The sequence below is a fragment of the Platalea leucorodia genome, assembly GCF_965183815.1.
Source record: "Platalea leucorodia genome assembly, chromosome: 8".
NCBI lineage: Eukaryota > Metazoa > Chordata > Aves > Pelecaniformes > Threskiornithidae > Platalea > Platalea leucorodia.
Window position 1 is genome coordinate 12,741,171 of NC_138830.1, and position 69,803 is coordinate 12,810,973.

General features: G+C 51.3%; 2 protein-coding genes and 1 pseudogene across 6 annotated transcripts; all 3 read right to left on the reverse strand.

Moving 5' to 3' along the window:
• Positions 1-1,709: 1,709 nt before the first annotated feature.
• Positions 1,710-3,400, reverse strand: LOC309593893 (cytoskeleton-associated protein 5-like; annotated as a pseudogene). The gene is made up of 2 exons: positions 2,631-3,400; positions 1,710-2,387 (listed from the first exon to the last, which is right to left on the reverse strand). The product of its transcript is annotated as a cytoskeleton-associated protein 5-like (transcript).
• Positions 3,401-10,778: 7,378 nt separating this feature from the next.
• SST (somatostatin) lies at positions 10,779-12,143 on the reverse strand (the record flags this gene model as incomplete). The annotated part of the gene is made up of 2 exons (XM_082320117.1): positions 10,779-10,991; positions 12,006-12,143. The coding sequence occupies 2 exons, from the start codon at positions 12,141-12,143 to the stop codon at positions 10,779-10,781; spliced, it is 351 nt and encodes a 116-aa protein (XP_082176243.1).
• Positions 12,144-21,727: 9,584 nt separating this feature from the next.
• On the reverse strand, positions 21,728-40,396 carry BCL6 (BCL6 transcription repressor). Of its 4 annotated transcripts, none has more exons than XM_082320309.1 (10): positions 40,333-40,396; positions 30,876-30,914; positions 29,653-29,820; positions 28,338-28,559; positions 27,217-28,200; positions 26,432-26,613; positions 25,158-25,325; positions 23,608-23,738; positions 23,064-23,201; positions 21,728-22,145 (listed from the first exon to the last, which is right to left on the reverse strand). In XM_082320309.1, exons 3-10 carry the CDS (start codon positions 29,811-29,813, stop codon positions 22,002-22,004), a joined length of 2,130 nt encoding a protein of 709 aa, XP_082176435.1. In that variant the 5' UTR covers positions 29,814-29,820; positions 30,876-30,914; positions 40,333-40,396; the 3' UTR covers positions 21,728-22,001. The 4 variants fall into 4 exon arrangements, with proteins under 4 accessions (XP_082176435.1, XP_082176437.1, XP_082176438.1 ...); XM_082320311.1 differs by lacking the exon at positions 40,333-40,396 and adding an exon at positions 39,690-39,950; XM_082320312.1 differs by lacking the exon at positions 40,333-40,396 and adding an exon at positions 32,961-33,141.
• Positions 40,397-69,803: the final 29,407 nt, after the last annotated feature.

Sequence of the window (69,803 nt, forward strand, 5' to 3'; positions counted from 1 at the left end):
GCATTGGCATTCTGCAGTTGTCCATAGCAACTCTGCTCTCTTGAACCCTTTCACAAGTGGAAGTGGGTTTGAAAATCTATGTATTATTGATTTTACCTAAGAGAAAATAGAAACTTGTACAAATCGCTTTCCCTAATAAATTCCCTATTGCAACCTTTGCCTTTGGTAGGCTCATTCTGCAACTAGTGGTCATTATGCAGAAAGGCAGAGATGCTGTTTGAAAGCCAGGATCTCTTCAGGCAGCTCTCAACTGGGAACCAGGGCATTGTTGCTCTGATGCTTTACTAACCATGAGTATTTTGACTGCTAGAAAATCCCATGTCAGAAGGACCCCTGTGGAGGTTGTCCAGGAAGGGTCAGCACCCTGACTGATTCTCTGCCCTGTGCCCTGCCCAGATTTGCGTGCTCTGGGTTCAGTTTTGCCCCAAGGCATTGGTCTCACCCACCTTATTTTTTTTAAAGACTAAAAAGTTGTGCTGTGACATGGAAACATGAAGACTTTGACCTCTGGAAACAAGCGAACCCTATAGCTGTCCCCTGCAGCGCACAGGGAACCTGGGAGAACCTCTTCCCCTTGCCTGGGTTGCACATCTCCTGGTCTTAAGACCTATTGCCTCTTTGGCTTTGGAAAGAGCAGCAATTCGCTCTTCTTTCTATTTACCTGCACGCCGTGGGGAAGGGATCAGCCTCCACATGCTCACCCAAGGAGCCTGAGCTGGAGTGACACCTCCCTAGGGATGCACATGCTTTTAATGCTCCCCAGCTGAGTATCTGTGCCCCAGCACTACCTGCCCCGCTCTTTGCTCTTCTGAACAGCAACAGAGACATCAGCCACAAACTGGGACCGGCTTCTGGGGGCTGCAGCCCCGGGGTGTCAGTGCACAGATAACTCACCCGGTATTCATGCTGGAGTCTTGTCTTTATTGGTTTGTGGTTCACGCCATCTGCCCATTGCTGTGCGTGTGGAGGAGGGCTGGCTAATTCTGAGATCCTGGTGCTATTTCTGCTGGTGGTTCTTCATGCCCCCAGGGACATCACTGTTGTGCAGTCCTGGGAAGGAGGGAGAAGCATGACGTTGGTATCCTTTGAGGGGACCTGACTGGCAGGGAGTCTGCTGTCTTGCTCTCAAAGCTGTGTTGCTGCTGTAGGTGAATGGGAGGTCTTCCAGGGGGCAAGATGGCATCACCTCCTTCCCCTTTATGGTCCCTCCTGGGATCCCTATTGATCTAAGGGGAGATGCTTCCACCTCAGGGTACATCCCCAAGGCAGGAGCAGGAAGATGCTCTCTGGTGTCCTGTTCTGTCCAGATGATGGCCAGGCTTTGCTTCACATAGTTCTGCAAAAAGAGGGAGAGGTTTTATAGGAAACACTCCAACTTTCCCTTGGGCCATGTTTTCTTACATTCATATAACTCCTCTAGACCCTCCCTCAAACTCTCCGTGGAGAAAATTTACTAGAAGATGCTCACTAAAACATCACCTGCTCTGTCCTTTGCAACCCTGCGAGCTGCCCAGGGGACCTTGTCCTGGGCTCCTACAACTGTTTTGTTTGCCCCCTGCTTGGCAGTAGGACTGACTGTCTTTTGGAGTTGTTAAGCTTCCACCTCAGAGGCCGCTGCAGCCTCAATCAGGGTGGGGTGGTCCAGGATCCTCATTCCTTTCAGCTTGCACAAGTTGTGCAGCAGAGTTTTCAGGGTCCACAGCAGGAGTTCATTTGTGCGCTGACTGTTTTTCCTTTGAGAGAGCTTTCATGAGCAGGTGGGCATCCAGCAGGATTTCATCCAGGTTGATGGTGCTGATGGTGCCTGGGAGAAGCCATGCGGTCCTCCTCGTCTGGTCGTATTTTTCCAACACCCTCATCATGAGGACATTAATGGACTGCATGAGCTTCTGATCTTCCTCTAGGTGTCCATCCAGGAAGTCTAGCATTAAGGTAAAGAGATTGTTCATTACATCCTTAAGCACTTCCACTGAGGCCTTCTGAGTCAGTTCCTTCTTCTGGAAGACACAGTTACTGGCCTGGATGACACAGTTATATCGCAGAATGATTTGTTCCTTCTCCCATTTCTTACCTGCTTCCTTTTGCTGGTTGATAAACTCGAGTGATTGAAAGCTGTCTACAAGGAGCTCATTAATGTGTCCAGATATGGCTTCTACTTTGTTATTCTGTCTCAGGATCTTCTCAATTTCTTTCGTTACCTGAATGCTGGTGTCAGTATCACTGCTGCTAACATAACAAATAAGGGAATCAATGGTGGAGGTGATGTTATGACATGTGTCATCAGTGTCTGAGGATATAGGCAGGGTTTGGAGTTCAGGGATTGTTTCTAACTGAATGATATCCTTCAGTCTAAAGAGATTGTATTTTCTGGAGACCAGCCTGCTCACCTACATGTGGAGGCAGTGTCTGGGAAGCCACATCCACCATATTGAAATTTCCTCCTTGAGAGCCGGTGGGCTCTAGCTTTGAGGGTGCATCTCCTGCATGCCGACAGATGACTTCAGATCTTATGTTTGAAACATGTGAGGTTTCTCACTGAAATGCTTTGCTGAAGAAACTCTTGACCTGCCAGGTTCCTATTTTGCAATTTGTCCCAGCATCTTCATATGTTCTTCAGGAAGATCCCAAACCACTTTGAACAGGGCTTCCCCATGAGTTTTGCAAGCTGTGACCATAATGTTTAGAGCAGCACTATGACAGCACTGTCTTGGTCTCCAAGGAAGGCAGCTATCCTCTTCAAGGCTTTGCTAGGGCTCAGCTCACATACATCCAGGCTGTACTTTTCAAGGAGACAACCCATCTCCACCAGGCAGCCTTCCTTAGTGTTATTGGGCTTGATGCCTTCCATGAGGAAGCCAAACACCTTCTTAGATGGATACACCAGGTACATCCTCTTCAGGATGGCACGCACCAATTTAAGAACAGTTTGCCTTGGCTCCCCCATCTTCAGGACCAGGTATGAGAGGAAGGAAAAAGCCTCATTGTCCATCAGCTGGTACTTTTCTTGGATCAGCAAGGTGAGCAGCAGATTGAGGTAATCTAGGCTCTTGATAAGCACCCATGTGCTGGTGTCAAAGAAACACAGGGTGAGCCATTTCAGGATCAGGTCCAGGCAGCTGATAACTCCTTCCTTCTCTGTCTCTAAGTGCTTGGCCATGATGGCCAAGGCTTTGATGTGATGTGGGAAGCTGGAGTGGAACATTTCCACCTGGAAGCTGCTGGACACACAGCTGCTCATCTGAGCTTTCAGCTGCTTGACGTACCTGTCGCTGGGAGCAGTGAAGTCCCACTACAGCACTTTGCTGCCTTTCTCATCCTTCATTCTCTGCTCTTTCCCCTTGGGGACAACGATTAAGATAGGTCCCAGTTTGCTGACCCCATCCTTCAGAGTGGAATTCATTTGTGCTTTTCCCTTGGCTGCACCTGTGTCTTTCAGGACTGCTTCTCCTGACTTGGGCTCCTTGGGACCCTGCTTCTCTTCTCCACTGGTTTTGGGTGCTGGCTCTTTAGCTGATGCTTGTGAAGACAAGGCTGCTGCTGGAGATGGTGTGGTTAGAACAGACAGGAACATTTGTTGTGGTGACTCTAGGGTGTCTGGAAAGTGACTTAGCAGAAGCAGTGGACTGGACTGACAGACTGTCATTGGCATTCTCTGGTATTGCAAATACATGGTCCTTTGCAGCTGCCTTTAGCTCACTGGTGGCTTCGGTCATCTTCTCAAAGCCAAGCTGCATTATGAAGAAAGGCAGGGCTGCCTGCGAGGCTGTCTGCACGTCCTTATTGATGTCCTGCAGGGAAGAGTAGAGGTGAGGTACACACTGAAACAGGTCCAAGGGAGCTGACTTGAGGGTTGGCAGCTGTTCAGCCAGCCACTGCACCAGCTCTTGCTTCTGCAAAGGCATTTCATCACCTAGATCTTCTGAAATGTCCTGCCCGTCCAGCCACTCCAATATGCTGATCTGTGCAGCCCAGGCATTCATGGCAGCCAGGGTGGCAGTTCTCATGCTGCTCTTGCTTTCGCTAAACAGAGCAATGAGGGGAAAGCCCAAGTCCTTCATGTGCTGTTTGATGTTTGAACCCATGGCTGTGGATAGTTGCTGAAGGACCCTCAGGGCCATCTGTACCAGGGTGGGGTTCGGGTTGCAGATACAAGCCCTCAGGGTTCTTGGGAGCTCTCCTGTGTTTGGCTGGATGAGTCTGGCATCCTGAAGGATGCCTGCAACCTCTTCCAGGCCCTCCCTCTGGATGGTCCAGTTCTTCTCCTGCAGCTTTGACACCAGCTCTGATGTGATCCTGTCACCAATGTCTCTGGCTTCAGTCCTTCTGTGATCCCCTGGGTCCTCCTGGGCCCTGTCATCTAGGCATTGCTTGAGGCTGGCATGGCTGTGAATTGGTGGGACCTGTTCATGCAGCTTCTCCAGCTCAGCATCTATCTGGGGAAGGGGGAGCTCCTCACTCTCAATCAGTGCTCTCATTGACTCTCCGATGTGCAGGTAAACACTCCCCAGCAAGGTGATGGCTGATCTCTGCACATCTGAGTGAAGAGCAGCAAGAGTGATCTTCAGGGTATTGACCAGTGCCTTGGCCTCCATCCCTGCAAAGCCAAACTTCAGATTGCGTTTGACAGCCAGTCCAAGATCTTGGATTGCATCCTGGAGTTATTCTGTGAGAAGGCCAACAACATAGCTGTCTTTGCAGTCCAGGGCAATGAACATGCCTCTGCTATAGCTGTCAGGGCTCCCTGAGCATTGCTGCTGCATAACACATTTCCCACCACTTCCACCACACTTTCCAGGACGATTTGAGCAGATGTTCTGGAGAAGTCCCCTTTCTGGTCTAGCAAGGTGATGGTGTGAAGTTTCTTCTGCATGACCTGGAGCTTTGTTTCCTTGCATCCTTGTGACAGCAGTATCACCAGGGCTTGGCATGGTATCTCACTTTTCTTCATCTCCCCGACAGTCTTCTGAAGGGTATCCATGCTGGAAATCCTCTCTTTGCAATCATTGCTTTCCAAATGCTGTATGCAGGTTTCAGGGAGAAGAGCCGCTGCCTTTTCCCCACACTCTTCTGCTGAAAGCTCCACTTGCTGCTTGAGCAGCTACCACTCTTCCCACAGCAGGTCTGAGACTCCAAGGTCCAGGACCAGTTCTTGCAGCTGGGAGGAGAAGACATCAGCACAGGTAAAATCACCTCCAGCCCCCATTGCTTCCAGGGGCTGTTCATTCAAGCCGTGGAAGATGAAGTGTCCTGCAGCCTGGAGCTCTCATGTCTGGGAAACAGTGACTGCCACACATTGTGCCAAAGTGCCACCACCATGGGCCATCCAGTCCCCTGAGCCTTTAACTGGGCATAGCCCTTCCTCCCTCTAGACTGTGAAATTTCAGAAGAGCTGAGTGAATAAGGAGATGCTTTGGATGCTGAACAACAAAAAATGCTGGGGGAAGAAGATTTATATGGAAGCAATTTCTTATGGGTTGCCATTAGAACAAGCGCCACTGCATTTAACCCTAGATAGAACAGTTTGCTTGCTTTCATGTAATTTAACTTTCTTCTAACCCGTTAAAAATCAGCAACTCTGACATGGGAAATGCCCTTTAGAAATGAAAAGCAGACACTTAGTTTGGGGGAAAAATCTTTGTCAGTGCAGCAGCACTGCCTGCATCCTCACGCGGCTCTGGCCCCCAAAAGTGCTGCTCCGGGGAAAGCTCCTCTTTGCAGGACCCTTATCTCCAGCCTGCCTCTCTGCAGCGCGGCTGTATCCAGAGCTTGGAGAGCCCCTGGCACAGAGGACACCCATCCCGAGCTTCTGCTCTTACAGATACAGACCACAAATAGGACAATCTGTGCTCTTTGGCTCTCTCTGCTGGCTGCAGTGCACCCCATTCCTGGGCTTGTGCTCAGCAACGTCCCCCCACATTGCACCCTTTGGGGAACAGGCTGGCATGGGAAAAGCAGGGAGCAGGGAAAGAAATATTGTGTTTGACCCTCTGGGAAGAATCACAAACCCTGACGAGTGTAAGTAGTAAAATAGGGAAGAAAAGAGGCGGCAGTGAAGTTTTACAAAAGAGCCTTGCAAATATGACAGCCGATTTCCAGGGGGATCCTTTTTCTTCCTTAAACCTCATTCCTGAGGCAAAGGAGAGATTTTCCTTGAAGGCAGAACACAGAGCTGTGTAAGGGAGCAAACGCTCTACCTCGGGTCACAGCAGCACCGGGCTTATTGCAGGGCCGGGAGGGATTCACTGACTTCTGCTCCGTGCCCAGGGGAATCTCCTAACAAGGGTTGAGGGATGAGCAAGGAAGGGCCTGGGAGCATCTCTCCGCTCACCTCCTGGGAATGCTTTGCCAGGGCTGGAGGCAAGGAGCATCTCCTCCCTCCACACCACGGAGCGCGGCAGGCTGCCGGCAGCAAGAGCCAGCTGCACGGAGCGGGAGGCAGGCAGCGGAGAGCATCAGGAGGGATGCTCTAGCGTTGTGTGCGAGACAAAAGTCCCCCTCTCTCTGGTCCAGCAGCCAACCCAGGTGATGATCAAAGCGTGAATTTCAATGCATCATTTTATGCTTTCTCAGGGAATCTCTCCATAGGAAATACTGGGGATCTTCATTAAATTCATTTTGTTAATTGAATGACCAGGTGAGTTTCTTTGTCAGATGATGTTGGAAATACTAGTTCATGGCACAAACTGGCATTTGTACTATACATATGAGAAAAACTGAACTTGGTGATTTTTTTGTGACCTTGTTAATTTTTTTTTTGTGTTCTACAAGTTATTTATGGGGTAAGTCTCCTAAGACTGGGATCCAAAAATCTTCTGAGGTACTCACAGCATCTGGCCAAACAGCTATGCTCAGAAGTGCAATTTGGTGTTGGCAAAAAGTAGCAAATAATTCCCTAATAGAACAAAGCCAAAGGAGGAGATAATGCTCAGTGTAAGTGAGTTTTATTGCATTATTCTGGTGAGAAGCTGTCAAAGAGTCAGAAGGTGTTCAGAGAGCAGAGAGTACAGTCTGTTCCTTTATCATAATAACTTTTATTGCCTAGGTATAGCTTTTCTCACCCTGGTCAATAAACATCCTGCTGCTTTGCTTTCAGAGAATTAGGACTCGATTGCAGCAGCGAGTGCTTCTTTCCGAACGCTTGGTGATGACCCCTGTGGGGGCTGGGGGTTGCTCTGGTGCTCGCCAGAGGTGCTGGGAGCTGGGCAGGATGAAAGGGAATAAGATTCCTGCGGTGAGAGCAGAGACCTGGGAATCCGAGATGCTCCTGGTGGCTGCGGATCAGAGTGATGGTGTAATGATTGTTAGGAGCCACAGAGGCAGAGTAAATGCAAAGGCAGTGCAGAGCATCTTACAGGCTGCTCTGGGTGAAGGGTAGTTGTGCCCATGGGTCCAGGCTCTTGGTCTTTTCTGTGGAGCCAAAAGGAGTCAGCTGGTGCCAGAGTGGACCCAGGCTATGAAATCTGGATCCCACAAGTATTTCCTCTGCACCACAGCTAGGATCGGTTCAAGCTGTCTGCCACCAACAAGCCTTATGGGCCAAGGAAGACTTGCCTTTTTTACCCATTTGGGCTGCACATAAAAAAAATCCTGGCCTGCTTGCTAGAATGAATGACCCTCCCTGGCATCGTTAGTCAGGGAGTTTGCTGCTGGGGATGGCTGAGAAGCTCATCACTGACTTCCCATCGGGGGAATGTGTGTTTCCAGGCCTTATACAACCTTTTCTAGTTTTCATTAAAAGCAACTCTTCAGACAGCAGTTTCAAGCCCTTTTATGTGGTTCCTCACGGACATTTCCCTGCACTGCCTCAGATGAATCACCGGGTTGAAGGTACCTGCTGGAATGGGGATTGCTCTGGGTCTGCCCGTGACACTGAGTGCAAGCAGGGAGATGAATCAGCTGTGTGTGGATCATCACAGGCCCTAACCTCCCCCAGGCCCATGCTGAGGCTGCTCCTCCATCGAGCCTTGGCTCTGAGCTGCAGAGAACGTTGCTTGAAAACCTCTCTCAAAACCTGCTCCCTCCTTCAGCAGTTCTGGCCCATGGGAGCTGACCATACCTACGTGCTCATCCCCAATTCAGCCTTGCCCAGCAAGAGTCTTCCCAGCCCGGGACACTGTTCCGTGGCTGTGTGGCCAGGGATTAAATATAGCCATTTAATCTCTTTACCTCATAATTCCCACCTATCAAAGAGAAGCAATAAATCTTTCTTTGTCTTTCTAGTCTTTTTAGCTCAGCAGAGCAAGACCATGTCTTGCCTTGTGTTTGTATGGCTCCCAGCACCTGGGATTGCTGCTGCTGTCGCAGTGCAGTTACATGTAGTGATACTGGATTTAAGGCCCTGGGAGACATCTCCCCAAACTCCAGGAGCTCCTGAGTTGACAGAAGGAGCAGGTTTGTCTTTCTGCCTCTGAACCGAGGACATTCGCACATGCCTTCACCAGTATATCTTCATTAAGCTTCGCAGAAGCTGCCGTGACATGATGCCAGCTGTATTGCTGAAACAGGCTGGTATAGCGTGTGAATCACTCTGTCTTTAATTCCCGCTTGTGCTTGGGGATCATCCGCATCCCTATTTGTGATGAGTTTCACTCCAGCAACTGGTAGGATTAAAATTCCTTCAGAAGCACTGGCTGAGCATAGTGACCAAAAGGAAAAACCTCAAGCGAGTAGTGGTCTATTTATATCCCATGAAAGATGGACTCGGTGCATAAGAATATTCAAGCCCCTGGCACTTCCATCCCCTTTCTTGCTGCCTTGAGGCTGTCTCAGCACTGAAGGATTAGCTGCTTTTTGAAAGCTAAGTGGAACCTCAGTCAAGACAGGAGCGAGCAGCCAGGGATGGGGAGGTCTCTGCTTTACTGAATCTCCTAAAATCTGCTCCCTTGATGATGCACAACAGCAAAGGAATCAGATGTCAGCTAGGACTGTTGCTCTCTCCTCAGAGAGTCTGTCTCCACACTTTTAAACAGGGTCCTATTCTCACCCTGTCTGCTTTTAGGGCTGAGAAACGATCTACATTACCTGTGCTTCTCAAACGTTTTTTTGGAGGCTTCCCCCCCAGCAGTGCCAGCCCTTCCCCTCTCCCAGGGGTGAGTTAATCCTGCACCCTCCACAGCTGCACCCGCCACAGAAATCCAGTGGGTAGAAAAGGTGTCCTGCAGCACAGGCAGCAGCCGCGGGTGCCCTGCTCCAGGGAGGGAGGGCAGCACCCAGTCCTGCCTCTGGGCTCGGAGGGGCCGATGCCAGCAGCTCCCCTCCCCATGCATGTCCCCCGCCTGTCGCCAGTCGGCTGTGGAGCAGCCCAGCCAAGCCCTGCGGTGACTGAGTGTGGCAGGGCTGGGATTTCACACTGGCACTGCTGTAGTTCCTAATGACAAGGGATTCACCTGCCCCCAACTCCAAACTAACAAACCCCTGCCCACAGGGGAAGGAGGTGCAGACCAAGAATAAAAGCAACGGCCCAGAAGCCATCAAGAGCGATGCCCCACAGAGAGCTATGCTCAGCAGACCAGAGGCGACTTAACATGCCCTCAGCTGGGGAATCCACCTCCACCGGGTCGTGCTCAGCCCTCAACCCATGAACATCTCTAAGATCCTCCATTTTTCACCTTTCGTTCACATATGATGGCTACGAAAAATTTGTTACCTTTAGTCCTGAATGATGAATTTCTCATCAAAGTGACACCTGTCCCGCATGCAGGATGCGTGCTCTACAGCTCCAAATTAGCCATGATTGCATGTCACAGACCAGCACCGCCAGAAAGGGAAGAGACTCTTGCAAAAGCACAGAGAATTTCTCTTCCATTAAGAGAAGCATGTCTTTTTCCCGATGCTATCTCCTACCCTACTGAACCTTTTAATATTGTCTTTAATGATGATGCAGTGGGTGGAAAAACTGCTGTAACCACTATATTAGATGGAGAGGGGCTGACAGCATGGGGTTAACATCTCAGCTTTATAGGGATGCGAAACCTCCCCCTGCACAGCAGAACAAAGGAAAACTTTCGGAAGGAATCCCAGAAGCAGTGTTTGCCAAGGATGTTGCAAGGAATAAAATATGGCAGGTAAGAAAACCTTTTAGCGTTTGTGGCTGAGGAGGGAATGAGTTATGTGTGAGTAAACTTGTACTGTGAACCACTTTTATGATTCCTCATTGCTTGGAATACACAGCTGTAATTTATAGTGATGTCTTTGGTGATGGGTGTAAATCCTCTAGACTGACTGAAGTTCCAGCGCTGTGGATTTGACTCAGCCACAGCTACAGGGATTTGATATCTAAAATACCACCATGTCTCTAGGTCCCTTTGAAAGACCGCAGCAAAAAAATTCACTTTAAGAGATACAGTGTGCATGTGCATATGTGTGCATGCGGATGCTGTTTGCTGTTGCTGCCCTGAGACGGGCAGCATTTCGCAGACAAGCAGTCTGAGAGAGGTGACTTAGGTTTTCTCATTGACCACCAAGTCTCAGCATCACCGTTTGAAACATAAACTTTATTGCAACAAAGAATTAAAAATAGTACATCTGAAAGAATTGCAGAGTGCATGTCATTAAAGAACTAGTCAGAAATCACAACTCAAGCAAATCGTGTACAATTGGAACAGAAAGTTTTATTAAAACAACTGGAAATCAAACTCAAATTTTCCTTGTTTGTTTAATTTCACCATAACCGTGGATTGTGTATTTACAGTCTTCGCCTCTTGTGGTGAAGGTTCTGCTCAGGGCGGGGGGCTAGGAAGAAGGAGGGATGGATGGGGAGGAGAGGTGGGTTTCAAAAGCTAACAGGATGTGAAAGTTTTCCAGAAGAAGTTCTTGCAGCCCGCTTTGCGTTCCCGGGGTGCCAGAGCGGGGTTTGAGTTAGCCGAGCGCTCCAGCTCCAGTCTCACTTCATCCTGCTCAGCCCCTCGGGACAAGTCCTCAGACTCCAGGGCTTCATTTTCTGTCTGGCTTGGCTCTGAGAGCAGTTCTGCCAAAAAGTACTTGGCCAGTTCCTTGGGGGAGAAGAGAGGGAAAGAGAGAGAGACCACAATTACTGATCGGCTTTTGGGGGCTCACCGCTCTTTCCCTCTAAGACACCTTTCTGCCCAGATTAGGGACATGCTCGACTCTGGAGGAGAAGGGGAGCCCCAGCTTTCCAAAGAGCCCAGCCTGACAGCTGCTATGCAGCAGCTGCGCCTACAAAATGAAGTGGAGCAGAAAGAGCGGCGAAATCCACCTGGTGTGGGGAAGAGACTGCTGTCCTGGCTGTGGCAGGGAATGGGCTCATCCGAGCACCACCCTACCATTCCCTTCCTTTCCCTTCCCACTGGTCCAGCACACTGTGCTGGACTCAGTGAGGATGCTGTTAAAGTGACACGGGAAAGGTCTTTGGGAGAGCTTGCAGGGGAAGCTGAGTCAGGGAACCTTCTAACTGGGGGATGTTTTTCCTCTTGCCCCTCCAAGCCCTGGCTGCCCCCTTGCATGGCTAAAGACATCCTCCTGCTGCACTGAGGCAGCTGCCTTAGTTCAGAGCCCCAGAGAAGCCCTGGAGAGCTTCACTGGGGGCTCTGCCCTCTGCCCCGGCAGCGGCTGCTCCTCATCCCCTGCCAGCACCCAGCTGGGCTGGGCTTGGGGGGTCTCCCCTTCCCGCCCCCAGCTGCCCATCCTGTCACTGGCTCAGCCCCGGTGGGGAACCAGGGGATCTGGCGGGGAACAGGGATCTGCAGGAAGCAACGTTCTGAAACGGGGTCATTGGGGAGATCTGGTGAGGAACTGGACATCTGCACTGAGGGTACTGGGGTGTCCAGTGGGGAACTGGAGGGGCCTGCAGCAGGGAAGCCGGGGGTCTGTAATGGGGATGCCAGGGGTCGGGAAACGGAGGGTCTGCAGCGGGGAACTGGGGGGATCTCCGGAGGAGAAGCAGGGGTCTGCAGTGGAGAAGCGGGGGTCTGAAGCAGCGGCGTCGGGGCGCCCAGCGGGGTGCCCGAGGGGTGCCCGGGGCGGCCGCCCCGTCGCGGGGCTCTCACCTGCTTCCCGGCGGCGGCAGCCAGGGACTTCTGCAGGAACTGCCGGAGCCGCGGGTCCGAGGGGGCGGCCGAGACGGTGCCGAGGGCCAGGGCGATGGAGAGCAGGGCCAGGGCGCACTGGAGGCGGCACGACAGCATCTCGCCGGCGGGTCGGGCGCGGGGAGGCGGCGGAGAGGAGGCGCTGGCGGCTCCGCTGCGGCTCGGCTCCGGCGTTGGGGATCTCCTCGCCTCCCGCCGCCTTTATAAACCCTTCTCCTGACGTCAAGGCGGGGGCGCCCCCCTCGCCCCACGCCGCCGGGGGTGGGTCCCTGCCTGGGACCGGGGGGGGCCAGGACCGGGGATGCTCCGCTCTTCCCGGGGCTGGCCAAGCGTGACGGTGCCCCCCGAGTACCGTCCACGGTGCCCCCCGAGTACCCCCCGCGGCCCCCGGCGCGTTTTCTGCCCAAATCACCGCCCCTCCGGAGCCCCCGACCCTGCTCGTCGGCTCCCTCTTCCCCAGCCAAAAGCCCCCCGAGCGGCGGCGGGGGGTCCCGGCCGTGCACCGCCCACCCCGCGGCTCTGACCCCCGTGCCGGAGGGCTGAGCCCTCCAGCAGTCCCGGTGCCAAAGCCCCTCGCCTGAGAGCGGCTTCCCGCCCCGTCGGTTAAGAAACGGCTGCAGAGCCTGGGGGGGTGGAAAGGGTTCCCTTAAGGGAGGACTTGCCCCCCGCTCCAGCAGGGAGTGAGGGATGCTGAGCTTCTCCCGGGGGGCCTTTCTGCCTTCCATGGCCCCTGTGGGGCTTTCCAGCACCGGTCCTTGCCCAGACCCTCCCTCTGATCCCGGCCAGCTTCCCCAGCCGTCGGGGCAGCTCCGCTGGCAGCCGGCAGCCAGCCGGGAGAGCACCCTGGCTCTGCGATATCTCTGCAGCTCAGGGAAGCAGTAACAAACCAGCGCCTTGGTTGGGGCGTACAGGTCCCTGAGTGAGCCTGCAGGGACCCCTGTCCCTGCCCTGGGGCCACTGGACCTGCTGGCCCCATGGGGGCTGCACCTGTCCTGCTGGGATGGTCGTTCTCCCCTACTCCTCCAGCCTGTCCCCGTCAGCTGGCTGATGCCCAGACTGGGCAAAGCTGCTGCAAGCCCCTGTCACCCTGAAGGATGGGCCTCTTCAGCTGTCTCCCAGCTGGCAGGAGCAGAGCAGGATGTGCAAGGAAGGGGCTCTGCTACCACCCAGAAAAGGGGTAATCAGGGCCTCTCTCCCGTCTCAATTTGCAGCTGAGGAAAGTCAAAGGCTTGTGGGGATAAGGACCCAAGTGCAGCACAAAGGTCTCCTGAAATCTTCAAAAGGACATTTTGTTTCATGGCAAATTGATGTGCCTCCCCTGCCTTCAACCCTGGTGCTGCTGATGGGTTTGATGAGGCTGACCTGGGAACATGAAGCATGAACCAAGGTATTCCTGCTCAGCTTTGCAGTCCAGCAAGAGGAATTGGTGCTGGTTGCTGGTTCCAGACCAGGCAGACCTCTGGGCTGAACTGGGACTGCCTTCCCTGAATGGTGCCTCCCTTCCTTTGCGCAGACATCTGCAGCCACACATAGCCTTCACCCTCTGCCTGCTCCCCAAATCATGGTGCAAAATGAATGACACCCATGAGAGAAGAAGCCTTCATTTGTAGCCCAGGAGACCCTGTGGGTTGGGTTGACTTGTGCTGCTTTTACAGCCAGCTTTTCCCCAGCTGCCTGACCTGAACAAGGCCAAGTCCTGCACTCCTGGGACCCTGTCTATCTTCTAGCACTGGTGTTGCTCTAGGGGAACTCGTAGAGAGGAGTCAGCCCCTGCTCTGGTTCAGGCACATTCCCTTGGTTTGGGCACAGGACACAGCTTCCTGCCAAGGCCAAGAGGAGCGATCTGGACCCAAAAAGAACAGATTGGCTCCAAGGGCCATGACTCCCAGAGCTTCTCTCTCGACCATGTCCCTGTGCTAGCAGCTGGACCAGCATCTGTCTCCTCCTGCAGCCAAAGCAGCAGAGCCAGTCCTGGGCACGGCAAATGGCCAAGGCAGAAGATGCCAGGGCATCAAACCTGTCCTGGTCCTCTTGCCTGTCTTCAAGAGAGATTTCCTAGGGATGGTTTCTCCCAGCAACAGTAATTTCCCCACTTCTCCCAGCTGTGCCAGTAGCAGCAAGCTGGGCTCTCCCATTTTACTTGTGCTGGGAATAGATTGCTTTTGTAGCCCCCAGGCTCTCGTCCTTGGCACAGCACAACCCGGCTGTGCCACGCTGCAGTCTCAGCCTGGACCAGCTTTGCAAAGGGCCCCAACTCCCCAGCAGCTCATCCCAGCTCCCACAGCCCAGGGCAGAGCAGCCTGCTTGGCTGCCATATCAGGGAAGAGTAGAGATGGAAATGGGAGGCAGCACTGGGTTATTTCAGACTCCCCTGTGGCTACTGGAAGCTGTTACTTAATGTCCCCTGCCACTTCACACAGCAGGCAACTTGTCCAGCTTGTCACCCCAAAAGGAATGGGACAATGGGAACCCCCATCACTCCTGAATGAGGAGGAATGGCTACCAGCTCCTTGAGCTGCCACAGCTATGGATCTGCACTGATGTGCTGCAGGGATCAGTTCAGTGTCTGATTTCTCAGGGTATAGCAATGGGCTGGAGCGCAGACTTGGATTGCTGCATGGGATGGAAAGCCATGCTACATTTCGGCACTGTTAGGACCCATCTGTAAACCAGCATAGAGCTGGGAGCTGTAGGCGTTGGCACAGCGCAGGAACAACCTGCTTGATTAGTTCCCCATCTTTCTTGTTTCCCGCCAGCTTTGTGCAGGGCCAGCAGGAATCAGCCACATTTAACGGGATTTTGCAGAGGTACAGAGCTCAGTCTGAGATGGGTGGGCTCTGGGCAGGCCAACAGGGCTGGTTTTAGGAAGCTGGTATGGTCATGCTGGTGTAAAATGGGGGAAGGTATCAGACTTGAGCCGTTAAGGGGTTTTGAGAGGCCATTCTTGATGTACTACCCAAATCCAGACTGCTCAGCACCCCATTCTTCTCCAGCTACCTGCAGCACCTCTGTGTGCATGAGTCCAGCCCTACAAAAGACTTTCAGCCCAGGGCTGTTCCTTGCTCGCCCCTGTCCTTACCCACCCTTTGTTTTTCATTTTAACATCTATCCACCCCAACCCTGCCCTGCCAACCCTCCCTGGCCACCTGGCAGTGCAGGGCATCCTGCTGCAGAGCAGTAATGCCCAACAGGGCTTCGGGCTAGGAGCAATGTTGCTGCAGTTGGAGAGAGGTGCTCCCTACAGTGTAGTCCCAGGCAAGCACAGACCCTCGGTTACATTGCAGATCCCTGGTTTTGATGGTCACTCTGGCTACTGTGGCTCTTCCAGCCCCATGGGGACAAGGTTTGGAAGACCAGGTTGGCTCTGACTCCAGCTCTCTGTGCAGCACCGGAGCTGAGCAGCTGTGCCCCTGCTCCTCCCTCTGCCTGGGGGAGGCTGGAGGAATTACAGCAGTGTCCTCCAGCAATAGGAAAAATACTACTGCAGGGAAATGTGTTGGATTTGTCCCGCTGAATTTCAGATGCCTACCTGAGGAAAGCAAGGGTGTGCTCGTTTTCTGCTCTCTGGTCCTGCGCCCCATCAGGAGATGACTCAGCTCCTGAGCCAGAGAAGCCTCAGAAGGCTCTGATGTCCACCTTGGCTGGTTTTCTCTTCCTGGGATTCAGCTAAGGCTATGAGGCTGGTGGAGGCAGGACCAGAGGGTTTTGGTGGGGAAGTTCCCCTAGAGACATCTCAGCCTGTTTAAAGGAGAGAAACTGAGTTTCCACTAGGTCTGAGCCCTGTTGCTGGATAAAATGTTGAATGGACCAAAATTCTTGGTGCCCTCAGGTAGAATTTGGGACAATCGTGGTGATCTCCAGCTGAAAAGTTTTGATATTTCATTTCAAAGAAAATCTAAAGGAAAAATACAATTTAAATGAAGATGAAAACATGCATTTTGATTCAGAAAACCATCTTCTGCTGACCTGAAGGAACCAGCAATGAGGGAGTGGAGAAAGGGAGTCTAACTGCTCCATACGTCTTTGGATTCTCTCCTAGGTAAGGGCAGACCTCCAGACGTCCTTACAGCTCTGGTGCACGCATGGAGGGGTGAATTAAATTGCAGATTGATTTACCAGTTCCCCCTCTCCCAGTTGCTCTATGGGATCACTGTGCTCTGAATTTTTTTACACTCATTCACTAGCCAGATAAATCCATCATCCACTTGGCTGTGGCGAAGGCGATTCTGTTCCTTTCTTTCTGCAGCAGCGCTGCGGGGCATGTGGCTTTGCAGACAACTGAATTGCATTGAATTTCTGTGACTGCTTCCTTACCCCCATGTTTCCAGCTCGCTCCACAGACCCAGAGCAGTCCAGCAGTGCCCGGGACTGTGTGCATAGGCTGCACGCTCAGCTCCGCACCGGCAAAGCGTGCCCTCTGCTGTCACCGCAGCTGCAAGACCGGCTCTCATTGCACCTCGCCTCCCTGGCTATCTATCACCTACAAAATGCTCCCCAGACTTTCTTAGCTCTGCTTTCATCAGCAGGACAGTTTTGCCATGTATCACTACCTTGCCAGCAGGGAAAACACCTTTTTCTTCTGTTCTAGCACTAAACCTGGTAGGGCCAAGCTGTGATCTGGGAGCTGGGGCCATGAAATTCCTCATTCTGGCTCTGGACGTGCATCCCGTGCTGCAGGGCAGTGAGGAAGCCACCACAGCCCTGCAGCTCCTGCAGATTGCTGAAAACCTAACGGAGCAGCTTCTCTGTGGAGGGCTGATGCTACCCCAGGAGATACAGATGAGCAGAGAAGAGCAGTCGATCATGCCTGAATGATAGCGAGAAACAAGAGCTCAACAAGGGAGAGTAACTCCCACCGACTGGTACACTGTGTCCCTGGGATGTGTTGGGATCCTACATGGACTTGCAACAGCCCTGAGAGGTTTCTGGGTAAAATGCTGTTTCTATAGTAAAACTTGAGCACAAATCCTAAAGAATTGGACTCTCCATTAATTACAGTCCTCTGGCATTTCTGCTCCAGGTAGCAAAGTGGGAGGGGAGGCAGGCTGTGGAGGTTCACAGAGGAGGGATTCTGCTACCTAATTTTTCCAATGATGTCTCTGTCTAAGAGCCCGAGCTGTGTTCAGGATTTCTGTTGCTGCTACCTGAGATCCATTCCTGGTCTCAGCCTCCTAGGATGCTGCCATGGCATTTGTAGAGTTGAAAGCAGCCCCCTTGAAGTCAGACAAGGGCAAGATCAGCACAAACATGTGCAGAAGCAAAGGTGAACAGGATGAGCTAAGAGCAGTCCCCGGGTATTTACCTGTACCACTGTGGTGACTACTAGGAGCCATGGATGGGGCTGTGTTAGGGACTGTACAAACAGATGCTGGCCTGTGCTGTAAGGAGTTACCAGCATAGGGCAAGAGATGATGGATACAGATGGATGAGCACACGAAGTCACGAAATAATACAGGGCTCTGCTTTCTCTCTCTATATAACTCTTCTTGATAAAGATCAGCTCCACAACAAGAGCTTGGGCCTCCCTTCCCTCCAGCTGTGACGCTGACCCCCTCTCAGAGAGGCCAGGAGGCTCCAGGTGGCCACGGGCCCTTGGGTCCAACCCCACAAACAGGCAGCATTCATCCCCGTGACACAGGATCCTGCCCATGGGATCCCCACGGCTCTCAGGCTGCTCCCGGCCACCTCGGGCTGCAGCTGGGCATTCCCCACACTGGCCCTGGGGCCAGTGAAATATCAAAACTTTGCCAGCTGCAAGCAAGCACCTACCTTTTGCCTGCAAACCTTCCCTCTGGGTTGTAAGATTTTCCCTGCCAGCAGCAGATGTCCCAGGTCGGGCTGCAATATCTTTTTTTTTTTTTTTTGATCGATGTCTCTTTATTCCGGGGACTCGTTGCTTAAACTCCGTCTTCGCCTGCCCTCGCGTGGAGGCCCGGCAGAATACAGCGGAGCGGCCGCAGCCTCCCGCCGGGCCGGCCGGGCGGTGCGGAGCTCGGCCCGCCGTGCCCAGCCCGCGGCCGGGGCTGCGGCGGGCGGGCGGGGGCGGCGGGACGGGCACGGCAACGCGGCCGGGAGGAAGCAATGGCCGACGGTGTGGTTGAGCCCAGCTATCCCCCATCAACCGTCCACATCTGGGAAAAGTCACAGCCTCGGTGCCTGCATTTAAGCCTTCCACCTTTTAGTGTCATTTTCACTCATAGGTTTTTCAGCAGCAAAACCAGGCTCAAGGACTAGAGAATAAATTGGTGAGCGCAGCAAGTTCAGCAGAGGGGGTCACAGCATCACTGGGGGCACCCCGAGAGCCCTGCTCAGCCCCGGGGAACTTGAATCCCCATTTCTCTGCTGGGCCTTCCTGAAGCCTGGGCTCAGAGGTAAACTGGGGAAGGAGCTGGCAGTGTGGCGATGTTTTTTTTTTTTTTCAGTGCAGAAGAAATCTGAAGAAAAGGAACACTCGACCACATCCCCATCTATTGGGCAGATCTTTATGTGGGAGGAGGGGGAGATGGGTACCAAAGGAGCTGCTCAGACACATTCTGGGAAGCTTCCTGGAAACCAGCCAGTTTATCGGTTTGGTGTTGTCCTTTCTTCTGAGGCTTGCCAAGAGTCAGACCCTGTATTTGGGTTTTCAAAGGGCAAATAACCCAGTGGTACTGACCCGGGCAGGCCTGACCAGTTCAATGTTTGTGGGCTCCGCAGCCATAGAACATGTGTAATGCAGCCCTGTGTGTGACTGCTCCCTCGCCTCTGCAAACACTGCCCGTGCTGAGCAAAGCTCGCCGGCACAGGCTGGCTCTGCCAGATGCCTGCAGACCTCTGCCCTGCGGATAGTAAGGGAGCAATTGCTACTGCTTCAGCTGAACTGCCTGGAAAAGCTGTGACATCATTGTTTAGAAAAAAAAGAAAATCTGTCAGGAGGAGGAAACACAACCACGATCCAGGAAAATACAGTATTTATTTTGCAAATGCGGCTGAGCAAGTCAATGGGACATAGAGGTCATGGCTGTGCAGCCTGCTTGTCTGGGGCAAGCGGGGCTGGCAGCCCAGCCCAGCCACTTCCAAAAGTGACAACTGCAGTAATCAGAGAGGTAGCAAGCTCAAAGACAGGCAGCTCCCGACAGAGGGGGAGAAACCTAAGTAAGTGTGTCAGATGAGGACAGTATGTGTGTCAAAACCCCGCCATGAGGACAACCAGGTTTACTAAACATTAAAAACCTAGCAGGCAGAGGTGGAGAAAGGAAGCAGGCGAGAGAGCAAGGTTTTTGCTATTCCCAATGCTCAGGCAATGCCCCATTTGTTGTCATTTCCCCCACCCTGTGCTTAACAGGAGTAACCTGGGGAGAGCTCGTGCTGGGCTCAGCCCTGCCGAGCAGTTGGTGGGGTGAGAAATAGGCATGCGAAGAGAGGTTTTGCGGCCGAGGGGACCTCACCCCACGAAACGCCTGTCCCACAGCAGGCTGGCGCTTGCTGCAGGCTGCCAGGCAGCCATCCTGCCCGGCCAAGTCAAACAGCAGGAGGAGGGAGAGGCTGGCTCCAGCTCAGTGCTCAGCCCTTGCTTTTTTGGGGGGGCTTCTTCACATGCCAGCAGATCTGGTCTGCTGGGAGATAAGCCAGAGGAGCTGGGGGTCCCGCAAAGCAGCGCTGCAGATTGGCTCCCCCCCTTCTTGGCATTTCCCTCCCATGCTGGGCTGCTTTGGTTGTGTCATGTCCACCTCTGTCCCATGGTGTGCTGAAAAGTCCATCCTCCTCTTCACCTCCAGCTCCTCCTTCCTGCAGCCCCTTGCGACCCTGCAAACAGCCAGGCCTGCCCCTTTCAGCTGGTGTTTCCAAGTCCCCCCACTGTGAATCACCCCTCAAGCCCTACACCAAAATTATCCATGAATTAACTAAACTAAAAATGAAACAAGCCCTGTGCGGCTCAGACCCCACCCTGGGCCATGTTGAGCAGTGGCCTTGCTCCACACCAGCACTGGTTGCAGCCGGTCCTGCCTGTGTAATTTAGAGAAGCTTTTTGCATGATGCTTTTTGGTTTTCTGCAATTAGTGAGCCCTCGCCAGCAAAGAGCACAAGGCACTTGCATGCACCCCAGGCATCCCCACTTCCCAAGGTCCTGGTCACCTCATGGCTTCACCCCCCCCCCCCCGCTCTGCACAGCCACCCAAATGGACTAAAGCATCTCCTCTCCCTACTAGGGGAGAGCAGGGGGACTCCCTCAAGCTGGGCTTTCTCAGCTCTGGCCCGCAGCCACTGTGCAATGGCTGGAAGCCCAGAGATGCTATCGGTCAGCGAGTTCCTGGAGGGGTTTACAGACCCTGCTCCACTGAACTATTGCACAAGGCAGCCGAACCAGCAGCTCCCCCCACCCCAGGCGCTGGAAAGCGAGAGGAGCAGCAGGCGGCCTTCTTCCCTGAGCAATTCTGGCAATTGCATCGGTTTCCATGAAATACAAATAACTACCCAGCCATCTGGAACCGGCCCTGGGCTGGTCAGCAAAAGGTCTCTCCCAGGCTCTGCCCTATTTCTGCCAGCTACTCGGTGCAAATGCAGAAAATATCGAGGAGGTGGCACAGTGGGACAGTCCCCACCAGGATGCAGAGCAGTGAGCTCGAGGCTTCCTCTGACCTCGAGCCCGAGACCATCTTCTCTCGATCCTGGAAAAGGCAGCTCCAGCCAGCCCTGCCTTCAACGCAGGGCCAGAGCTGCACCAAGCCAAGAGCTCCTGCCGGGGCTCGGGATGCTCAGCCCCTTCCCGGGGCACCGACTGGCCTTCAAGGTGCGCAAGGAGAAGGACAGGCAAGAACAGACCCCTCACTCCATCATACTTCACTTTTCTTCATTTTATTCTTTTATTTGTACAGCTATATTTTACAGAACGCATTAATGCAGTTTAGACACAGCCCAAACCCTGTCTCCCGAGATTGTTTATAACACAAGCATGTAAAAGAAGACCAAAAAAACCAAAAACAAAAAAATAAAACATTCCCCGATAGAGAGTTCCACCAAAACTCCTTTTGCAACATCAGGCTGTACCTTGAAGAAACTGAGCTCAATATAGTCCATACATTGAAAACTTCCATTGAAAAGAAAGGCACCGTGCGAAACCACATTTTACATATATACAGACTGAGAACTAGAACAAAAAAAATTACACTTTATTATTATTTTAAATTCCTTCTGCAGCTTTGTTGGTTTAATACACACTTTTTGTAAATTGTAAACCTTCACTTGCAAAAAAATACAAATACACTGATGCATTTAGACAAAATATTTTCTTACTTGTACAGATGCAATACTTTAAAATATCTCGTTAAGTGCTCTATCATAATAAAGATTCTCAGAGTGGCTTCTGCCTGCAGAGTCCAACTGAGCCTTTAATGCATTTTATATATTTTTAATATAGCTTTTTTAAAGGTCTATATATATTTATTTTATATATATATTTATATATTTATATCTATATATATTTACAACTCTGCCATAGATTCCTTCACCTTTGGTTAAAAAAGTTAAAGCCCTCTCTTTAATAGCATACTTTCTCTTTAAAAGAACACACATTTTGCATACAAAAGAAAAAAATCTGTTCCCATAAATCAACATTACATTCCTCATCTTCAAACGGCAAAGGCTGTGAAGGTTAGACTCCAGAGTTTATCAACACTCCACTGCACAGACATTTAAAATGACTATTTTTATTTTTTATGTTTTATATACAATAAGATCTGAATAATTTTATTTTTCTTTTCGTTTCACATAACTGGGAAAAATAAAACCCGTGTATTTGTAATTTTTTTTTTTTAATTTCTAATGTTTTTCCACTTATCTGCACTATGGGTTTAGAGGCACTCCATCATGTGATGAATTTTTTTTTTTTTTTTTCCTTTTTCTTTAAAGTGTTGCAAGTATCCTTTGGACAGCTTCTCCCCCCGCCAAGATGACCTCCTCCTGGGAAATCTTCTGCCTTCAGCAGGCCTTGGGGAGCTCCGGAGGCACCTCACTTGCTGAGATGCGGTACTGCACCTTGGTGTTGGTGATGGCCCCGTGCTTCTGCCGGAGGTGAAGCCGCAGCTGGCTTTTGTGGCGGAAATGCAGGTTGCATTTCTCACACTGCGGGACGAGAGGCAAAGGCAGAGGGTGTGAAACATGATGGTAGGGATGGTAGGGGACACGTCCTTCCCTTCAGGGAGGGGTCCCACAGCAAATGCCTGTCCTCCGCCAGCTACCCCAGGATGCTGCACCCATTATACCGGTGGATGAGGGATAAGTGGGGACGTAGTGGGAGAAGCAGCCCCCATGGGCACCCCCCATCTCAGGCTTTCAGCAGCACATTTCGGTTTATGGGATGCAGAAAGGCTGAGAGGACCCTGGCTCTGATGGACAAAGCGCCAAGCTCCTTATCTAGATGCTCAAACCAGCTACAGGGCTGCTTAGGGAACCACTTTTGATGCCTGCCAAGCTGGATGGCTCCAGAGGGATGTTTGGACGATAACCTCTGCTCCAACGTCCTCTCTAGCAGATGGGGAAAGCCAGAAAAGCCTCAGCAAAGAGCCGGAGCCCCCAGGGCTGCAAGCAAGGCAGGGCAGGCTGCTCGCTCGGTGCAGGTGCCACCAGCACAGGGGACCCCAGGCCAGGCTGTCTGCTACTTTCCCCCATCCCCGCACACAGCGGGCGACTGTAATTTAAGCCACTGCTATTTGGAGAAGTGTGACCTTCTTCCAGATGGGGTGGAAGAAAAGAAGAGCAGCTAAGACGTACCCAGCCTGGGCTGCACGTCAGCATTTCCAACACAGCCGCTTATGACAAAATATCTCGTCATCATCGGCTAATGCACGAGAGGTGTACGGGGCATGAGGAGCAGGGACATGACCCTTGGCATGGGGCCTCATGAGGCTGGCGAAGGCCATTGGGGTGCTGCAACCAGCCCATGTGAATGTCCCAGTGTCTTCCCAGCCCCCCAGGTTTGGCAGCATCCTCCCCCAGCCCCAGCTGAGAGCCTCCCCCCCCAAAAAAAGCAGGGTCACTCACATGATACGGTTTCTCTCCTGTGTGGATTCGAAGGTGACTTTTGAGGGTCTGCAGGTGCCGGAAGCGTGTGCCGCAGATCTCGCAGGGGTATGGCTTCTCCCCGGTGTGAATGAGCACGTGAGCACGGAGGTGGGCCACCTAGAGAGAGCAGCTCTGGGTGAGGACAGCCCCAGGGATGAGAGCATCCCACCGGGAGCAAGGGCATCCCACTGGGACCAGGGTTCTGCCCAGCTGTCTTTTTTTGGTCTATTGGGTTCTAGCTGGGACTCAGGGCCACACCTGTCTGAGGTCTAATATCTCCAGTCCTTAACAGCAAACAGAGGAGAGGAGCTAAAACCAGCAATCAGGCTTCCTACTAAGCCAAACTGGACCACATGGACCTTAAGGCCCCTATTTATCCCACAACACTATGGGAAGAGCTGCCCAAGGCAGTGAGCGTGGCCCATCAGCCTCCTCCTTGCCATGAGGCATCACTGGTCTTGGGCAGGAGGTCCGGCCATGTCCCACCTCCCCAGGCACTGCAAGTCTCAGAGGCCATATGCACCTGGACAAATCTGGCCCCGCAGGTCTCGCACTTGTAGGGTTTTTCTCCGGAGTGGATGCGCGTGTGGGTTTTCAGGTTGGCCGGCCGGTTGAACTGTGCCCCGCAGATGTTGCAGCGGTACGGCTTTTCTCCTGCAGAGCCGAAAAGAAAGGGTGAGGGATTAAGTACAGGCACGCTCAGCCCCCATGATCCATGGTGCTCCCCAAAGCTGTCCCTTCAGGTGCTAGACCCCAAGGCATGAAGCACTAGCCTTGACTCCTGTCCCTTTTGGAGATGACTGGAGATGGCAGCATCGGTCAGGACAGCTCGGGGTGTCCCCAGAGCAGGGTGAGCTCAGGAGGTACCTGGGCACTGCGGTACCTTTTCTTTTTCAGGTTGGGAGCTGCAGCCTTCAGGGCAAGAGAGAAAGCCGGGCAGCTCTGCCAGCGAGGATTAACAGCATCGCTCCTCCTGGCCCCGCAACCGCGGCTGGCGCCTGCGTCTCCCTACAGCTGCCAGTAAGCCACACAGGGCCACCTGGCTCCCTTCAGGCTCCTTGTGGTCCCCAGCACATCCCACCCTGGCCGTTCGTCACCTCTTTAGAGGAGCGAAAAGAGCTGATAGAGTGGAAAGCCAAGGCACACTCAGCGACCTGGCTCCCAAGTCATTATTCAGTTATAATCACCACTGCTGGCCCCGGGAGATGGGGGGAGTTGCAAAAAGGTTTTAACTAGTTTCTTTAGGATGGTTGAAGATGGGCTCAACGGGGAGTGGGTAACAGCCATCGACTATCCCCTCCTGCCTTTTTCTTTTGTTTCCAGGCTTTGACCCCACACACCCTCAAACCCTGCCCTGGCACTTGTGTTGTCTCCTTCACCCATGCCACCCTCCTGGAGCTCAGCTGAGGCTGCGGGAATTTATGTCTAATTCAGTGCAGCAGCACTGAGTCGTCAGCACAGACTTCCCTTCCCCAGCTAGCGAACTAGCTGTTGACAGGTTAAGCATTAATAAAAGCATAAAAAAAAAAAAATCCCTAGGTTTGTCAGCAAATGACTAAACCCTTAATATCCCCTTCCTTTCTCAGCTTTCATTGTGCTGATTCACAGAGTCCATCCATTCACAGAATTTCCCATCAGCAGAGTTTCTGCCAGGCTAGATATGATCTGGATTTCTAGGATGTAAGGGAAAAAAATCCCAGACTTCTCCCGAAATGTTCTTTTGATTTTTTTTTTTTTAAGTCTACCACAAAGTAACCTGGAGGCCACACATCTGCTCCCAGCCATGCATTTTCCAAGATGTCTTTAGAAACAGTGGCACCCAGCGCTTTACAGCAAAGGAGCTTGAGCTCCATCCCTGCTGTGAGGCCAGTCAGCATCTCCCCCATTCCCAGGTTTGGTGCTCTGCCCAAGGGCTCCCTGGCAGTGCCAAGAAAAGCAACTTGCTCTTCCCATCAGGGACAGCTTATGATAGAGCAGCGGACACTGCACCTGGGACAAACCCAGCCATAAACGCCCGTGTGTCCAGCAACCCACAGCCTCCTCAGTAAGTTGTCGCTGTGGCCAACACTGTACCTGTGTGGACGGTTTTGTGGCTGGCAAGGTTCCCCTTGTAGCGGAAGGAGGCCTGGCAGCGGTCACACTTGTAGGGCTTGTCACTGTGGACTTGCAGAGAGTGTCTCTTGAGAGAGGCCTCCTCAGAGAACCGGCAGTCGCACTCGTTGCAGAAGAAGGCTCCATTTTCTGGGAGGGCATAGAGGAGAGCAATGAGATGGGCAATGCATGGGCCAGCTCCTCAATGGGACATGGCATGTGTTTGGGATGGTGGGGACAGGCAGCCAGAGCAAGTGTTGGAACAAGGAGCTGAGCGCAGACATTCGTGATCAGTGGTGCTTGCACCATGCCAGTACCTCCTGACCATCTTGTGCACATAGCAAAAACATGCATGGTTTGAGAGAGTAAAGTCATCACAAGCCAACTCTGCTTCAGTGTGACACAAGCTGCTTCCAAGAAGCCAGTATCTCGCCTGGACATCTTTCAGAGAGGTCCACAAAGGCACCCGAGTTACCAGGCATCCCCTGAAGGATGGATGCTCAGCTCTGGAGCAACTCCATCACCTTTAGAGGTCTTAAACCTTTACAGGTAGAGATGTCTTCACTGAGCAGGGGAAGACCATCATCATTTGAAGCTCAAGACAGGTCTCCCCAGTAGGAGGGTGCCTAACTCTTAAATGCTGTATGTAGCTTTGAGCATCACTGCAGTGGGGTTCCCTCTGTGGATCTCTGCCCACACCGCAGGTGACAATTCTGCATTTCCCCTCCCTGAGCTACAAGCAGATGGGTGCACAGATACTTGTCTATGGGCTTGTGGAGTTTTGCAACAAGATTGCAAGCCTCATTATCTGCATTTCTCCAGATGTGCGCATTGGGCTCCCTGATAATGAAGATATCATGACGGATGCATGAGACACACCATCTTGCCCAATCCCCATTAGGGTCATTACATCTGCCAAGCTTGTTCTCCTGTGGTTCTGGTGGGGTGGGGTGCACATTGTTTCCTGTCCTTAGCTGCCAAGTTTGCAGCAGGTGACTAACTCCCTGCACAAGGTATCTGGACAGTGCTGGGGAAGGGGAGGGAGGAAGCAACTCCCATGTCCGTGTGTCCCTCACATGCATGTACACAGCTGGTCAGCCAGTTAAGAGGGAACTGTAAAGCACCCTGGGGTCCACCGGTATCGGGGACAGGTGTGACTGCGCATTTGGACACAGGGCAAGGGTTGGATGGGTCCCCAGACTGCACAGCCCCCTTGCCTGCTCGTTGAAAAAGGCCACTAGGGATGCAAGACTCACCACAGCTGGAGTCAGAGTATTCAGACTGGGTTTCCCCCATCTCCTCTCCAAAGTTTGAGCCAGGGGTATGAAGGCACATCTCAGCATGTTGTGGGGACTGGCAGCCACAGGAGCTGCACTTCGACGAATGCATGTACAGTGGAGACTGCCCTTCGCTGCTCCGAGGAGACCCATCCCGGGACCTGTGGAAGGACAGCAATGCACACAGCCGTGAGAAGGCTCTTGCTGTGCTTGAGCTACTGGGCCCTTGTTTGCACCCTTCCAGACACAAAGGACAGCCATGTTTTATGGGCACTTTTGTGGCAAGACGCACAGCATAGCCCTGACCAACAACAGGTCCCTGAGCCTCAATCCTTCAGGTGCCCATCACCAAACGACCTCAAAGCTCTCTAGGAACATCCAGGTCCAGAGGATAGTGTAATGTTCCCTGGTAGTTTGGCCTTTCCAACGCTTACAGCCAACCAAAAGCTTGAGGCACAGGGAGTCTGGTGAAAACCAGGTTGGGCAAATCCAAGCTCCAGAAACTGTCCAGAGCTGCCAAAGTGAGTCAGGGATTCCTGACCCAATGTTCCCAATTCCATCACCAGGCCAGGCTAGCACCACTAAGGTGGGGACAGCTGGCACCCAGCCCATGTCACTGGCAGTGCTCCACCAAATGTAGAGGCTTCCACCTGCTCATGGCTGGACTCCCCAGCCCAACGCTACAGCTATTTCACACACTTCCAAACCCTCAGCAACAATGCAGGGAGTCCTGTCTCTCATGGCAGGGGGGGAAATCTTCTCACCTGTTAACGATATTGTTGAGTCTGCTCGCTTGTGGGATAGTAGAGTCTTCTCCATTCACGCTCATCTTGGTGGGGGATTGCACGTTGAGATGCTCCGGCTCCATGGACTGCTGGCAAGTGGACATGGGCATGTAGGTGCGAGGAGAGAGGGTTCCCATCTCATTCTGGTCAGCACTGTCTTGCTTGGTGCTCTGATTGAGAGAGTTGAGGACAATGAACTTGTACTTTTTCCAGTTGCAGGCTTTGGGGTCTGTGGGGCTCTTGGTGAAGAGGGAACTGGAGCTCTGACTGATACGGGCATTCTTGCTGCTGCTGGACTCGGTTGGCGAGTTGGGCTGACAGTCTGACTTCTGGGGGCTCTGAGGGCTGATGAGTCCCTTGCGGTCCAGCGGGGTGTTGGTGGGCTCAAAGTGCTGGCTGATCTCATCTTCTGAAGAGGTCCGCTCCTCCTCTTTGGCCACTTTGTCGCAAGAGAAATAGGGATTGTTCCGGATTGAAGGGACGACAGGTTTGGGGCCAGAGGCTACGCTGTAGTGCATGTCACTCCTGGCTTCTTCAGCAGCACCTTCTTTCGGAGCATAGATGGTAGCATGGCACATGTTGGCTGAGATGTCGGTAATGGTTCTCATGTACTCGGTGGGGATTGTCCTGGAGCTGTCACATGGCAGGATCCTCTCCTTGGGGAAGGCACCTGCCCTTGAGAGTTCAGAGAGAGGCATCCTCATCTCCCGCAACTCATCATCCACAAGGAAGCTATTTAGAGGGAGAGGGCTGTATCCATGGTAGGAAATGGGGGATCCAGACAAACTATTGATCAAGCCAGGTGCAAAGGCCCTCCCATTGCAGAGGGACCCATTTTGGAGAGGCATGCCATTCTCTGAAACATCTCTGCTCCGATAAGCCATCACCTCTGGGTGGCTTAGCATCCGTCCAGCCAAAAACTCTTCCCTTGGGGTCTTCACAGCAGACACCATCTCCGCTTCACTGGAACCAGGCAAAAAGAAGGGAGACGCAGTCATTTTCAGCCCATAAGGATAAGTTTTCAGATACTTTGTCAGTTCTCCCCCCTCCCACCCAAACACACCATCCCAGGCTCTCCAAAGTTCACTCATGGCGCTCACCTAGACTTGACAAACCTTCGGCAGGTATCAACCACGTGCTCCATCTGCAGGTACAGCGCTGTGGCCATCACGGCCATGATATTGTTCTCCCTCAAGTTCAGGCGGGACGTATACATGAAGTCCAAGAGGATGCAAAATCCCTCAGGGTTAATTTCAGGGTCCAGGTTGATGACATTCAAGTTGCACTTGAGCTGGTCAGTGAAGATGCTGTAGAAGAGGCCACTGCAGAGAGAAGACAGGAGAGAAGAGTGTTATGACAATTCAGAGGAAGAAAGGAGAATTTGTCTGAAATCCCTTAGCGCAGAGGGGTTCGTGAATGGGAAGGGAGGAGGAGGAAATTACAGAATTCCCTGAGCTTCCCCCTTATTATCAAGCTTGGTTTCTCAGCTTAGTAAGCATCTTCTGCACTGCACTTTTCCAACTGGAACAGCCTGCTTTTAGATCTCACCTGCTCAACAACTCCCCACTGCCTCCATTTAGAAATTCCCCCTTTTTTTTTTGGTTGTTGTTCTTACCACCACCCCCTTCCCACTGTGACTCATTTCTTTCAGAAGTCTCTTGAGGCATCCACGCTCACTCTTTAACCAGGAAAAAAACCCACAAAAACCAAAAAACAAAAAGGAAATGTTGGCAAAACATTTTTCAGATGTCTTAATAGTCAAACCTTGGCTTTTTCAAATCTTTATACCTTGTCAGCAGGAGACCCTGGAAGGCATCTGCTGTAATTCAACCGGGCAATGGTGGGATGTTAATTAGCATTCACGAGGAAGCAATTCCAGCAATCCTAGGAGCTGGAAAGGGATTTCAGACCCCACCAGGCTTGAAAAAAAATCAACAAAGGTGGGTGCAGCCAGCATCCTGGCAGTCAGGGAGGAATAGCTCTAAAAATAGCAGTGACAGGGGACACTGCGGTCACAGAGGACTCGCTCACCCCAGCGAGCATCCAGCCTGCCCTCCCTCCCCTCCCCTCTCCTCTCCCTGCAGAGCGTTTGTGCTTTGCCTTCAGGGATGTGCCTCACATCTGCTGTGCTCCTGTTTGTCTCCATGGGCTGCGTGTGGGCAGATGTGGGCATGCAAGGAGGAGAGAGGTGTGGGCACTCAAGGAAGAGAGGCGTGGGCACCGCGTTGGAGGTGAAAGGTCTCCGCTCTCTCATCGCAGGTACAAATTTCTTGGCAGCCCCTTTCAGTTCTGCTTCTCTGCCTCTGTTTCCCTGTCTGTAAACCCCAGGAGCCTGCCCAGGGCTGCAGCAGTGTTGCTGGTGGCCAAAGGCAGAGGGAGCAGGGAAGGGAGGCAGGGAGGGGACCCTGCTCTCACCTGCAGGCCATCAGGACTGTTTTGTGGGCTCTGAACTGCTCCCGGTTCACGATGATGACAACGTCAGTCAGGATATCCCGGCTTCTAAGGCGGTTGAGATTGAGGAGGACATCACTCGCGTGGCGGGTGAACTGGATGCAGCTGTCTGCCGGCGAGGCCATCTCGAGTCTGCTCGAAACAGAAGCGGGAGGAGGATGGGAATGGAGAAGCGGCCAGGCAAGTATCCTAAACCCAGCAAAGAGACAGCGGCTGCTCTGGGATGTGCTCATATGGCCAGCTGCCACTGGTAGGAACAGCAGCAGCTCCTTGGTCCCAAGACAAACAGCCCTGCACAACACCAAGCGCCTGCCAGGCTGCCCGGTGAGGTCTCCTGGCCAGCAGTGAGACCTGGCATGTTTCAGTCCCACCCAGCAAGCTGGCGGGCGAAGGCAACCAGACCCTCCTGAGGATTAGCTAACCAGCTCCTCTTTCTTCCTGCCTCACCCATGGCAGCTCCACCCCAGCCCACTCCTCCCACCACCACTTGGGTTCATCTCCATGAAGCTCCCAACACAGCTTCCCAGCCTTCAGATCTTCTTCAGGAGCCATCCCCCTCACCCATCTGCTGGCTGGCTGCAAATCCAGCCATGGGAATGAAAACCAGCCTTGAAGGTCCCAGCTGAAGCTGAAGGATTTCAACACCTGGAAAATCCAGCCCACAGCGGACCATCAACCCTCTCCCACCAGCCAGCTACTTTCCTGCTCCCAAGTGGTGGCCACTTTGGAGAAGACCTGTCCACAGTTTCCCAATGAATCGGTGGTGGCAGTGAGGAGCAGAACTCATCTAACCTGCTGGGCTGCTACCCAAACCACAGCCCAGTCTCTCCCAGTGAGCAAGGCTTGGGTTAGTCGAGGAACATGAAGCCTTCCCCCAACACAACACCCGTTGACCCATCTCAGAGGTGTCCTCCCAACCAGCACCCGGGAGAGTCCACATCTCCCCATGCCTGAAGTTTGGGCTGGAACGTGCATCTTCAGTGTCAAATTCCTCCATGATCAACCCCCTCCCACAACCCCGACTCCTCCTCCTTCCCCAGCAGCGTATGAACGTACAGTATTTTCTACAGAGCAGCTGCTCTCCTGAAAACAAGTTCCAGCTGGGTCTAATGAAACATTTCATTCAACATGGTAAAGGGAAGGGGGGGGGTGGTAGGAGAGGAAGCACAAAATTTAAATTTACATACCCAATGCCTCAATTCACAGTCCAAAAGTTTCTTTCAAACCTACAAATAAAGCACAAGAAAACAAACGCCACATTAGCTGGTAATTATGAATTGGCCATGGCAGGACACAAGCCTGCTCTTTCACTCAAGTATCAGTTGGATAAGAGCTAGAGATAACAAACCTTCTACTCTCCAGTAAGGTTAACATTTGTTTCTTCCGGTACAGTACGTTCTTATCACAACCACAGGCTTTGAGAATCCAATCATAGCTTCTTCCACACCCTCTAGCCCAAACCATGGGCGTATGCCAAGAAGATTTTCATTTCCATGACTCAGGAACTTAAAGGCAGGTGGGGAAGGGAAGTCAAGCGAGAATTTTCTCACCACTTCTTTCGGAGATAACTCTTCCCCTGCCAAGATCGAATTCCCGACCGGTGCCACATCCAAGACCAATGCCATATTCCCAGCACCTTGTTAACAGGCATGACTTACATACAAACATCTGCTGCCACTCTGCTCAGAAACCTGGAAAGAGCCTGAATCCAGTCCTCCAAAACAGCTACTGCCCTTCTCAGAATACCGACGCGCTCCAGCCACCGGTGAAAATGCTGGGACGGGACTGCTGAACACACTTGGGAGGATATGGGCGTCAAGTACCGAAGTGACTTGGCCAGGATCACAGAGGAAGCCAGTGGCGGAGACGGATGAGGAGCCAGAACAAATGCCTTCCTCTGGCTGCTGCAAAACCCTTCCCCTAAACCACAAGCTTTGTCTCCAGCCACTGGCTTCATGGGCAACGCGGCTGGGGCAGCACAGCAAGGAAACCCAGGAGTTAACTGCCTTCCAGAACTCACATTACTACTCCCAAATCTACTTAAAACCAACAAAGACAATTGACCTGGCACTAACGCAGGAAGAAGGTCCTCAGGCAGCTGCCCCAGCAGGGAGATGCGCAATAAATAAGTGAACCACGCTATTTTGAGGACCGATCCCCAAAAACCGGACAGAGACAGTAAGACTGCCAGCACTTGCAGAAAGCCCATCCAGCCCTGTGAGGACAAGTGTCCCCTCCCCCTTGCAGGAGATGTGCAGATCTGGAGCCCAAGCTCCCCTCACGTCCCCAGAGACACCAGGGTGGGATGAAGAGGTGAGATTTAAGGCAAGATATCACACGCAAAACCCAGAGGGGTGTCTTACAGCCCCATTCCAGCCATCAAATGCAAATCTTCAGAGCTGCTCTGAGCCTGGCTAGCTTTAAACTTTACGCACACACAAAAAGTGACTCATTTCCCAAATACTGCAGACTCTGACCTTTCTGTACAAGCTCGCTGCCAGCCGCTCGCTACCGGCAATCACAAGCCAAGGGACTCGCGGCACTCTGCAAGGAGCCCAGCATGCATCCGTGTGTTTGTACAAGTGGATGTATGCATTTGGGGCAGCTGGCTGGCATCTCAACCTTGGCCGTGCCGATAGATGCACTCTGCCAGGCTCCTGGGGACTCGCCCCGGTGTCACAGACATGGGGAGGCGACCCATCCATAAACCAACAAAGTTACAAACTGCGAGATGAACTCTGCGCCTGTGAGCATCACGTGAGAAGCTGCTGCTGTCACCAAACTCCCTTACCCACAGAGAGGCCACAGCGCTGCCCGGCCAGGGAGACACCCAGCTCCTCTCCCAGAGCTGGACCCTGGCACAGCCCCCTCCCCACCCTCCCAAATTATCCCTTCCCAGCGCAGTGCTGCTGCAACGCCTACGCCCTCGGAGCCGGGCAGGTGCATCCCAAGCAGCTCCCGGCTGCAGGATGTGGGCACGCAAAAGGGAAAGGGACCTTCCTTCCCCTCGCTATGCCGAGCCGGGTTAACCCTGCCCCTCCTGGCCTCTGCACAGCACCAGCTCTGCGCCCCAGCATGGGAGGATGCTCCGACCAAAGACCAATGGAGAAGGGGACAGGAACAGAGACCAGTGATGGGGAGCAGAGAAGACCACCACAGCCAAGCATGGCCTTCTCCATTCCCCCCCTCAAAGCCCATGAGGCTCCCCCAGGCTCAGCTAGGGCCAGAACATCACCCCAAGCCCCCCCCCCTCCAGTTTTCTTGCCCAGTACCTTGCAGGTGTGGGCTCTCCAGCAGTGCTCGGGGCTGCACACCAGGGCTCGCTGTGCCCGGAGAGGAAGGTCTGGGCCAGGCGCGGGGCCCATTTCGGGGGTGGCCGCATGGGACTGTCACTGCTGCTGCCTTCCAGGAAGGCAATGGGTCTGCCCCAGCGGTTCAGGGAATGGCCCTTCCCTGCCGGCACCTCCCCGAGAAAACCCATTCCTGGAAGGGAGCCCAGGGCTGGCTCTGCCCTCCCTGCAGCCAGCTCAGTGAGCATGGGGAGTGTACATCTCCCTGTGGGGGAACCCCTCTCAGCTCCACCCCACACAAAGGGGAGACCCTCACCGGTCCCCCACCCCAGGGCAGAGGGGAGAACCACGGACCTTCCCCCCATCCATCTTTCTGCCATGCACAGGGAAACCCCTCCATCCATCCATCTATTCTCCCACTGATAGGGAATCCCTTTTCATCCATCCCCCTCCCATCCTGTGCACAGGGGGGGACTCCTTGCTCCCCTACCCTTCTTTGCATGGGGGATGCCCCGTGGTTTTTGCCCCCTCCCACCCCCAAATGCATAGTCTGGGGGAAGGCACCGATCACTCCCCATCCCTGGGCCCCGGTCTCCTACCCCTCCAGAGCCTGCAGCGCCGACTCCCTCACATCACCGTGGAGGGGTGGCTGGGTGAAGTCTCCCTTCCCCACGCCTCATCCCACACAGTGCTTCGAAACTGCCCGCCCAGGGGAAGCTCCATCCTGCCCCCCCTTCCTCCCCAGTCCCAGCACCCTGCAGGTTCCCAGCCCCATAGGAACAGCCTCCAACCTGCCAGGGCATGCTGCCAGCTGCCCCCCCCACCCTGCCAAAGGATGCCTGGTTTCTCCATTACAGGGACCAGAGGGACAACCAAGAAAATGGGGTGGTGTGGGGGCCCCTCCGGGCACAGTCATGGATGCTACAAGCCATGGTGAAGATGATGCTCTTGGCCGGGGATGTGCAAGCGCCCAGCTCTGCTTTCCCGGTGTCATGCAATCAGGGGGCACTAAGCGTCCTTTAGCTGTCACAGCAGACTTTTATTAATTTAGTAGCTTCTGGTTGGCGTCTAGGCCAAAACGTGGCTGGATTAATAATAACCCAAGAAGAGACCGAGAGAAGTCCTAGCGCACAGTGTCAGCACAGATCAAAAGCAGCATCACTAGTGCAAGCCCTGTCATTTTTTCCATCGTACCCTTCCGTGAGCCGATTGCACTCGCTCTATCGAGCAGTCTCTGCTAACTTTCAATCTGATCCAATTTCCTGCCAGCAAACAAATGTTTCTAGGAAATGCAATACATTATCTGGACGGGTTTATTATCAGCATTTGGAAGCAGGAAAACTGCATATTTTCTCGAGCGCTGCAGGGAACTTTATAGTTTGTACTTCAAAAGAGGGTTTAAAAGGATTGCCCTTGAAAGCTGGCCCAGCTCAAGTCTCCACATTGTTTTGGTCTTTGCAGAAGAAAATGCAGAGGAGGCGGGGAAGCACACTAAAACTGCCTCCAATGTTTTCCACTAAGGAGGACTCCCCTGCCCTCTACGGAGCCAAGCTCTGACTGCGAAGCAGAGGCAGTGCGTGCCCTTGGGAAGCGAGGAGTCAAGCCTTCTTCAGCGTTTCAAACGACCCCAAGCAATTTGGCACATTAATTTTTCAAGGGAAGGCAGGAACTGCATCCTGGCTTAAGTCGAGGGAGCTACTCCAGAGAACAACGGACGGACACGGTGCCCTGCCAACACCGAGCCCTGCACCGAGGTGCCGACCCGACGGCAGGGTGCAGCCTGAGCCGGGCATCCCCAGCAACTGAGCCAGGTCCCTGGCCCGGCTGGGCTCAGAGAAGGCGTCCTATCATCCCCACCCCGTTCCAGGGAGGTAAATCACCAGCTGGCACCGACCCTCTGCTCCCCATCTCTGTCCTCCAGGGGCTGAGGGTGGCACAGCTCATCTTGGCAGCAAGAAGCTCCTCTGGCATCCCGCCTGGATGGGGCGAGACACGTATGCAGCTCGGGGTCCCGTGGCCAGGGGAAAGGCAACCCCCCACCACCACGTTTATTTAATGAAACAGATTTAAGGAGACCCTTTCAGAGGGTGCCCAGTCCTACAGGACACGTTCTTCAGGACCCACTGTCCTGCAGTGTGCTTGTCCCAAGCTCTCCCCTCCATAAGCAGGGATCCCACATTCCTCATGGGTACCCGGCATACAGCCCAAAGGCAGCACGCTGACCAGGAGAAAGAGGGGGAGGAAAACAATATAGCCTAAAAATTTCTCCCCTCTCCCAATGCCCTTACCTCTCCCTGTGTTTTAGATATGAAGCTCCGCTGAGATTGCTGGGGTTTTAAAGCAGTCCTGAAGACTACATGCTTGCTCTGATTTAGGGGTGTTTGTCTTTCTGGCTGCCAGCGTCCTGCAGCAATGGGAACACACAAGACCTAGCATGGATTTAAAAAAAAAAAAAAAAAAAAAAAATGCGGGGAGGACTACATTTGCAGTCTAAATTTGCAGTCTGAAGGAGTTTACTGGTCAGATGCTGACTTTTGGATAGTCATCTAACCAAACTGCAAACTGTGAACTCCTGAGGTTTGCCAATGCCTGCTGTAAACATGGAAACCAAGTGTCACTTTTTGCCAAACAGAAGAATGGTTTAAAAATAGATCTAGAAAAGAATACAGGCATTCGGCATACAGGGCTCCCGTTTATAGACTCCCATGCTACTATAAAATGGAGCAAGAGGTTATGAGCACGCAGGCAACTTTTCACCAAATTTAGATTTTACAAACTTCTCAGAAAGCTGAAGACAACATTTCAGGCTCCAACTGAACTAGCAAAAGCTCTTCATGTGGAGTTTGCAGCCCAAATGTTACAGCACACGGACTAAAACGGGCATGAAACAGTTCTTCAACCGCAATGCCATAAATACGTGAAGGTACATAAGCTGCACACTGAGAAATGCACCTACTGGTTAGAGCTTCATTTTATTCACCTACAGACTTTGCAACAAGATTTTCTTTTAAATGTAGTATTCACATAAAATGAGAGGATACCCAGCCCTGCTCCTACAACACAGGACTGCCTCATAAAGTTTTACCACCTGTATTTGTAATGGGTTTTTGAGGACAACATTACTGTTTACTAAAACAAACAAACAAAAAACCCCCCACAAACCCAAACACCATTCCTACAAATTAATATTAGGCTGCTGCCATCGGGGGCTGAAAGCTTCCCCCCTTTGCTGGTTTGGGCTGGGATAGAGTTAATTTTCTTCACAGTAGCTAGTATGGGGCTATGTTTTGGATGTGTGCTGGAAACAGTGTCGATAACACATGGATATTTTAGTTACTGCTGAGCAGTGCTTACACAGAGTCAAAGACTTTTCTGCTCCTCACCCCACCCCAGCAGCGAGCAGGCTGGGGGGGCACAAGAAGTTGGGAGGGGACACGGCTGGGACAGCTGACCCCAACTGGCCACAGGGATATCCCACACCGTACGATGCCATGCTCAGCACAGAAAGCTGGGGGAAGAAGATGGAAGGGGGGACATTCGCAGTTATGGCGTTTGTCTTCCCAAGTAACCGTTACGCGTGATGGAGCCCTGCTTTCCTGGAGATGGCTGAACACCTGCCTGCCGATGGGAAGGAGGGAATGAATTCCTTGTTTTGCTTTGCTTGCGTGCACGGCTTTTGCTTTACCTGTTAAACTGTCTTTATCTCAACCCAGGACTTTTCTCACTTTTACCCTTCCGATTCTCTCCCCCATCCCACCAGGGGAGAGTGAGCAAGCGGCGGTGTGGGGCTTAGTTGCTGGCTTGGGTTAAACCACGACACCCCCCAAAAAAAAGAAAAGGAAAAAAAAAAAAAAAAGCAGCATAGCTTTACAATGCATCCTAAATTAGGCAGAAGTTCAAGGGCAGATTAACACCACAACTCGGAAAGATTTTCACATGTGATTTCATGACCAGACGCAGAGAGAACTCCATATGGAAATGTCAGTGACTTTAATAAGCACTCGGTTGTTTCCAATTAGGCTCCTTAAGTAAGTTCAGTGGCATCCAGAGTTTCCTCTGCCACCTTCCTCCTAGCTGGCAAGCTTTTTTTTTTTTTATTTTTTTTTCTTTTTTTAACGAGCCGTTAATAAACATGTTCCCACTCTGCCGAGGCTGCCGGCTCCGGCAGCCCCTGCCCTGGCCGGGAGGAGGGGAAGAGCGGACACTAGATGGCACCAGTTAGCTTTGCTGCAGGAGCGATTTTTCCCCTTGGAAAATAAAACACCCCAACCAAACCTGGAAAACATGTAATTTTGTCGATGTAATTCTGTTTCTCTTAAAACGCGTCTGAGCAACATTATTTTTATGAGCTTTTCCAGCCTTGTTTTGAAAAACTTAATGTTTCTGCTAGGTTTATTTTTGTCTCATCAGACAGCAGGCTGAAGCCCTCCCAGCGCTGCAAACAGGGATGTCTAAAAAGTATTATAAAGACTTTTGACTAATTTTCTTTTTCTTTTTTTTTTGGGGGGGGGGTGCGATTCATAAGAATCACTTCTCATTCCGACTTCTTCCTTCGTAATAATAACTAACCAGTTAACCTCCACTTCCTCTCCCAATATTGACTCAGACAGTCAGAACTGAGGGGGATTGGAAATTGGAATTGAAATGCATCCCAAGAGATCTTTGATCTGTTTTGCCAGTCAAAATTGAACACTTGGAGATGAAGTCTTTTCTTACTGGAACAATGTAATAATCCATTCTTCTGGAAAATTGCTAGACACCCTTTGAATATTTTAATGGCTTGATGATTTGTTTCACGGGGCAAAAATTGCCATCTATAATGTAAGTTTTTAGACCTGCGATCCTACCATTAGAAGAAAATAACAGAACCTCAGGTTCTGCCTCTCCATGTATATATAAAGAGATGCTTCCCCTAAAATATTTTTAAAGCAATTTTTGAACTGTAACCCCCAAGGACTGCAGGAAGAAGCCTGTATTTGCTCATGAAGCACTTATCCTTTAAATCTTTGAAACAATACGGCAAATAATAATTTTTAAAGCATTTAAAACCTCAGGAGAAGAATCAATAAGCATCCCCAGATCGAATGAGGGCCTGATCCCATACCCAGCCCTGCTGACACTTCCACTGGCACAGGTATGAATTTGGCCCCAGACAGAGATGTTGGACCAACGCAGCGCTTCTTGCTGAGCCTCATCCGTCTGGCCCCAGCCTCCCTTCGCACCAATCCTGCGCCTACTGAAGTCAGTGGAAAAAACTAACCCGGGCCGGGTTTGTTTGTGTTGTTTTTGACTCATGATTTTAAGCCCAGATTTGCCTCTTCCCTGGAAATGCAACAGGGGGGTCAAAGGCAGCTTTTTAGGCACATCTGAGAGGCTGCCGCAGATTTTTCTAAACAAACGCCTTGCTTTCTGTTTCCCTCCTTCCCAAGAGGCGATTTCATAACATTTCACGCTGTGACTTTGCAAACTAAAGGCGGGGGGTGGGGGGGGCAGAGCGGCGAGGCTGAGGGCCGGGGGGGGGGGGGGGGGGGGCGGCCGGGAGAGGTCGCTGCCGCCCGACCACGAAAGTTTTCATAACAAAGTTGGGCTTTTTCGGTTTTGTTTTGCCTTTTTTTTTTTTTTGGGGGGGGGGTAAAAAAAAAAATAATATATGCACACACAAAAACACACACCTAACCAAAAAAAAGCCTTCTCCCTTCCCCCACCGGCTTTTGGTTGTTTTGGGGAGCCGGAGGGAGGCTGGGGGGGCGCAGCGGCGCGGGCCGGGCGCGGTGCGCGGGGGTTGCGCGGTTCTCCGCGGCTCTCCGCGGCCGGCCGCGCCGCTCGCTCCAGGAATAGCGTGTGGCCGGGGGCCAGCCCCGCGGCTGCCGGCGGCAGATTTACGAGCGCCTGTCGCCGAGCCAAGTCCGCCGCGGTAGTAAACACAGGGGAAGGGCTGCGATGGGGGCAGCGGGGGGCTCTCCCCGCACCGCACCCGGGACCCCAGCCCTTGCACGGCTGCATCCTTGCACGGCCGCCTTCCTCCCGCCGGACGACCCCCTCTTCCCCCCGCGGGGCTTGTTGTTATTATTATTCATTGTTTTGAGCCCTGCGCGCAATATTCAGAGTTGCTCCACGCACTTTCCCCCCCCCTTTCCGAGCTTTGCATCGCGTTTTATTTTCCAGCCGGCAAAAGCCCGTCGCGGCCGCCCCGGCACACGCCGTCGAGGCGAGCGCGGTTCCCCCCCCCCGCCCCGGGCCGCCGCTCCGCGGGTGCTCCGGGACCGGCAACCGGCGACGGCCGAGCCTCCCCGCGGGCTCCCCCCTTCCCCGGGCAGAGAAATGCCGCAAGTCTTCTCCATCACCGCCCGCTCTTAGCCCGGGGCTTGACAGATCACGGCGCAGCCCCGCCACAGGTTGCAAAGCGCACCAGCCGTTTCGCGGTTGTATCGGGGACGGAATAACAATAATAATGATAGAGTAATATAGTAATAAAAATAGAGAGGGGGGGAGGGAAAGTGATGCGGAAAGGCCGGAGCGGCGGTGCCCGGTGCCGCCGAGCCCCCGCGCTGCCGCCAGCCCCGCTCCGCGGCGGCTTTGTGCGGCGGCGAAACGACAACAGCGACACAACACGCATTAAAAATAAAAAAAAAAAAAAAAAAAAAAAAAAAGAGGGAGAGAGAAGAGAAGAAGAAGAAAAAAAAAAAGGGGGGGGGAAGAAAAATAACACACCCCGAGCCAGGGATCCAGCCATTGGGAGCCGACCCCGAGTCACGCAAAACGCCAGGAGCTCGGCGGCCGCGCTCGCCGCCGTCCTGCGCCCGCGGGGCGGCTGCAGGTGCAGAGAGGAGCCGCCGCCGCCGTCCTCCCCGTCCCCACCCGGCCGCCACGCGTGCGGGAAAGCCAATAATCCCTGATAACCGATAATCCCCCGGGAGAGGACGGCGAGGGGAGACACCCCCCCCTTTCCCCTTATACACGCTCCCGGCGTTAAGACATGCAGGCACCCCTATTTTTCTCGCCTGACAGCGGGCTAGGGGAGAGGGGGGGAGGCGTGTGTGTGGGAATTAAATAAATAAATGAAGGAGGAAAAAAAATTAAATTTAGGAGATAATAAAAAAAAATATTAGAGGGTTGTCGGGGCACCTGCCGCGGGAAAGGGGGGGAAGGAAAGAGGGGGGGAAAAAAAATGGGTAGAAATATATAGAGGCGGCTCCGCGCCAGGCGTCGGAGCGGGGCAGGGAGGGAAAGAGGAGGGAAAAAAAAAATGGAGAGAAAAAAAAAAAAAAAAAAAAAAAAAGAGAGCGAGAGCGAGCGAGCGAGCGAGAGAGAATTAAAGGGTAAAATCGGCCGCGGCAATAGAAGCAGCAATCACCTGGTCTCCGGGCTTTCCTAGAAACTCCTTGCATCACCACTTCTAAGAACCCCAGTTCTAAGAATCAACAGAGCCCAATTCTCGGAATTTGAGCTGCAGACTCTACCATTGCGCTAAGCACGGGGAGGGCCGCGGACCTCCCCCCGCCGCTCCATCGCTGCCGCCGCCGCCTTCCCGGGACCAGCGCCCCCCCCCCGCGCCGCCCCGGAGGGGGCGGCGCGGGGGGGGGCGCTGATCCCGGGAAGGCGGCGGCGGCGGCGGGGGTCCCACCGAGTCGCCCTCCCGTTTTCACACACCCCCCCCCCCTTTCCCCGTTCGCAGTGGTCGCGCCCGGGCGGCGGGTCACGTGGCGGCGGGTGCTTGTGTGTGACGTGGGGGCGCGGCGGGGTGGCGGCGCGCGGCCGCGGAGCAGGGCGCGCGGCGCGGAGCAGCGGCAGCAACGGCAGCGGCGGCGCGGCGGCGGCGGCGGCGGAGGAGAACGGGGGGTCCCGGGTGCAACGCCGGGCGGTGCAAACACACATCCCACCCCCCCCCCACCCCCATCTCTCTCTGAAAGAGAGAGAAAAGGAAGAGATCTGAAAAAAAAAAAGCGCCTTTTAATTTTTTTAACTATTTATTTTTATATTTAATTTTTTTTGTGTGCGGGGGTCACTTTCGCGTTTAAAAAGCAACCCTCCCCCCTTAAAAAAAAAAAAAAAAAAACAACCCAGCGAGCAAAGCCAGGATCCTGCTGCATGGCACTGGATTTTTTTACATTTTTTAAAATCATTTTTCCCTCAATCAGCTTTTTTTTTATTAATTTTTGCAAACAGCCACACTCAGCTCACGGCCTCCGACGGGATTTACACTCGGGGAAAGAAGCTTTTTCCTTAAAGACACCCCCCCCGCGCGCTCCCTTTTGCTTGTTCCTTTTTGGTTTTAATTTTTATTTTAATTTTATTTCTTTGCTGGGATTCTCCAGACCTTAAAAAAAAAAATTTTTTTTTTTTTTTTTTTTTTGATCAGTTTTCTCTTTTCCTTTCCAGGACTCTGGAGTGGTGGGTTAATTCTTTGTAGCTGTTGTTGTTATTGTTGCAAAATAACCTGTAAGTCTGTAAATACTCTGCTTGTATGGAAATGTCGGACTGTGCCGGGGATGCAAAACCGCGTTGGCTTTTCTGGAAGGGATTTTATTTCGGCACTTTTTGCCTCTTGCTGGGCAAAGGCCTTTGCTGGGAGGCGTGGGGCGGCGGGAGGGGAATAATGCAAAACCTTCGCAATCCGTATCTCAGATGGGTTTTGCAGGGGGGTGCAGAGGGAGGGGGCCCGTCACCCCAGCCTTCCTCCGGTCCTGTATGGAAATGTATCGCCCTGTATGTAAATCCGTTGAGATTTCTGCCTCTCTATCCTCCAGCCTTGCGTATTTATTTCGAGTGGGCCTGCTGCGAGGGTTTGTCTCGGGGCGGGGGTGGAACAGCAGATCGCAAGTCTCATTTTTCTTTCCCCGTCGGTTTTTGGGGGCTGCGAGGTGCCGTGGCCGCTCGGTGTGGCGGGGAGCAAGGGGAGGGCGCGCTCTGGGCTGCGATGGCATTCCCGGGCCGTTGCAATTAATAGAAATTTGTTTACGAGAATAACCACCGCAGGTCACCGTGCCCTCGGTCCACTAATGCAATTGCTCAGAGCTACTGATTCAGCCACTGCCGAGCCGAACGGAGCGGCCGCCTTGGACGCAAAGTCCCCGGGTCCTGCTTTTATTTTGATTTTGCAGCTGAGCTCTTGAACCGAAATGTTTCAAAGCAAGGAGGGGAGAAAAAAAAAATTTACAAAGGAAGCCCTTCTGCTAATCCTTCATTAAAAATAGCCCGGTGGCAAGACAGGGATGGTACTCCCGAGACACTTGAGATAGTACAGATATGCTGGAGAGACGGCTCTCCTGTAGTTAAAAAGCAATATGTAATTCCCAGCGAGTGAGCGCAGCTCGAGCTGTGCGACTCGGATCCCGGCCCCGGGCAGGGAGGGGGCTCCCCGGCTGCCTGCGAGCGGCCGAAGGAGGAACGGACCCAATAATATAAACTCTACTCTGCGATTTTTATTTTTTTTTTTTTTTTTACAGTAATGAAATTAAAAGGAAAGGGGTTGTTGGGGGGGGGCAGATCTTTTCTGTTTGTCATTTCTCTGCAGTGTGTGATGCTTTCGCTTTAGCGGGAGCGTGTGCCCGGCGGAGCCCAGCGCCTGCGGGACGTTCGGGAGCAGCGAGAGGGCTGCTGCTTGGGGTTTTTTTTTTTTGGTGGAGACCCGAGGTCGAGTACGGCTTCTGTTCAAGTAGCACTTTTATGGGGGAGATTTCTGGCTCTGCCTGGCCACTGCCAAGCTGGGCTTGCATCAGAGTTTCCATTCTAACCCTCCTTGTTACGGGGACGTAGAGAGCAGCCACCAGCATCCCCTTCGGGCTGGGAACTGGGTGGCCCGGGCGACTTTATGGGGTTTTTGGCCTTTCTCCTCCGGTTTCGTACCTTCTCTTCCCCCCTCTCCATCACCCGCCCCCACCTCCCACCGCTTCCTTCTGCCCCCACAAAAGCAGCAGCGGTCCCCGTGGTGCCTCGCCGGGGGCTTCGAGGTGCCGGGGGTGGGGTCATTTCCCCAGGACCCCTCTCCCCCCATCGGCCAGAGGGGTCAGTGCCGAGTGAGGCCTTGTCACCCTTTCCCCTTGCCCATCCCGTCTGGGTCCCAGCCCCGGGGACCAGCTTGGCAGCCGGTGGCGGTGGCTGCCAGGAGGGCAGGGCAGCGATGCCCCGGCGGGGCGGCCTCCCTCGCCTCCGCCGCCCGACAACAAGCAGCTTCACTTTGGGGGGGAAGGTGGCCCCAGGGCGGGGAGGGTTGCCTGGGGGTGGGAAGCCACCAGCAGCCCCCATGTTGGCTGCGGGATGCTCCCCACCAGCCTCGGCCTCGGGGCGGCTCCCGCACACCCACAAAGTGCCTGTGCAGCACATGGAGGGGCAGCAGCTCGGCCCCGCTGGTGGGGGGCTGCGGTAACCCCGCTGTGGGGGGCCAGCCCCATGCACACCGCCCCCCCAAAATCACCCCCCACCCTGCAGAGAGCCCCTCACCCAGGCAGGGGTTTGAACCCCAATGTGCTGCCCTGCAAAGCGGTGGCGATGCCAGGACGGGGCTGATGCCTCTGGAAAATGGTCCCCTTGGAGTTGGCAGGGGGATTTCTGGGCACACTGGAGTGGCTCTGAGGAGCGGGAACGGAGGCAGGAGCAGCGCTGGGCATTGCTGCAGGTGCCTTGCATCCCCCCACGGGGCAGCCTGCTCCAGCCTCTCCATTTCCCCCCACCCCAGCAAAGCTCCTCAGATGAAAAGCAACCCCTCTGCCTGTGTGCTGGCGTGCGGGGCATGAAGTGGTGTGAAATTATTTAGCCCTCCCTGAGAGCTACAGTTTGATGTTGAAGGCCCTCGGAGCTGGAGGTGTTGCTTGGTGGCAATGGGAGCTCCTGGGGTTTGGGTCGTCCCCCCAGGGGACACGGAGTGGGTTTTTAAGTGGTGTTGAGGCCAGTGCGTATTTTTCCCAGGTGAACTGCACCTCTGAAAAGAAGTGCCTCCTTTTTTACAAAATACTGCTTAAATAAACAGTGCCCCACTATAATTTTTTCTTTTGAAATTAACTCCTTCAGGCCATGAGGCTTACCCATCCCTGCGCAAAATAGCTGCCAGGACTTTTAAAGAAAAAAAAAATGTATCTGGGAGAGAAAAGTTTAGGCTGACAGAAGAGAGCCCGTCAATCTCTCCCCTTCCCCGCAGCAGTCGAGGATGGGTTGCGGGAGCAGCCTGCCCGTTTCAGAGCCGGGTGCTGCCGCACGAACTAACGTGCGTGCACCGAGGCCAGGCTGCACGCTGCGCGGGGACAGCCTATTCCCTGGCTGAATTGAACTATCTTGTTTTCTAATCTAACCTACTTTTTTTTTTTTTCTTTTTTTTTTTTTTGTCAGAGGTTGGCGCTTTGCAGGAACCTGTTCTCAGTGCAATCTCAGAGCTTTTTGTGGGTGTCTGATTTCTGTAATACGTTTTGGTTTCCAGTATGAATGTAACGTGTAAAGAATATCATGACACTGCTCTAGGTGTAGGTGATCTTATCTACCTGACATTTAGAGTTTTTTTAACCGTCCAATTCACCTGATTTGCATAAAAATCACATGATTTTTCTTTTTTTTCCTCCTTTTTTTCATGCATCATCATAACAAACTACTCAGGTTTACCAGGCTGTTTTCTGCCTGTCAGCATGAACGCAGGGCCCCTCTCTCTCCCTCTCCTTCCTCCCCAGTGGAGGTTGGGGATGTTAAAGGTAGCACTTGGAGGGGACCTGTGATTCCAGACAGCCACTGAAATCCTTTATAAGCAGACGTGTGTGGTTTAACTTTCAAGAAAACAAAGCAGCTGAGCACGCATCCCATCCGGTTCTTGTTAATTTAAATAGATGAGACTTCTTTTTATTGATAAGGAAACTCCCCCGGAACAGCCCCCCGGATCCCAGAAGGCTCCCCCTGCCGCGACTGTCCTCATTACAAAACAAGGCCGCAATTAAAATAAACTCCAAGAGCTAAACAAACTGCTGCCTCTTGCTGGTCATGTGTTAGCTTTAGCCTTTAACGCAGAACAAAATGTTTTCCTGGGTATCGGAAGAGGCATGGGCTCTGGCTGGGAGGAGAAGAGGGAGCAGCCGCTGGGCGTATGGAAATGGCAGGGAGTGGAGTACTGCGATGCTCATCGGGGCTCCTTTTTCTTGCTTTCTTTTCTTTTATTTTCTTTTTTTTTTTCTTTTTTTTTTTCTTTTTTTTTTCTTTAATTGGAGTGTTTGTGATCTGGCTCAGTCCTTACTGTGAGGGAAAGGACTGGAAGTGGAAAAACTTGAATGTCGTGGTACAGCCTGGTTGTTCCAGCACACCCTGAGCACACCTGACCGTACCTCGCCCCTTCCCAGCCCGGCTTCGTGTCAGCCCACCGACTGCAAGCCCCCGGCCCAATTTGTGTTGCTCCCATCGCACCTCATGCAGAGGCTTTAGACAGCTGTAGGTGCCACTCGGCATCTGCTGGCATCTGGAGGTGGACCGGTATTGGGGGGGGGGGGCTTGGGGGGGCCCCGGAGGACAGGACCAGAAGGATGGAGAGACGGATGGAGGGAGGGACAGCCAAAGGCTGCGGAGGGGCATGCGGCCGGCTGGCCCGCAGTGCCTCCGTGCAACGACACGGCCCCCCGTACCGCCTGAGAGCACGTTGTCACTTCCATGCCATGTGCAAACACCCCGTTTGGGGTAACGAATCGCACTCGGACCAACACCCCACGAGAAGAACCGCTCGGATGACAGAGGGCTGTGCATCCGTCCCGCGGTCAGATAAAACCCCAGGATAATACTCCTGCAAAATTGCCCAAATAACTGGCATATCTGCTTGACTCTTGCTGCCAGGAGACAGTGCAGACTTGCCTGTCAAAAATGACTTTCCTCCCACATAGGCAAAGGAGCGAGATATCTGCCTGTCTGCCTGCCTAATCTCCCAAACACCGACTATGAGTAAACATCAGTTACGAGGAGGTGCGTAAGGATCGTCCCCGTCCCACTGGGCACCAACAGCCCCGTGCCATCTCTGTCCCATCTTTGATTTAAAAGGGAACCTTTATCCAGAGGTTCTCCACAGATAATTACCTCCCACCCCTCCCAGGTCCCAATCAATTTTTAACCAGTTATGGACCAAAGCCTGGCACTGCCTCGGTGGGGCTGTGCCAGGCGAGGAGCCTCCTGGCAAGGCATGTGGTGGGGGAGCCTTCGCCCAGCCAGCGTCCCCAGCCCGCTCCCTTGCTTGTCCCCAGATCTTGTCACCCTGGCACCCATGAAAATATGAAGCATGTGACCTGTGGAAGCTGAAAATCCCTGGCCCATGGCTGAGCGGCACCACTGACCTCTTTCCTTCTCAGCAGATCTGTCAACTTTCAGCTGTCAAGATTAAAAAAAACCTCACTAACCCCTACAGATACTTCCCTGATAAGGAGTTATGCTGAGGTAGTTCAAACCTAATGCGAAAGTGGTTGCTTTGTTGGGAAAAAAAAATAAAAAGAATAAAGGCAGTGCTTGCTTTGGGTGGTTAATAGTATTATTTATTACTCTTATACTCATGCCTCGGAGAATCTTGCAGATCCCTGATATTAAAAAGCAGAAGAGAGCCTAAGAAGAAGGATGATGCCTCGAAGTTTTATGGGCACAAGCACATTGAAATTAAAAGAGGGATTTGCATCGATCCCGATCCTTTCTTAACAGGCCTCTAAAGTTCAGGCTAAACCAGCCTGTTTTTTTTTTTTTTTTTAATAACTCCTTGGATGTCTCAGCCAGTAGAGTGCTACGTGAATTTCAATTTCTCTCTTCAAATAAAACATCAACGTAATTTTTATATTCTTTGAAATGATCTCTTCAATTTTGTTCACTGAAACCCTTTGATTTAGACTTAAAGGATTTTGTGACTGGATGGGAGGGTATCTGGAAGTAACGGTGAAAATGGTAACTATTTGTTTTATTGCCTTCTGAAATTATTTTATTTCTCTGTACTATCTCTAAAAGCATGTCTGGCAATAACAAGCTGTCTCTGAAAAGAATTCAATTAAATGTATTGCCAACGGAATATTTTATAATTTTTTATACCAGTAGTTAGAGTGTTAAATAATATATTAGTAGATTTATAGACTACATTTAGGTACAACTATGAATAGCTACAGTAAAAAACCAGAATATTCATGTGAAAACGGGAGGGAAGTTTGGTTTCTGGGTTTTAAGATTTTTTCTCCTCGTCCTTTTTATTTGAGTTTCAGTTTTAGGACTTCAGAAGAATTTGATATTCTCATCTTTTTCTGTTACTCTCAAATGACAAGAATAAGTCAGCTATTTTTTGAGGCAAAAATTCCCCGTGGGATTTCTCCTTGTTTTAAATAATTAAATATTAAAGGAGTAAGAAAGAAGCAGGCAGATTCTACGATATGGACATGAATCGAATGGGATAGTTATTTGCACAGGTACATGGCAAATAGGGAAGGATCGATCTCGAAGCTGTTTGAAATGGCCAGTTACTCCATTACAGTGTTACAAATAGCTTATTACCCATAAGAACGTAACTCTTAATGTCCTAAAAATAATTTAACTCTAGGGTATTTTTATTTAATCTGGTAAATGACAAATATATTTTTAATTCCTATAAAGCAGAAATAAAATATCTCCCTGGAGCTGGAGAGTAAACCCAACTGCTCGCCCCCCCCCCCCCCCCCCCAACTCCTTTTTTTAAGGACATTTCTTTCTTTTTTTTTCTTCGTTTCTTTTTTCTTTCCAAAGTCTCATTGGCTCTTCTGAATTTTGCAATTTATTTCTCCTTCCTTCTCCCTCAAGAAAAGCACTTTTCATCAGAAAACACGATACTTTTTTTCTTCCGAGCCTTCCTGCAAATTGCCTCGCTCTCTCCAGACAAGTTTCTAGGATCAACAAGTTAACCATCTGAAAGATTACAAAGGTACAAGTGGGCTGCTTAAGAGGTGAATCATTAAACATAAGGTGAAGTACAGGACTGCAGAAGGTTTCAATTAAAGTGACAGTTCAGGCAGCCTTTGCCTGCCCGGGAAAGGTATGCTGTTATTGTCAGCGCCGCGTTGGGAGCTGCATCTGTCCTGGGCAGGGAGGGCTGGTTCCCCTCGGCCACGTTCTGCATTGCCAGGGCTGCTGCTGCTGCTGCCATCCTCGCTCCTGCAAACAGCTCCACCGGCTTCAGCGTGATAAATTCGACTGTGACAGCATTAAATATGGGAAAGGGGCCAGATCTCCTTTCTGTCCCACCCAGGCTGGAATGAAGGAGCCCGCCGTGGACCTGCCTTCCCAGAGGCTTTACCCAGTGCTCCGCATTACCCTGGCCTGAGGGAGAGCAGGATGAGGCCCACAACCTTCCCCATTACTTCCCTGAATCCTGCTTGCTTCTACTTATTATTATTTTTTAAAGTAGTTTTGTTTTAATATGACAGCATATTTAATAAGCAGCCCCGGGGTGGAGGGAGGAATGTGAAATCCTTGCCGAGTCGTGGAAATCCTGCACGTGTGCTGCCTCGTCCCTGCGTCCCCGCAGCTGCTAGGAGTGGGGCCGGTACCTTGGTGCTTCTAACCCCAAATTTCCCGTGGGTGCCCAGGGACCATCTGCCCCAGTGCAGAGCCTATGTCTATGCACAGAGGACAACGCACGGATGACTAGCCCACAGGCAGCCGCTGCTGCCGTGTCTGCCCTGCACGGAGGTCCCGCATGCTTGGAAGGGCTACGTGCAAACTTGGGCTTGTTTTTCCTGGCTTTGGGGAGTACAGGCAGCACAGTGGTGAGGCAGGAGACAGAGAGGGGTCTGGTCAGCTGTACCCCTGACCTGGAGCAATGTTGCGACATTTTCTGGTACTTCCCTGATTTAAATTTTAAGTATTTCTGGGTTTTATATTTCGCTTCGGCATGTTCCCCTATGGCAGCCCTGAGTGTAGATGAGATCCTCCCCACAAGGATGCTCCAGCGACTGGGTTAATTCCCTCCTGCTAATTCCTTACATAATCATGTGGGCTCAGATCCTCAAAAGTATTTGTGTGCCTGCCTCCCTTGGAAATCAGGGAGTTTAATTGTCTGCTAAAATTATTGTGTTTTGTTTTGAAAGCAGAGCAGGAAATAACAAACTTGGGTTTTATGAGATTTGTTTGCCTCTCTGTGGTCACAGAGCATTTGATCTACCTTCGCGAATAAATTCACAGTTAAACAGTGTAGTGCCCAGATTACAGATGGATTTTTAGACTGTGACCAGCGGGAACTGGGTGCCAACGTAGGTTAAGGGAGGTGGGTCTTGGCCTGTTGGTGCTTCTGGTCCCTGTTGGTAAAATGCGTACAGGGCAATGGCACGGTCTCACAAAGATGCTGGAGGGAAGAATCCATTAAAGACTGCGAGATGCTGAGATAGAAGGATAATAGAGATCACGCCAGTGAGAGATGCCATCTATTACAGATAACTATTGCACAGCTGACTGCATCTCCCTCTCTGGAAATGGCTCCTTTCTTAGTTTCATTTTTGGCTATATGACCCGAAAGAATTCTTCTCACTCCTTGGCATTTGTCCCCTTCAGATATTTCACGCAATATGGGAGAAAGAGGAATCAAGATACCATGACATTGAAGGTTATTGCCGATTCTGCTCACGTCGGTTGAAATCAGTCACTAAAACCTTAGTCTGCAGGACCCCGTGCTCTGTATTTTTCTTGTCTAGGTAATCGCAATGGCAGCAGGGGGAGGTAAGTAGAAGGGAAAAGGACTGATTTTATTAGGTGTTAGAAGAGCTTATTAGAAAACAGGGGGGAAAAAAGCAATAAAATTATAAAGACATGAATTAAAACAAGTGATGAAATCCAGTCCCTGCTGACTGCAAGGGGACACTTCTCTCTGCATGCACCCTTTCTCGGTTTGGAAGATGCCCAGGCATTGATAAACATTTTACAGGATCCCAACTCCACAGCAGCAAGCGGTGGTGAATACCAGGAGGAAAAATACTCGGGTGCCAGGATCAGCCCGGCAGCTTCAGAGGCAGCGTTTAACCTGCTGCCTTGCAGCCTGTGGGCCCTGTTTGGGTTTGTTGTCAGCGAGCAATTTGGATCTGCAGTATACCTGGGCTATATTTAGGCCAATTAAATTAATTGCTGGAACAGACAACTCTTTTTAGACTCAAGGCACTTTTTGCGCCCCTTCTCGATACTGTAGGGCTGATGTAGTGATTCTGGGGCTTTGGTTTGGCAGTCAGAGCATGCGTGTATTTTATGTAAGAAACAGCAGCAGGGATGGATGCTGCTAGACCAATATTTGGTTAATTTTTGTAATTATTAGTAATAACAATACTCTGCTCTCTCAAGCACCTTTCATCTCTGAGTGTTTTTGAAACGTGAGGAAAGCCAAGCCATGCAGCTCCGCTCTAGGGGCTGTAATTAGCTTTAGCTCCACGTTGTAGGTGTGGAAAGTGAGGCGGAGGGAGGCGGGAGGATTGGAGGTGCAGCAGAGCTGGGGAGCGGTGCCCCGAGCAGCAGCCAGCAAGGGCTGCCTGAAGCAAAGCTCTGGCCACCACCAGGCTCTTTGTGGACCTGTCCTCCGAGGCAAGCTCATCTCACCATGCTGTGCTGATATTTGAGCCAGCTCCTGAGCCAGGAGCCTGAACTTTCCCTCCTGGGAGGTTCAAATGCATGCTGGCCAGGAGGGTACCCCTTGGCCACCAGCCCATGTCGTCATCTCCCCTCAGTGTCAGAAGGGATGGGACAAAATGGTTTCATGTGGTTCCCCTTTCCAGCCCTCCTGGTGCCTGGGATCCACATGCCAGAATCCCACAAGATGAGGATGGTCCCCCAGTGACCAAGAACAGGAAGGACCTGGTGGGCTTTGGAGCCTGGTCCCCACAGCTCTGGGCCACCACATCCTTTTTGGCAACTACAAACTCGCCAGGTTGGCTTTTTGCCTCTGGCTGCTTGTTGCAGGACCTCTTTCCCCACATGGTTAGGGTGCTTCTTCAAATTTCCATCCTATGGTTACTCATAGACCATTGGTTCCCCCACCATGCTTAGGTCAACTCTGTAGCAGCTTTGCCCTCCTGCTCCTGTATGCTTCTAGGTCTCTTGGACATCTGTGTCCAGGCTGTGTTTGTCTTGCTTCAAAATGGGTAGAAAACTCAAGAATTTGGGATTATGCCTTAGGAAATTCAGCATCTCATTCCAAAGTGATTTAACAGATCCCTGCCCATTTCTGACTGACTGATCCCTGCCTCTCTTTTTGACCCCAGAGCAGAGTTAGCAGAACACACCATGTGTCCTGCAACCTGGCCACCAACCTGTCAGCCTGCCCCATGTCCTTATCACCACCTCCTTCTGCAGTTAGTACGTTGGGCTTTGGTTCATGACCCTTGCTGGATACAGCTGTGGTGGCTGAAGAGGTTGCCATTCCACGCTGTGACTCATGGATGTATGTAGAGGACACAGATCTCTCAGCAGTGAACCCTCTGAGATTTCAGGACATGGATAAGGTGATTCGCATGGGCTCTTCCAGTCTGCACCTTCCCTTAACAGGGTCATGCCATATAAACGAGGATCGAGGCCTAAAACTCAGATGGGTAAGTAAGTTCTAGATCCAATTTTGAAAAAAAAAGAAAAAGAAAAAGAAAAAGAAAAGACAATCTAAAATTCCTATTCTGTTCTACTCTACTCTACTCTACTCTACTCCGTTTCATTCTGATGCATCATGAATGTGTGTTCCCAGCAAGTTTCCCAGTTTAGGCCCTAAGTGCCAGCACAGAGATCCTGACTGTAATGCTGAAATTAATTGAGCCCAGCAGATTGTCAGAACTTCGACCTGACACATGGATTCAATCACCTAAGTATATTTCAGATCCCAATTGACCTGGTACTTCTCTCTTTTATTATCCGTGTGCAATCTCTCCTGCTGTGCCAAGATTTCTGTGTTCTTCATTTCTCTTCCGTCTCTGATGCCACAAAGTCAAGTGAATGTCTTCAAGGAAATCTCAGTAATAAAACCTATTTCCTTCTCCCTGCTGCAAAGAGAAAGCAGAGTAATAGTTTCTTTATCCATCAGGGACCGGTTAATGCCTCGCTCCTCATCATCACCAAATGCAACTAATAAAGGAGTAAAGGAGATTTGGCAGTTTAATGCAGCAGCTAATTTTGTGCCTGCTGCTCTGCCAGAAAGTATTTTCACTTTTGGGTGATGCCAGAATAGCAGAGCTGATTAATTAGCCTTCTCTTGAGCAGGAAGAGCTCAGCTAAGATGCCTGCAGCCCCCAGACATCCCAGGCATTGGCCAACCTTGTTAGTAGCCAGTATTCCCAGTATCTCAAGGGTTCATCAGTCTGTCTGTCTGGGTAAGGCAAAAAGATGATGGTGCAGAGCTTTCCCTTGGGAGGGAGCAGGTCTATTACACAGGTCAGATCTAGCTCTGTCATTGACAGAACTGGCTAGAGAAAGCTCCTAGCATGTAGATGCTGGCCAGGCACCACCGACGTGGTGGCTCACAGTGGGTCACTACAGAGCTCAGCTCTGCATTTGAGGGAGGCAGTGCACGGACCGTCAAGTCCCTCTGCAGATCCTGCTTTGGAGGGGTCAGCACTGCAGCTGTCGTACGCAGGTGTGGGGGTCTATGGAAGATGGCTCTCAGGAATAGTAAATACATTAGTGCAATAAGCAGAAATGCAAAACAAGGAAACTGCAGCCTCAATGGGAGAGTGTCTCAGAAGAGACATTCAGACTCATTCATTGACTGCAAACAGTCAAATACATGGGAGACAGCAGCCACGCATGAAGGCAGCCCCCCAGAACAGCATGTGCCCACAGGACCACAAGTGGAGCCCCCATGCTGGATCAGTAGTGCTCTCCATGGGTCATTAACTCCTCCCGAGCTCTCCCTGCCCTGCCTTTGTCTTCCACAAGGTGTTTTAGAACAGCTTAAGCCTGTGGACAGGTTAATTAAACTCAGGGACAGGAACAGACAGCTTCTGTAGGGCCTGGTCATCTTCCCTTCCATGTAATTTCTCAGAGGTTTTATGGTAATGCCTGCAAGAATTTGTGAGACCAGGAACTTAGTGAGTATATTTGTAGGCAGAGAAACTCCCTCCAAGCATGTGATGCGTAGGATCCAGCAAAACAAGTCCCTTGGTCTTGGTTGGGTCCCTCTGGATGCTGTGACAGCAATGACAATACTGAGAATTTCAGTCTGGAGACTCGAACAACTTCTGCTGTCTGAGAGATGGTGGGAGGTGAGTGGCTGTGAAGAGGGGAGCAGGCAGATGGTCATAGTTCGGTTCTCCTCTGGACCTGCTGCTGGGCTGCAGTGTGAACCTGGGCAGATACCCCAGCATAAGCATCTTCAGTGGGGCTGGCTAGCTGCACTCCTCTTATAACGAGCGTAGAAACCCAAAGAGGCCCTTCATCTCATCCTGACGGAGCAGTCCATGGTAAGCTGATTGTGCCCTACAAGTACCTTTATGAACCACCCAGATGGCTACCTCAGATGCGAGCACCAGCCTTGCCTTGTTCAGACACAACCCCTGTTTGATGTTCCCTGCTCGTTCCCAGCGGCTGGTCCTGCTGGGCTGGCGCTGAGCAGGTCAGAGCACTGGCTGTGCCCTGGCTTGGAGCCAGGCTGTGCCCGTGCTGCTCCTGTGTGGCCAGGGTTAAAAACAGAGGACGGAAAGTCAGGGGAGGCTTTGGGAAATATGGGTCTCTGTCTCTTCTCTTTGGTGACCCTACAGCAGAACGTGGATAACTGTGTTTTATCATCTAGGGAGGACGGACGGGTTAATTAATGTCACAAAGCCCTCCATATGGAGGCTACTGCAAGTGCATGGTGTTGTTATTATAGTGAATGTTCCTTTACTGTCCTTACACAGTGTCATTACTCAATTAGAGATGTCGCTGTGGGGAGCAGTGCCTGCACTGTACCACCTAGCAGCAGAGGGGAAGGGCCCTTTGATCCCACTTCCCCAGATCAGCTTTCCAGGGAGCTGCGCTCAGGCACAGCTGCGCTTTACCGGGCTCTCTCTGCCAGACCCGGTTTGCAGTTTGCTGGTGATTGCAGCGCATCCTGCTCACCCAGAGTGGGGTGCCAGGGCTTGCTGTCCATCCTGCTCTGCCTTCCACCTCTCAGACACCTCTCTATTGTTTAGGCTGGGGACCCAACCTCACCTGTGTGCCCCTCCGGTTCCCGAGCAAAGGGATTCCTGCCCCAACAAGTGGAAATCCCCCCCATCCTGAAGGTAGTGTGGGGTTCCCAGGTTATTCCAGCCTCCTTGGGCTTTCTGAGCATCACTTCTGCCAGCCCCATATGTCAAGTTGAATTTCCCCAGTTGGGTGCTTATTCAGGGAAACACAGGCTTAACTCCATCCTTATCCATCAGAGAGCTTGAATGCACCCTTAGCAGGAAGCAAGGGCTTATACCATATTGCAGGTAGGTGAGGTTTAATCCAGTCTATAAAGCGATCAGGTCAGCGAGAAACGTGGTGTCTTGCACAGAGACCATGAACAGCTGGTGATAGCTGAGACTTGCAATTTTAACGTTTCAGACTGCTAAACTGCCACAGAGAGCGGGGAGACCTTGATCCAGCAAAGGAGATAAGATGTTTCAACTGGTACAAAATAGCCAGTACAAAACTGGACTGAAAACAAGAGAAGGTTGCATTGCTCAGGCAGTGCAGCCTGGTGATGGGGCGGCAGCCTTCAGGCACAGTGTGCCGCAGTGTAATGCAGAAATAAGGGAGAACAAGCACGCAGCCAGAAAACGGAAGCAGGGTCAGTTTTGCATTTTCCTGGAGCAAACCCCTTTTCTATGTAAAAATATGGTGCAAGCGTTTTCATTGCACTGTATCCACCTTCACGGTGAGGGGAAAGAAGTTGCTTTTCTTCCACAATCCAGCTTTGATATGGCTACTCCAGTTGGTACAAGACCCTTGGGATTGCTCAGGGGATGCAAAGGCAAAGCAGTTAGGAAGGGTGGCCTTGGCCTTTCCCGTGCATGGCGCTGTGTGTGCATGATGAGAGCTAGATGAGGCTGTATCATCCTCTTGACCTTGCAGAGCAGCCCCCCTGTTCCCAGACAACAGCATGCCCAGGTCCAGGGTGGGTGGGTGGCCCAGCATGCTGCAAAGGTGCTGTTAGCACACAGTGCAGACGGAGCTGCGGGGGCAATGCGCTGCCTGCGCGCTTTACAGTGTACGACAGGGACTGACAAATCAAGTCACCTTGATTTATCTTGCTCTCCCAGATGATATCTTGAAACGTCTCAATCCCATTGCTCCATCCCGACCTGCCAGATAAGAGACAGCTTGTGCATCGCTGGGACAGGGCTTCGGCAGCGAGCGAGTCCAGCTGGCAGGAAGCGCTGTGCCTGGCTGCAAGGGGACAGATCTTTCTACTGTGGCAGTCACGAGATCAAGAAATGCTTTTTCTTCAGAAGAACTTGTTGATTTTAAAAATAAAGCAGCCATGGCCTATGCTCCCAGGAATGTCTGGGATCAGGAAAATGGAAAGGCATGTTTCTGTTCCTGGTGCAATTTGCACTGTAAAACCTAAACAGTGTTTGTCCTTCTGGACCTCTCCAGCTCCACGCTTCTGTGGCATTTATCAACACAGTGTTTTGGTGAGTGACCTTCCTCTGGATCACTAGCATGGCTGAAGTGAGGCAGTGATAGTGCCAAATTCCTGGTATCCGACAGCTTCCCCCTTCCTACCCAGAGCAGCCAAATGGATCCAGGGAGTGCTCCACTCATGAAGCAAACAGCTTGATCTAAAGGTATCTTTGGATCAAACCAAGGCCCAAACCTGTAAAAACTTGTGCACCTGCTCAGCTCTGAGAACATGAGTAATTGCAGGGACTGAACATATTATTTCTGTCATTTATTTGTACACACTATTTCTATGGCTCTCTTCCCCTATTATCTCCATGTCTCGTAAACATTAATGAATGGTTCTCAGGTCCTAGCACACTGCTTCGTTGTTTGGGTTGCAGGTCACAGGGAGTGATTAAAAAGTAATGGGAAAAAATGGGGGGCTGGATTAAAAAATGTCTGATTTTATTAACGTTTCTTTGCCTAGCTTCTGGAGCACAGGAAATGCAGGCTACCTTGATGGTGCCTTTTTGAGCCATTTCAGAAAATAGGAACCATTTCCAAAGCCGCTCTGTTTCATCCCGCTCTGAAAGAGTCATGAAAGCCATTAAAGGTGTCTCCAAACCTTGCTGCCACTAAAGAGTTAATGCACATGGCTATAAAACGGACTTTCAGGTAATTTTGGATGAAAAACTATTTCCTCTCACTTAACTTACCTCTGAGAAAAATGTTACTCCTAACCTTGGCTGCCTGATTTTATTAACCACTGTCATTGTCACTGGGACCTCAGAAAGCCAGGGCTGGCCGAGGTTGACCTGGGCTGGTCTGTGTGACCTGCCCTTGTCCCCTGGGGGGGTGCTCGTCCCCTCCAGCCCTGGGTGCTGTTGCGGGGAGATGAAGCCCTGAAGGGTCGGTTTTTCTGCAGCCATGCAGCCAAGGCAGGGATCTCGTGTTGGATGCTTGGGAGTGACGTTTTTGTCTCTGGATCCATGACCTGGTTGCTGTAGGGTCAGGACAGAGGTTGTTTCAGCATGGGACCAGGACTTGGGATGGGTTCCTTGGCCTTCGGACTGGGGACTCTGCCAACACAGGAAGGAGAGTGACCCACACAAATTCAACCAGGAGTTGGAAGACCTCCATGTGCCACCTGAGAGCTCTCTGTGTGACACCACATTGTGGGAAAACCTTGCCAAAATGTTAAAAGGGCAGACCTGCCCAAATACAATATGCAAAGCCTGGTTTGGAGATGTATCCTCAGCAGTGAGATGTTGAGTGCAAATGTCCGGCTGAGTTAATTCACACAATGGCAAAGGGCTGGGAGATATCCTCAATTCCCAGGCTCTGAGCTGGGGATGGGTGAAATTCTTTCACCTGAAACTTCCCTTGTGTGAAAAATGCAAATTTGGTGACAAATAGTTTTGAGCATTAGTGCTGGTTGTACTAAATTATTTGTCCTGAGAAAATAATTCCAAGAAAGTACATTTGCAATGTTTATTTCAGTTTGAAATTCCCCTCCATTTTACTTGTAAATTGCTCCAAATCAAAGTGCAGCATTTTCTCCTCACCTTTCACATTTGCTGTAATTTAAATAAATAGTCCGAGTTGCAATCTGAACTAATTCCCTCCTTCCTGACTTTTCAGAACTATTCATGAAACAAAACAACTCCAAATTCATTTTTTCAGACAGCTCTCCTCAGATACATTAAACACATTAACATCCACCACATAAATGAAACCACAGGCTATCAATGTTTTGAGACAGCTGTATTTCCCACCAGAAATTTGCATAACACCACCCTTGTAGCACTCTGAATTACTCTACCAATATTTTTTTGGGGAAAATGCAAGTGACTGGTACCAGATCTAGAATTAGGAGACTAAAAATCCCCAAAAAAATCCTTAGCCATGCTCCTATCCACCAGGCACAGGTTGCTCCTCCTGCCTATGTGCTAGCACCGGGCGACCTTCATGCCTTACCTCGTCTCTCTTCGCTATGTCTGTCCCCAAGAAAGTGGCGTCATCCCATTTTCCTAAACCGTTTCTTTGTTCTCTGGCAAAGCCATCCTGCTGAAAGATCTGGTCCAAAGAAAGGTTTAAAACGCCTTTTCAGCAACAAAGCATGACCTTTCTGAGTGTTCCAGCAGCTACCTCTGCAAAATTTCCATTTTTGCCACCACTTAAGGTTTTCATCAAACTCCCATCTAACAAGGTGTCGTTCTCAGCAACTGGAAGCAGAAGCAATTCAGCCCTCTGGGCAGTGATATTTGTCTGCATCAAGAAAATTCTCACGATTAGACAGAAAATGGATTTTTTTTCCCCTGTAATATATACTTCTAGTGAAATCCCCCAGCTCAACTCCCCTCCCCCCTCCAAAAAATAATAAGAGCAGAAAGAGAAAATAATGAAACCAAAAAATGCTTTTCCTGCAGAAAGCACCGTTTCCTGGCGAGCTCTGTCACCAGCGTGCTCCTGCTCTGTCTCTTGGGAGGTGTGAGCTGAGAAGGTGCAGGAAGGCAGCAGCTTGCCCCGGTAGCTGTGTGCTGTTCCTGCCCGCTTTCAGCCTCACCCACTCCCAGGTGACCTGCCCCGTGAAAACACAAGGTTTTGCTTTTCCCACAGTGGGGAACACGAGAAGATGAGCCTTTTTGGAAGGGGTTGATTTTGCACAGTTGAGTGGAGATGAGGACCACGGTGGGGCTTACCCTTTTCTTTGCTCTTCGATGATCTGTGTCTTCTCATCAGAGATATTGATGGAAGTGGCCCGGCTCCCTCCACCCAATGTCGTGGTGGGATGTGCAGCAGGGCCAGCAGCTGAGGATTGTGTCCCTGGGTGGAAGGGCTCGGTGTGGACCCCAAAGCCCCCATGCCTCCAGCGGGATGGAGGAGGCTGGCTCTGCATGGCCCCTGGGCTGGCATGCAGCACTCAGCACAGTGAGCTCACCCCACCGCCTTCACCCATGTGTATTTAAGCAAAAGAGATGGGGGTGGAAAAAGGAAAATGAGAAAGAAAAAGAAACGTGAAGGAGATGATGATGAAATGTTTGCCCTGCCTGGAAAACTGCCCTAGCAGTGCAGGGGCCATGCGAGCAGCACTAGCAAAACACGCTGCCACTGCCCCACAAACAGCCTGTGGGAAGATGTGGGTCAGTTGAGACGGGTGTACTCAGGAGGCCCATGCCCAGAAATGCCAGTTGTAGGAGCTTTGCTAGGCAAATGCCAGGGTGCTGTCGTTATGTGGCCATTGCAGAGAGGTGCTGCCAGGGCTGGAGCAGAGGAGGAGGAGGAAGAGGGAAGTCTGGGGAGTTTCTCTCGTGTCAGTGCCATGGGTCCTGGCAGCCCAGCTCAACTCCTCTTGCCCTGGGAAGTTCGAGTCTTGTCTTGCCAGGTTGTGCTGGAGCAACTTGACTGAGTGAGGAAGGTCCTGAGCAAAAGAGCCCAGTCTGGGCATCCTCCCCTGCTCCATCCCTTCCTCTTGCGCGTGAGTTTGTGGGCTAGAGCTGCTCAGCAGTTCAACAGTTAACCTCTGACCTGTCTCCCCGGGCTTCCCTGCAGGGAGTTTGGGCCTTTTTCAGCCTGTGCACTCTGAAGTGTTGCCCAGGAGAGCTTGATCCTTGCAGAGCTCATTTACAAGCCCTCATAGCAGGTTACTTTGCAGAGTAATCCTCTGCAGAGCTTTTTCTTCTGGGAACAAAACTCTTCCTGAGGACAGGCCTCCTGAGAGTGGCCTTGAGCTGGTACTAGATTGCCATATTCAATCAGGGACAATATTTTGCATGGAAAATCTTCCTCTAAGAGGACTCAGACTTTCTCTGTGTCCAGCAGTATCTCCCAAAGGTGTGCAGGCTCTGGTTTACTGCATCTCCTGTGTCAGATGCTTCCAGGGTAGGAGACTCCATTCAGTTCCACGTGCAGCACTGTAGCAAATCCAGCACAAATAGCTAGAGAGGGTGTTCAGAAATGTGTCTGTCTCTCTTAGAGCAGCAGAGCAGGGAGCTGGCGATGGTTCGGCTGGCCCTGCCAGGCCCCGCTTCCTCCCTCCACAGCTGGCAAATGCTTTGGCACCTGCAGCTGCTCCCTGAGAGACGTCTAGGAACGGAGGAGCCGTCGCTGACTTGCAAAGCCTGGCATGGCAGATTTGTGGAACAAATCAGGATGAAAGTGCAGCATAACTGGGTTTTAGAGATGCAGCTAAAGAAACTGTGTACCCACCATTGGGTACTATCTGTTACTGCTTTCCTCAGGCCGTTTGTTTGGGCTCCACAGAGATGTGCTGGATACTTAGAAACTCTGAAGTTCTGAAACTTTCTGCTCATGTCAGGGGAATAATGAAAACCCAGCTCTAGTCATCAGGTTCTCAAATTTAATCACTCTAAAAAATGTCAGCTTAATCCCAGCCCCCATGAATATTTTATGACATCAACTACGTGTTGACACTCCGAAGTCAGGTATTTTTTAAGGGATTGTTCAGATCTTTTATAATTAAAAGGATTTTAAAATATAGAAATGTATTAATTTTTCTCCCTCTAGTTTCTGTCTCCTCCTCTTCTGAACAAGCCAATGAAGTCATAAAAAGCAGGTGTAATGGAAAACAAACCCAGAAATCTCCCTGCTGAGAAATGTTGTCTAGCAATGGATTTTTTTTTTATTTCAGCAGGAGGAAATGGTGACATCAAAATGATCTTGTAACACAGTTGGCACTAAACAAGTATAAAGTGCCCTAGATGACAGCCCATCATCTCACTTGCCTTCTATGCTCTAGGTGTTGAAAATAAACCACTTGTCACATAGACCATAAATGTATTTCAGAGGCTAAGTGAGATCCAGGAACATCAGATATTGCAGCTATCCTGGATGACTGGTTGCACCAAACTTCCTTCTCACTGTGAGGCATTTCAGAAACATCGTGGTGGCCCCAGTGGTCCCAATGGTCAAGAACCACATCCCAGTCATGTGCAATACACAGCCCAGGATGGGGCACCAAGCCTACATGCAAAATGTTCTTGGTCTCGTGCTGTCATCTACACCAGGGTTTTGCCTTGGCAATCAGACTACAGCTAGTCCCCTGGCCATCCTCACCAGGATGCAAAGGATCAGCCTGTGGGCTTGGTGGGAAACAGTTTCACTTGTCTGACATCCGAAAGTGTCCCACCTGTTGCTCAGGGCATCTCCACCTGCCTCTCAGCTACACCCATGCACTCCTGAGCTGTATCTCCCTTGCTTTCCAGAGCCAGGCTGTAGGCAGAACAGTCATTGTTCTTTACATCCAGGGCTCATGGCCTCGGAAGAGATTTTGTGAGGCTGAACCGTCCCCATGGGCCATGGGGAACAAGAGGGAAAAGCAAAGCAAGACTTGGACTCTGTCCTTTGGAAAAGGTTTGGACAAACATCTCTGCACTTCCCAGAGCCTTCATGTGGTGCCAGCAGCCTGGTTCCCAGGGCACAAAACAGTTGCCTCTCACCACCTCCCTGTGCCAGCAGCTGACAGTAGCCACACCAACATCAACAGCAGCATCCCACTGCTCAGGTGCTGTATTTTGCTCTACCATGTGCACCTCACCCACCCATTCTCTGAGCCTTGTTGTAGGTATAAACTCTCCCGGCCAGGAAGCCTATTCAGCATGGCCAAGTATTTGTCTGGCTCCCACAGGGCTCCCAGTGAGACCAGTGAAGGCCATTTCAGCCAGAGGTGGGCACGCAGAGATGACAGGGTCTGGCAGCAGCATGGGGAGAAGATTCAGCAGTGGGGGAGGCCAGCTGAGGAATTCACCTTGCATCATCATGACTGGAAGCTGCTTGAAATACCCAGGTGGTTTGAGGTTACCCCTCTTCATCCCTCTGACCCTGACCCTCACCTCATTCCTTCCCACGTCAGAGCTCACCCAGTCCTCGCCAATCTCTTGTTCATCTTTTCACCACTGGGCCCCTGCTACCACTTGCTGTTCTGCAGGTCTTCCTTCTGGGTCACTGCTTGGTTCCTCCTGCTTTGCATGGCAAGGACATGGGCTAGCCACACTTTCCTCTCCTCCTTCCCTCCTGCCCTTAGCAGGTTGGAGGGAACCAGTTGAGTAGGAACTGGTGACTCCTTCTTCAGCCTAGCAGAGGCAGCTGACCTCCTGCAATGTCCCTCTTTTAGGAAGGGACAGAGGAGTCATCCTTGCCATGTTTTGCCAGTTCCTAGGATAATGTACAGCATGACGAAGAGGAAAGAAACCCAACCGCTTATTTGAAGACTCCAGGACCTTCAGGACTGACTCAGTTTGATCTTCGTGTTCAAGTGGGGAATGATTGAGCAAGAACTTGATTTTATCAGAAGGAGGTTGTCCATTCTCTATTCCAGTAGGGATTTCTTTGGTTATTATCTATTCACGCATTTAATTTCTTTAGAAACAGCATCTGCCCAAAAGCTCTGGGCAGCCTGCCATTCCTCTGATGTACAAAGTGTACTTGTTATTGAACCTGGGAATGCATTAGCTACTGATCAGGCCTTAGTCTTGCAAAGTCTTTTCCATATGCTTAATGCGATACGTATAGGAGCTATTCAGAGGAACAAAGCTAAGTTTGCCATTTCTCTTTGTTTTGCTGGAGTTACAGTGAGTCACATTCTGATCACTTTTAGATGCTGTATCATTTTTCCCCTTCTCTGAAAGACACAAGATCCCGCCTGACCCAAACATGTGGAAAGCAATGATCCCTTCCTACCTGTGAAGTTATGTTGAGTAACTAGTGTTTTCAGCAGATGTTATTTGTTATTTGATTCTCTAGAAAGATCTCAGGTAGGGCAGTTCTGCTTAGTTGCAGTCATATGGTCTTGTTGTCGCTCTCAGGAGGACTGGACGAGTCCAGCAAGTGTCCCAGGCTTGCATCTGGGGACTGATTTAAAACAAGTGCCTGCCTCTGACTGTGCACAGATTGCAGGTCAGTGGAGCAACTCAAGCACTTTAGGCAGCTCTGATGAAGTGACATACAACCTCCTTCTACTGTTTCCCGCACAAAAACAAACATTCCCCTTTGCACAAGGGTTTCTGACAGCAAAAATATCCAGAAGAAAGAGGATCCCAGAAGACCCTAAATCTAGAAAAGGACAAGTTCCTTGTAAAATATGCACAGATGCCTCTGAAAAAATTTCCAGCTGTGGTAACTACCAGTAAAGCCTATTTTATACCTTTGCAACCAACTGAACTTACGCAATCACTCTGCTTCTTACATAATGCTGGCAAAATGCCACCCCGTCCTTGTTCTGGAAGAACCAAATTGACATGCTAGAGGAACATGATTGGAAAGGCTGGCCTGGGCCATTACTTCGCTGGAACACTTAAAGGACATGTGGAATATACTCAAGATGCCATGAAATAATAGCCCATGTCAAACAAGTTCTAGGTCTCCTAATGTGCCTTGATCTGGCCACTGAACACACCTGTTTCGAAACTGGGGTGACATGTCACTCCTTCTTTGGGAGCGTGTGGGTGGACCCAGACGTGGTCTCCTCTGCCCCACCCAGCTCAAGGGGGTGGCTGAATCCAAGAAGGCACCATGGCAGGAATTAACCACATGGGGAAACCTGTGCCATTCCCATCCTCCACCACCCTCACCAGTAGATCATTTGCAATCAGTCCCTAATGAGGAGGTGAGCACAGGCCAGTTCCCTGCACAGTGCCAGTTTCCCTTCCTTGGCAGAAAGGAGCTTCCCACTCCTGGTTAATGATGGACCAGATTTGGGCCTTCATCCCACTGCTGCAAGGACCCTGCTTGAAGTCACTGCTGCTGAGGATGTTCTCGCTCAGCTCATATGGTTGAGTGAAAATGTGGTGGGAAGGGATAGCAGAGCTGCTGGGAACACTTGAGTTTGACGGGTGAGGGGAATTGCTTTCCTGTGGGCAGCGTTCCTTCTAGCTCTGCTGTGGAAGCATAAAGGAAGAGTGGAAGCTGAGAAATAAATGAGAAAGTGCAAAAGCTGCTAAGAACCTTCAATGCATTTTGTGGACATTAAAAAAAAAAAACGCTAAACCAGCTTCTGTGGGCTCCACAAATGATGAGGAGACATGAAAAATGCAGCCAGGGACCTCCATCCTCTCCATCTGCGCCGCAGTTCTTCGCCTTGTGGTCGGTTGGGTCCAGCGCTGATATGGGAAGGACCATGCAAGGTCCATGGAGGGGTGGGCAGCACCGAGGGGTGCCAGGCCCTGCTGCTGCCCACGCTGCCAGGAAGCGGAGTGTGCCAGGGCCCCGTTGGGTGCAGGAGCCAGGGGCACAGATTCAGCCTGCGTTGGAGCGAGCACTTCGGCGTAAACACTGGGGTGGGGAAGGCCTCTGGGCTGGGGCAGGCTCAGGCCTGCATGGTGCTGGCAGCCTGGCTCTCTCCGTGGGGTTTCTGATTTCAGGAGGAAAGGCGTTCCGAGAAAGCGCCCGCGCTGGGTGCGCCAAGCCATCCCCAGACACCGCTTAGACCGTGGTCTTCTTCAGCCCCTTTCCATGCCTGTCTACAGCAGCTCTTCTGTTGTACAGATGGAGTTATGGGCACAGGCTTTTAATAGAATAAATAGTTTGTGTAAAAAAAAATTATTGTGTGGTTATTGCCCTCTTAAATTTGCTCATAAAGGGCTGCAACGGGCAAGGGAGGAAATAATTGCTGACCTGCAGCTGGTCAGCTTCTGTGAGGGCTCCGTCCAAGCTCGGTGTTTCACACTTAGCTTTTCAAGATGTCATCTCATGAAATTTTACAAGCTCAGTGGGAGCAGGCGAGGTCAGTGCCTTAATGGGAGAAGAGCAAGGCGATGCCGGGAGCGGGTGCGCTGGTTCAGCAGGCGGTGCTCTTGCCCGCGCCCGCTGTGCCGTGCTGTGGGAGCCACGCTCCGGAGCGGGGCCCTGACCACTTCAGTCCCTGCAGATCTCGTGGCGTTGGTTTTCAGGAGCATTCAGGTGGCAGCCCCAGTGGCCAGGCCAAATTACTAGTGAGCTGGAGACAGAAGGCCACCGAACAGGTTTGAAGGGATGAGGAAACATTTAGGTCATTTTTATCCAGAGCGCGTCTGCTATCTCTAAATCTTGCCAAGTGGGCACGACACCAGGAACAGGAGGTGAAGTGCAAAAATAACCAATGCCAGGCTTTTTTCTTTCTTTTTTTTTTTTTTTCACCTCCTTCTCCTCTCCCATCGGTTTCAGTGAGATTACACCAAACGCAACACATCTGAATGCACATGGCACGACGGAGGTGCGGGCGGTTTTAGAGGAAGGGAGCCAAACTGGCGACCCAACTAGTTTGGTGGGAACTAAACTCCACTGTTTGGAGACCAGCTTGTCTGCACGGAGTGAATGGGTCGTCTCCACTATCTCCACATGCGGGGTCTGCCCAGCCACGCTAACAGGGAAGACCGCGGGGATGCGGGAAAAGTCTGAGCTGGTCTTCACGGGGTAGAGCAAGGGCTGCACACAGGGTTTGAAGGGAAGGAGATCTAATTAAGCTCCTAGATCCTCCAGAACACTGTGTTTTTGAGGACGGAGTGGGGATATTTATTTTTACCCCTTTTCCTTTCTTCTCCTGGCTCTGGAGCAATGTGGGCTGTACACACAGTGTAGGATGTGAGCACATACTGTACATCTGAGGTGAGATGAAACACAAATATGCCTTTTCATAATAGCATTTACACCTGGAAGAGAAGACCGGTTTATTACCTTGGTAAACAAAAGTTAGAATTCAAGCAAAGTACAAACTTTGCCCAGGGCTATTCTGACAGCGCACCTTGTGTTTGTGAAGTGAACTCAACTGCTAATGTGCAGCATGAAGCAACGGGGCCATTTCCAACCCTCCCCCATCCCCTCATCCAAGGCCCAAAGTTTAAAAGTTCATTATTTTATTTTGGACGGGGTGCTTTGTAGGTGCTGAGATGCACCCCGGCCGAGATGGCCGCTGTTGGTGGGGAAGGCTGCGCATGGCATATCTCTGCTGTGCATCGGGTTTTCTCTCTCTCCAGAGAGGGTGAGGATTACAAGGTGTGTAGATGTAGCAATACGCACTGTGCCGAACTGAGACTTGTGCTGCAGGGATATGCTAATGGGGGACAAATGCTTGCAGTGCTTCTCTGCACATGGCAGCAACACTGAGTCCCAGCCTGGCACCCGGGAGGACCTGAGGACCATGGACACGACTACAGGGTGGCTCTCAGACCTCCAACACTCCAGTGTTGCAAGACCTGGCCAAGTCTCTGGACCACTTGGAAACTGTCTTCTTATGTGGGGGACACATAGTCTTAAACCCAAAAGCATCCTGGGAACCAAATTTCACTCTGCAGGAATGGGATTAGCTCCTGTATTGCACGAAGGAGCAAGCTTTGCCCTGTGCCCCAGCTTGCTTTGTTGCAGTCCACACAATCTGCCAGCTGGGTAGGGAGGAAGGGGATCCAGATAGATCCAAGAGGAGCTGGAGCAGCAGGATGTGTCTGGCACCATGCTCCCAACCCATCAATCCTCAGCCATTTTTGTCCATGCCAGAAGACGGTTCCTGGACCAGGCATAAGGCTGGCTCTGGGCTGGCCTGCTCTGTATCGTCATTAGGCAGCGCCATGTGCTAAGGGCAGAAAACTGCCAGCTTTGCCTGGATAAAACGATGAGCTTGTTGGGGTAAAATTTACAACTGTCCCCAAATTCCTAGCTCAAATATTTGACTGAGCAAAATCCCGAACTTTTTTTGAAAGTTTGAGAAGTCCATATAATTTCACTCTGTTTTCATTGATGCCTTTATTTAATTCTGGTAGCAAAAGAGTAAACAATTGCAGCCAAACAGTGTCAGAAAAGCTTTTATCTTCAGGATCTGCAGCTCACAGGAAAGACTGGATTTCTGGTGAGACTGTTCTCTTGAAAAGTTTCTGAAGAATCCCCACTCCTGGGTGTTATTTCCAAAAAATTAAATTGTCTTTGCTAGGCCTCCATGGAGCTGGTGTGCCCAGGGTTGCATTAAGGTTGGAGGCATGCCAAGACAACGGAGCTCTGCCTGCTGCCTGGCAGATGATGGTGTCCCCCTGCAGTGGCATCTGCTGACCCAGCTCTGGAGGTCATTAGCAAGATGCTGCGTATCTCACCAGGCCATGTATTTTACCGCAGGTCACTGCCTGCTTTTTCTGATGACTTAAACACTTTCATCACTCTGTACAGGAGCTGCACTGCCAAGGGGAGCTGAGCCTTTGAAAAATCTTGCCCTTTCCTAGAGCACAGTGTTTTTGCTGGTTGTTTTATTTAGCTCTGTTGACCCCAGAAACCTCCAGGGTTACTTTAAGGAAACAAAACATGTCTGCTGGCAAGATGCAACTGAACTAGAAAATACACCAGGTATTTATTCTCAGACCCCCATGTCTCCGGCAGTAAGAACTTATTCCTTATACCTTGTATGACCCCAACTACTAGAGCGTGGCATGCACATTGCAACTTATCTGTGCTGCAATCTCTTTGGGCTGCTGGGAGGGGACCTTCTTGTGTTATGCTTTCAAGGGAGGAAAACCAAGACCCTTGATGGCAAAAAAATGACTTCTACAACCACATTTTTTCTGAGTCATTGCCTGGTCTTTGTTTGTATGAGGTGGAACGTCACCCTCCTGAAAGCAGTCACTGCCACAAAGGGGCAGACCCATAAGCAGACCTTAGAAAACAACACTGAATTCATTTGACATATGAAATCCAGCAGAGACTCTCAGTGGAGGCAAAGCATCTGCAGGGATATGTTAGCAAGTGCTCTCCACCTCGGTGAGGGGTCCCTGGATGAAGTGCCTTAAATCAAGGAAGTGGTGGAGAAGATGTCAGAGGAGAAATGCCCGCTCAGCTCTCTGATCATAACTTCTGTTGACATGCTCACTTTGCTGGATTACAAGATAAAGTCACGAGGGTTAAATTTAATCTGAATATAGCAACCCCATTAATACAAGTGTGATTTCAATTTGTTGAATGATGGCTTTGGCTGTGTTTATTGCAAGGTCTTAAAAATTCTTGGAAGACGAGTACTTACAGAAATTAAATGCATTTCTGCATAGGATTTGTTTAACCACATCAAACATGCCTAAGTACAACTGTGGGGCTCAGTTCTGATCAGAGATACAAGATTCCCCAGTGCTGCTTCTGCAGCAGTATGACATAACTTTGCCTGGCTGTTCTAGTCCCTTTGCTTGAGTGATTGAAAACAAGACCAGGCAAAGCAATGAATATAGCCCAGGGAAAAATTCTACCTGGCTCATGAGGGATTGCAAATGGACCTAATAGATCACTTCCATCTCTAAGTTCTTTAGATTCTGTCATGATTGTCTCAGGCATTTGGCAAAATATGCATGGCTGTACACGTGGATTTGCAATGGGTCGTGAGATGAACAGAGCTGTATCTAAACCTCTTTGAGAATGGCTGTGTGAACTGTGGGTTCTGGTCGGTGTTATATGGGGAGGGTTTGCTACACCTCCAATTTATGTGTCTTTAAGCTAGACCAGAACAAGTCTTGTTAGTTATGAACATTTGCTCCATCTCTTCGCATGTGATACCCACCATAGCCATGGGATTTACAAATATTTCCCAATGGTGCAGGGCCTGGGCCTGCTCTGGAAAAGTGCCCATTTTCTCAGTGCTTGTGTTTGACCTAAGGTTTGTTTCTACAGCATCTCTCCAGAAAATCTCCAACTATAGACAACACAGTGACTGGAAGACAACCTTGTCTCTGTGCACTGTGAGACATCACTAGAATGGCACAGCTGCACCTGGGCTCTGGGCAAGATGGGGCATATTCTACTGGTTGTACTGGCATTTGCAGCACTTGCATGAGTGCTTCGCTTGGGCTCCAGCCACCTGCATGTGGTGATCAGACCAGCTCCATTCACTTCAATAAACACACCACACCTGTGCAACACTACTAAACAGCTGCCTTGTGCATGGCAAAAGCGTAACATGGATTATGGTGCAAAGCAGCTTTCTCCAGCGTTCCCTACAATGGATCTCTTCTGGCATTGCTCCTCCCTGATACCTGTCAAAACCCAGAAGCTATCCAGGCAGCTCAGAGATTGAGTAGAGAGACCCATGGTGGTGTATCCTAGTTATGAGCAAAGATGTGCCTGGGAACAGCTGTCTGTGCACCAGGCTTCCCCTCCATGTGGCTGGCATGAGCTTAGCTGCAGCCCAAAATTGCAGCTGAGCCACGTGAGAGGCATTCTCTGCTTAGGAAGGGCTAGCTGTGGGGTGTCCACCTGTGGATGGAGATGTAACATGCTCTGGTATGCCTGTCCCTCCATGAACAAGAGCTTGGCTAACATTATAGCCCCAAACAGGTTCAAGCTCTGAAAGAACTGCAGAGACCTACCTGACTTGAGTGGAGTCAGCACCCTGCTTGGGTGTGAAGATTTACGATGCGAGCAGTCCAGGGAGCAGAGTCTGAGATTGCTCAATGGACAAGGCATGCACACCTCAGGAGGCCTTCTGGGGCAGTGCTCAGTACGGGACAGGGATCTTGGGTTTGCACCTGCGATTGCACCTGCGAACCCTCCGACACAGAGGTGCGAGCTTGCGGAGCTGGACTATGGACATGGGCTGAAATGGGGTTTATTTGCCCATACACGGAAGCCACTTCCAGGTGTGTCTGCTGTTGTGTGCTCCTGCAAGTGACTGAGGCTCCACGGGCAACCCCACGTGCAGGCATCCCCTCTGCACACCGGAGGAGAATGGGGCAGCTCTCAGCCCTGGGAGGTGAGAGGAAAGAGCTCAGTTCAAAGGCTTGAAATGCTCAGTTCAAAGACATTTTAACACTTCATAGTCACTTTCTCCATGCTGTACTGTCTGCCCCTTAGCTTTAATACAATTGTCACATTACATCCATAGAGAACCTATTGTACAGAATATAGCTATTTGTTACTTGCTAAATGTACCAATAATCAGTTTTGTCCTAAAGCATAAGACATTCCTAGCAAATACATGCCTGCCTAAGCTAATGTAAAATGTGGGATAAGTATTCAGTTTGCAATTCACTAAGTATTTCTTAAATACCAAGACAGCAATAATAATAAACTTTGTGCTTTCATTTCTTCTCTTATTGAAGATCTTAAAGTGTGTTACAGAAGGTGATCAATAAGGTTTCACAACAAGAGGGAGTTGGGTATTGCTTTGGTAAGAGCATTATTTGTTAGAAAAACACTGAAAAGTCTCAGATTGGGAAAAGCTTTGAAAACTTACCCAGATTTCTTTGCAGGATCCGCTTCCTTACAGAGGTTGTCTCTCCGCAAACCACTACCCTTTCCCACAGAGGCCCATCAGGATTTTGAGGGATGTCCAGGGGCCCGGCTGCTGCAGTG

What these genes read in the sequence shown, in the direction of transcription:
- BCL6 (XM_082320309.1), bottom strand. Translation starts at nt 29,813, where the DNA reads ATGGCCTCGCCGGCAGACAGCTGCATCCAGTTCACCCGCCACGCGAGT. An exon ending in ATACTCTGACTCCAGCTGTG is followed by an intron (nt 25,326 to 26,431) that starts GTGAGTCTTGCA and finishes ATGCCCTCCCAG; the next exon opens with AAAATGGAGCCTTCTTCTGC. An exon ending in CAGGAGAGAAACCGTATCAT is followed by an intron (nt 22,146 to 23,063) that starts GTGAGTGACCCT and finishes CTCGTCCCGCAG; the next exon opens with TGTGAGAAATGCAACCTGCA.